The 72,089-nt window shown below is 37.8% G+C and overlaps 2 protein-coding genes and 1 pseudogene across 2 annotated transcripts; 1 reads left to right on the top strand and 2 right to left on the bottom strand.

Moving 5' to 3' along the window:
• Positions 1-33,807: 33,807 nt before the first annotated feature.
• LOC107792490 (large ribosomal subunit protein bL12c-like) lies at positions 33,808-34,440 on the bottom strand (annotated as a pseudogene).
• Positions 34,441-38,866: 4,426 nt separating this feature from the next.
• On the top strand, positions 38,867-52,167 carry LOC107792492 (bifunctional aspartokinase/homoserine dehydrogenase 1, chloroplastic). The gene is made up of 18 exons (XM_016614712.2): positions 38,867-39,079; positions 40,219-40,277; positions 40,366-40,740; positions 41,216-41,304; positions 41,417-41,720; positions 41,911-41,963; positions 42,050-42,264; positions 42,394-42,481; positions 42,560-42,673; positions 44,049-44,147; positions 44,861-45,055; positions 46,370-46,452; positions 47,595-47,820; positions 48,118-48,263; positions 48,470-48,605; positions 50,417-50,500; positions 50,582-50,674; positions 51,621-52,167. The coding sequence occupies exons 1-18, from the start codon at positions 38,925-38,927 to the stop codon at positions 51,864-51,866; spliced, it is 2,760 nt and encodes a 919-aa protein (XP_016470198.2). The 5' UTR covers positions 38,867-38,924; the 3' UTR covers positions 51,867-52,167.
• A 1,148-nt stretch (positions 52,168-53,315) lies between these two features.
• On the bottom strand, positions 53,316-56,590 carry LOC107792491 (protein PARTING DANCERS homolog). The gene is made up of 8 exons (XM_016614710.2): positions 56,486-56,590; positions 55,223-55,347; positions 55,018-55,106; positions 54,847-54,942; positions 54,669-54,751; positions 54,554-54,594; positions 54,387-54,470; positions 53,316-53,683 (listed from the first exon to the last, which is right to left on the bottom strand). Exons 1-8 carry the CDS (start codon positions 56,523-56,525, stop codon positions 53,534-53,536), a joined length of 708 nt encoding a protein of 235 aa, XP_016470196.2. The 5' UTR covers positions 56,526-56,590; the 3' UTR covers positions 53,316-53,533.
• Positions 56,591-72,089: the final 15,499 nt, after the last annotated feature.

The raw sequence follows: 72,089 nt of genomic DNA, 5'->3' as shown, positions 1-72,089 counted from the left end.
GCCCACAAGTATAAATGCAGGCATGTCATTACCAATAGGAGACGCACTTCCTCAGTTTAGTTTTACCATAGGAGACGCACTTCCTAAGTTTAATCTTACCAATAGGAGACGCACTTCATAGTTTGGCTTTTTCAGATTATATTTTATTGCAGGAGCCGCACTTCCGGAATTTAGATTTCACCCTTAGGAGATGCACTTCCTAGTTTGATTCATTTTAAGTTCGACCATAGGAGACGCATTTCCTAGTTTAGTTCATTCCGATTCGACCATAGGAGACACACTTCCTAGTTTGAGTCATTGAGGTTTTGTTTTAGCAGACGCATTTGCTAGCAAAAGTTTTGGTTTTACTCGTAGGAGATGCACATCCTAGCCTAGTCTTTAGTTTACTCATCATTGCATCAGTAGTGTAAATGAGTTACAATTTTGCTAACGACTCACAAATCTTCCCAGCACAAACTGGGTTAGGAAATTTTGTTTGTTTTGTTTGTTTTAGTTGTCAGGGACCCGCCTGTAGAACGGAGGTTGTTGTATGTCGAAGATAGAAGAAATCAGGCGTCCACCTGGAGAACAAGGACAAAGAAAGGAAGTAATCAGGCATCCACCTGGAGAACAAGGACAAAGAATAGAAGAAATCAGGCGTCCACCTGGAGAACAAGGACAAAGAAAGGAAGTAATCAGGCGTCCACCTGGAGAACAAGGACAAAGAAAAGAAGAAATCAGGCGTCCACCTGGAGAACAAGGATAAAGAAAGGAAGTAATCAGGCGTCCACCTGGAAAACAAGGACAAAGGAAGGAAAAAATCAGACGTCCACCTGGAGAACAAGGATAAAGAAAAGAAATAGAAATCAGGCACCCACCTGGAGAATAAGGGAATACAATTGAAGTATTGAAGTCAAAAGCCCGCTCATATGAGAAAGTAGCACACTTAGAATAAATAAAGCAGAGGAATACAACAGGGATCCCCCGCATGAAACAATAAAAGTCCCCAGCACCGGGAAGCAGTAGGCTACAACAAAAATCCCCAGCATTCAACCAAGTTATAAATAGCAGAAGCTCGCCTCAAGAATGCGAGTCAACAGTCTGAGATGGTCAACAAAAGCTGGTCACAAAAACAAAAACAAAAAAACAAAAACAAGAAAAAAAAGAAAAAAGAAAAAATGAATGAATCCAAAGCACGGAAGTGGAGAACAGATGTGGTCTACTCAAGAACTAGCACCTACAACTAGCAAGTATCAAGGTTCAAATCCAAAGTCTGTATGAAGCACCATTCAAGACTCAAGATCAAGTTTCAGAAGACTTAAAGATAGGAATCCTTGTAACTAGTAGCTGATAGGCTTAGTTAGTCTTTTTCAGTTTTCATTTTTGATGTAATGACAGGACCACGGACCGGAACCTCAACGGAATGGCACCTCGATTGGCTCTTCACCTCGGTACACTTGGTTATACAGGAATCAGTGTTCTAGGTCGCCCACCAGTAAAATGCGGGAATACTTTCTGTTCTAGGTCGCCCACCAGTAAAATGCGGGAATACTTTCTGTTCTAGGTCGCCCACCAGTAAAATGCGGGAATACTTTCAGTTCTAGGTCGCCCACCAGTAAAATGCGGGAATACATTTCAGTTCTAGGTCGCCCACCAGTAAAATGCGGGAATACTTTCAGTTCTAGGTCGCCCACCAGTAAAATGCGGGAATACTTTCAGTTCTAGGTCGCCCACCAGTAAAATGCGGGAATACTTTCAGTTCTAGGTCGCCCACCAGTAAAATGCGGGAATACTTTCAGTTCTAGGTCGCCCACCAGTAAAATGCGGGAATACTTTCAGTTCTAGGTCGCCCACCAGTAAAATGCGGGAACACATTATGTTCTAGGTCGCCCACCAGTAAAATGCGGGAATACATTTCTGTTCTAGGTCGCCCACCAGTAAAATGCGGGAGTTCTTTCAGTTCTAGGTCACCCACCAGTAAAATGCGGGAATACTTTCAGTTCTAGGTCGCCCACCAGTAAAATGCGGGAATACATTTCAGTTCTAGGTCGCCCGCCAGTAAAATGCGAGAATACATTTCAGTTCTAGGTCGCCCACCAGTAAAATGCGGGAATACATTTCAGTTCTAGGTCGCCCACCAGTATAATGCGGGAATACATTTCAGTTCTAGGTCGCCCACCAGTATAATGCGGGAATACATTTCAGTTCTAGGTCGCCCACCAGTATAATGCGGGAATACATTTCAGTTCTAGGTCGCCCACCAGTATAATGCGGGAATACATTTCAGTTCTAGGTCGCCCACCAGTATAATGCGGGAATACATTTCAGTTCTAGGTCGCCCACCAGTATAATGCGGGAATACATTTCAGTTCTAGGTCGCCCACCAGTATAATGCGGGAATACTTTATGTTCTAGGTTGCCCACCAGTATAATGCGGGAATACTTTTCTGTTCTAGGTCGTCCACCAGTATAATGCGGGAATACATTTCAGTTCTAGGTCGCTCACCAGTATAATGTGGGAATACATTTTGTCTGTTCATTCCATATTCTAGGTCGCCCACAAGTATAAATGCAGGCATGTCATTACCAATAGGAGACGCACTTCCTCAGTTTAGTTTTACCATAGGAGACGCACTTCCTAAGTTTAATCTTACCAATAGGAGACGCACTTCCTAGTTTGGCTTTTTCAGGTTATATTTTATTACAGGAGACGCATTTCCGGAATTGAGATTTCACCCTTAGGAGATGCACTTCCTAGTTTGATTCATTTTAAGTTCGACCATAGGAGACGCACTTCCTAGTTTAGTTCATTCCGATTCGACCATAGGAGACACACTTCCTAGTTTGAGTCATTGAGGTTTTATTTTAGTAGACGCATTTGCTAGCAAAAGTTTTGGTTTTACTCGTAGGAGATGCACATCCTAGCCTAGTCTTTAGTTTACTCATCATTGCATCAGTAGTGTAAATGAGTTACAATTTTGCTAACGACTCACAAATCTTCCCAGCACAAACTGGGTTAGGAAATTTTGTTTGTTTTGTTTGTTTTAGTTGTCAGGGACCCGCCTGTAGAACGGAGGTTGTTGTATGTCGAAGATAGAAGAAATCAGGCGTCCACCTAGAGAACAAGGACAAAGAAAGGAAGTAATCAGGCATCCACCTGGAGAACAAGGACAAAGAATAGAAGAAATCAGGCGTCCACCTGGAGAACAAGGACAAAGAAAGGAAGTAATCAGGCGTCCACCTGGAGAACAAGGACAAAGAAAAGAAGAAATCAGGCGTCCACCTGGAGAACAAGGATAAAGAAAGGAAGTAATCAGGCGTCCACCTGGAGAACAAGGACAAAGGAAGGAAGAAATCAGGCGTCCACCTGGAGAACAAGGATAAAGAAAGGAAGTAATCAGGCGTCCACCTGGAGAACAAGGACAAAGGAAGGAAGAAATCAGGCGTCCACCTGGAGAACAAGGATAAAGAAAAGAAATAGAAATCAGGCACCCACCTGGAGAATAAGGGAATACAATTGAAGTATTGAAGTCAAAAGCCCGCTCATATGAGAAAGGAGCACACTTAGAATCAATAAAGCAGAGGAATACAACAGGGATCCCCCGCAGGAAACAATAAAAGTCCCTAGCACCTGGAAGCAGTAGGCTACAACAAAAATCCCCAGCATTCAACCAAGTTATAAATAGCAGAAGCTCGCCTCAAGAATGCGAGTCAACAGTCTGAGATGGTCAACAAACGCTGGTCACAAAAACAAAAACAAAAAAACAAAAACAAGAAAAAAAAAAGAAAAAAGAAAAAATGAATGAATCCAAAGCACGGAAGTGGAGAACAGATGTGGTCTGCTCAAGAACTAGCACCTACAACTAGCAAGTATCAAGGTTCAAATCCAAAGTCTGTATGAAGCACCATTCAAGACTCAAGATCAAGTTTCAGAAGACTTAAAGATAGGAATCCTTGTAACTAGTAGCTGATAGGCTTAGTTAGTCTTTTTCAGTTTTCATTTTTGATGTAATGACAGGACCACGGACCGGAACCTCAACGGAACGGCACCTCGATTGGCTCTTCACCTCGGTACACTTTGCCATCTCTCTCATTTCCGAACTACACGTGACCTGATTCCTGTATAACCAAGGATATGTAGGCAGCTCAGATACCAGGGCTTGGTCACATCCCCTTCCTTTCCGTAGTGTAGCCCGTCCAAGTAATGGTCGGGTCAAAAACATGTCTAGTCGTTCTTTGTCGGAAAACTCTTCGTGTTTCCAGTCAAAGAGGGGCAGCTGTAGACACCTGATTTTTGACCCTCCCCGGGAATTTTCACATTTTTAGCGTAAATATTTAATTTAGGTCTAATACAGCTATTATAGTTATTTTAACTATTTTTACTTTACAAAAAGAAAAATTACAAAAATATATGTATATAAATTTTAGTTTATGTATTTATCATAAATTTGAAAAAATACAAAATTGCACTTTATTTTTGTACTTTATATAATTTCGAAAATCACCAAAAAATATATAGTTCTATTAATGTTTTATAGTCATTTTAATTTTGAAAAAATACAAAAAATATTACTTTATATTTTATCTTTATATAAAAAACGAAAATTACAAAATAGTTTTATTAATATTTTGTAGCTATTTTAATCTTGAAAAATATTAAAAAAGATATAGTTTTGTTTAAATATTAGTCCTATTTTAGTAGCTATTTTGCTTACATAGGATTAGTCGAACAACGTCGTGTTCTTAATCGGGTCCGGGCAAAAGAATAATATTCGGGTTCAAACTACCCGGTATTAGGCCTAATTTTCGTACATAGCCCATAATAATCCGAGTCCACCACACATGGGGGACACGCGTGGGGAACACGGATGGAACACGACACATGGGGAACCCCACCACGCGTGGGGGACACAAACCTTGAACCCCACCACGCGTGGGGTTCATTTTTCTTGGCATGGGTATCAAATACACGGACTGGACAGATTTTGAAAGAAGGACCTGGAAATTTTTTTTTGGACTGGGCACTGTTCCTCCGTCTTCTTCCTAAAGGAGAAGAAGAAAAAACCAGAAAAACCCTACTCCAAAAACCTTGACTCCCTCACGTCCGAAACTGCCCAAACCACCACAAAAACACCACCTCCTTCCTCACCCAAACCAGTCGAAAACCCTACTCCAAACAGCTCCACCAAACAGTCCGTCAACCACCCCAAAACCACCAACGAACAGACTTGGGAAAAATTTGGAACGGGCACTGTTCATCTTCTCCAAGAGAAGAAGAACAAGAAAATCCTACTCCAAAAAACCAGACCCGTCGCATCCCCGTCGCCAAAAACCAAACCACTTGAAGAGGAAGACACCATCGTCTTCTTCTTCAACTCACCAAACGACCCATCCAGCTCCGACCATCGACTATTGTCCGAACACCACCACCATTGCTGCCCGCTACCCCGCCATAATCAATCAACCAAACCTTCAGCTCCCCCACCTTCCCCGATGCTGGAACTACCCCATAACCCAACTCCGCCATCGTCAACCACTGCCCAAACGACAACACCACCCTAAACCATCATCAAACCTACCCAAAACCACCACAATCCTTCCACCTCCAGCTGTCTCATCCGTCATCGTCACGGCCCAAGCAGTCCAGCAAACACCACCTCTGTCAACAACACCACCAAACACCATAACCATCGTCAGCACCTTCTTCATCGTTCAGCCCCATCGACCTATTGTCGCTACCAGCTCAGCCCTCGACCACTGCCAAAACAAGCCCGTCAGCAGCCCCCTTTGCGTCGACCTTACTGTTGTCGACATTGTTTCATCTTTCGCGAGTAGCTGTTGGTGGCTGCGATTCTGCCTTGCCGAGTTTTCTGTTTTTCCGTCGAGGTCGACTTTGGTCCGAGCTTTCTATTTCCATCGAGGTCGTCTTTGGTTCGTCGAGGTCCGGTACGTCGAGTTTGTTCCGAGGTTTCGTTGTTCCTCGTTCAGCGAGGTCCGTCTTGAGTTCCATCGGGATCGTGTTTGTCGTTCTAAGGTTGTCAAGGCTCAAAGGTTATTGTTCTTCATCCTTTGTTTCATTTTGTTCGTTTCGCATGTTATGATTCAAGGCGAATGAGATTATTTGATATTGATGAATGTCAACAATGCAATTTTTTGTTGTTGTGCTAAAAATGTTTATTCTATGTTTAGTTACTGCATGCTTAAAGTAAATGTGAGAGCATATGAACGGTTTGTGGGTCGTCTTTGTTAAATTGTTTTTTTTTACCATGGATATTATTACCTGTTAGAATCGTTGTTTTTGTTTAACCTCGGATGACTTCATTGGTAGAAAATCATAGTTGTCTTAAGTTTGCCATTAAATAATAAAAACGAGGCGAGCTTCGCCACATAAAAAATGTACAGATTGCGGATCCCTCACAAAATATACGTATTAAATACTTAGATTCCGGGACGGGCCGTTTAGCAAATTTCACGGCCATACCCAAAATAATAATGCGCTAGTTGCTTTAGGCGCGCCTTTAATAATGTTATCTCCCTAAACTCGGGTGCGCATTTATGTGACCCAAATCCAAATCTCAACCGAGTCGAGATATGTCAATAACCACGGGTGCATTGATGTAACGTGGTTCGAGATATATTTTCACGACATCGTAAATCCCTTTTAATAACGAATGAGACGAGCCTCGACAAACAAAAATGCACAAGCTGCGGGGCCCTCTAAATGTATATATTAAAATACTTAGAATTCGGGACAGACCGTTTAGCGAATTTTACGTCCTTCCCCAAAATAACAATACGCTAGTTGCTTTAGGCGCGTCTTTAATAATTTATTTTCCTTAATTCGGGTGCACATTTATGTGACCCAAATCCAAATCTCAGCCGAGTCGAGATATGTCGATAACCACAGGTGCATTGATGTAACGTGGTTCGAGATATGTTTTCACGACGTTGCAATTCTTGTAAAATAATAATAACGACAAAAGCGGTTAAAAGATAAAATTTGCACATATGTTCAATTTGTATAAAAATTAGATAATCAAGCCGAATATAACAGTTGAGCGACCGTGCTAGAACCACAGAACTCGGGAATGCCTAACACCTTCTCCCGGGTTAACAGAATTCCTTATCCGGATTTCTGGTACGCAGACTGTAATATAGAGTCATTCTTTTCCTCGATTCGGGATTAAAATTGGTGACTTGGGACACCCTAAATCTCCCAAGTGGCGACTCTGAAATAAATAAACAAATCCCGTTTCGATTGTCCTTTAATTGGAAAAAACTCCCTTGTACCCTCGCGGGTGCGGAAAAAGGAGGTGTGACAGCTCTGGCGAATCTGCTGGGGATAAATGAGTGTCCATTTCTTTGCGAATGTGGACGCTTTTATTGATCTGTCTTGTTGCCTCATAGCGCCCTTCGAGGGGTTTTCACTAATGAGACTCTCTCTTTTCAAAATATAGGTACAATCCAAAAGAACAAAAGTTTTTAAATAATCAAGGTGGCATCATACTTTTCAGAAACAACCAAATTTCGTTTTTCTAGGAAAGAAGGGTGTGTCAATTTGGTATTTGAGTCCAATGAGTCTGGATCTTTGCTTAATCACCCCAATAAACATGCAGAATGAGCATAAGTCCAAGTTTGCCGGTAACAGTTAGAAGCAAAATCCCTCTGGAGGTGCGATTATGGTGGGAGGATCTGGAAAAGTCAGAGCAAGACAAGATCAAACTGCACCTGGGAGGTCTGGCTAGTCTGTTGAATGTCCGACCCCGATGCGACATCATAAAGGCTTTGGTTACATTTTGGGACCCGTCCCACAACGTATTCCGTTTCTCGGATTTTGAACTCACTCCAACCTTAGAAGAAATGGCGGGTTACATGGACGTCACTGAAGGTTTGAGACACAAATACCTGATCGCTCCAAGAGCTGTGAATTCACACAAATTCATGGATCTGTTGAAGATAAGCAAGGGAGTCCCATACGCTGAACTGGATAGAGATTTTTCTACCCTGCAATTCATATACCAGAGGTACGGGAACATAGGAGGATTCAATGATCCAGAAAGTGGTGTCTGCAGTAGGGGAAATCTGGTAAAGTGGAATGAGCATAGGCAGTTCGCTTTCATGGTAGCATTCTTGGGCCTTGTGGTGTTTCCCCGAAAAGATAGAAATATCGATTTGAAGGTGGCTGGAATCGTTAAAGTCCTGATTACCAACGATAAAAGCATCCTTGCTCCTATGGTAGTGTCGGAAATATACCGAGCCCTCACGGCTTGTAAGGCCGGGACAGACTTCTTCGAAGGGTGCAACTTGTTATTACAGATGTGGATGATCGAACACTTGTGTCGCCATCCTCAGTGTATGCGCTACATGTCTACAAATGAGGACTGCATCGAAGGTTATAACCTGAGGGTTTCAGGTTCCCGATTACCAGAAGGGTTTGAAGAATGGGTATCCTATCTCCGGGCTATCATGGCAGAACAAATAAACTGGACATTAGGTTGGCTTCCTGTGAGAGAAATTGTATACATGCCCGCCACTGGTCCTCACTTCCTCTTAATAGGACTCAGAGGTATTCAACCTTATGCCCCTTACAGGGTGATGAGGCAGTTAGGAAGATGTCAAGTAGTACATCCGGACGAAGATCTTAGCACTTATGCGATCGAGGTCAGTAGTGACGGCTAATTCCCTGAAAAGACAGTTCGTTACATATGGAGTGAATGCCAGTACCTGACGGCAAATACTCGGGTAATTGATGTGTCTAGGGGTGAAGTCTCGCCGGCCTATCTCGCTTGGCTTAATAAGAAGAACATTGCAGAGCGGCCAACCAAGCGGCCTCACCTCCAAGATTTTGTTGAGTCATCAGAAGAACAATGGGGCTGGCTCGCAAAAGAGGAAGGTTACCAGGTCGAAATCAGGAAGCTAAAGCGACAAGTGGAAAGGCTTGTATTTGAAAACAACGTGCAAGTCGCCTCGGAGCAGGCTGAAAGAAACAAGCTAGCCCAAGAGAACCAGACCCTGAAGTCCCGCCTTCGCCAAGCCAGTAAGAGTAACATTGACCGACAGAAGCATCGCTCCGACGAAAGATTGATAGCAAGTTTGAGAAATCAGGTCATCCAGCACCAAGAAGCAGAAGGCTGCAAAGGTAAGCGCGCGATTCAAAAGGAAGAAGGGACGCGTCTTGAAAGAAGCAGCTTGGGAATGTTATAGCATGCCCAGCATAACAATTTTGATGAAGAAAGCCATACCACTGAAGAAACCATTGAAAGGCTTAAAGAAGAGGGCCATGTTCCCAGCAGATCAACCGAAGTGATGAAAACTGGCATTCAGAAAAGGCGAAGGACCAGTATCATCCCCCAAGTTCACAAAATAAAGGCATCGGAGGAAAGCGCTAGCCGACAAGAAAGCAAGGCAACAATAACAAGTTGAAGATAGATGAGATCTCATGATCCATAGTCTAGCTTAGCTTCTTGTTTTTTCTTTCAGAACAATGTAACAAGGAGATCGGTGAGCGGTAGCATCCTACAGCAGCATGCAACAGCGCACAACAGCAGCAAACACTACAGTCACACGGTAGTCCCAGCTACCAAAATTTTTCGAACTACATTGACCTGATTCCTGTTCAGCCCAGGATATGTAGGAAACCTCTGAAGCAAAGGTTCGGTCAAATCTTTTTCAAAAAAATGCTTCACACGGAGTACTCGGACGAGCAAAAATCGCCCGCTTTATCTTTGCGCGAAAACCCTTCGTGTCTTCGGGCAAAGAGGGGCAGCTGTAAGCACGTGATTTTTGCTTCACAGACAATCGCTCCAAAAGAAAATAAAAATAATAATAATTGCAAATGGCCTCGCTGTACAAATCTTCGATTTTACGTAACATGTGTTGGTAGTCATTTGTGGGTCTGTCCATTTTGCATTTAATCTTATCGATCAAAGTACAAAGTATGTTTGTCATGGTAATCAAACCATAATTCGGTCATTAAAAGAAAATTCACAAAAAATATGCAGCTTTTATTTCTAGGCTGTGATTTTAACCATTTTTAAAATTTTAATATGTGTGTGATAATTGTTTAGGTGTTGATTAATGGTTGTTTTAAATTCATTTCAATTTAGTTGTATTTTAAAATCAGAAAAAAAAAGAAAAAAAAAAGAAGTGAAGAAATCGGATTGGGCCCCAAATGAGGCCCAAAGCCAATGCAAGACCCAGTCCAAGCCAGGCCTGCCCAAGTACGGACTCAAACGACGCCGTATCAGCGTCCCTATTGAAGCCGTTGATCTGACTCCAACGAACGGTCCTGATCAGGTTGCTCATTTCACCTCAACGACGCTGTTTCAGGCAAGTGGATCTGAGTCGTCCAACCCTTTTGATCCAACGGACCCAGGCTTTCCCCTAAACCCGTCAAATCTTGACCCAATCCAGCTTTACCCAGTCTCACCCACCATCACCCTCAAACGACGTCGTCCCCCTTTAATGAATAGATCCTGGCCCTTGATCTCACATGATCCGACGGCCAGGATCTAAACCCCTAGATCGTATATAAGCCTTCCATCATACCCCACGCCCCCTATCCGAATCCCCCTTCACTCGTCTTCTTCACCAAACCCTGAACCCCCCGAAACCCTAGCAGCCGCCATGGCTTCCCTTTCACCAGAACCCGGCGGCATGAACGCCAGTGACCACCCCCTTAACACCCATGATGCATCTCACCACCCCGAACCCAAATCTGTTACCCCCTAGCCTCAAATCCTCTCCCACCTTCTCGAATCTTCATTTGAAGGTTCGAGACAAGACTCGATCTATACCAAACCACCCCAGATTCACACTAGACAGTCCCCTGACCTCCCTCGTGACCAAACCAAGCTTGGTTTGGTCCGAATCTACCCACAACTCTTAGAATCTCAAATCTGAGAATCCCAAACCTTAGAACACAAGAACCTGAGGAATCCGGCCAGTCTTAACAGGGGTTTGAGGTCTAATAGACCTTAATCAAGGTGTTCTCGGTTGAGAACATCCCGATTAAAGTTTGTTCGGCCTCAAATGGTCAAAGCTGAGTCAGACTTGGGTCGATTTTGTTTGAACATTTTCAGTAAGTTTTTCTTTTCCTTTCTGTTTTATTTGAGTGCTAATTGAATTTGTTAGCATGTTCTGTTGTGATTATTTGGTATTTTTGGTATTTTTCATTCCAATTTCTTCCGTCTTTGTAAGGCCTTTTATTGGGTCGTTGGTTTTCTGTGTGTGTTTTGAATGTATTCTGTGACATACATGTTCGATTAGGATAGTCGTCGCATAAATAATCCATATAGGTCCCCAGTAATTGAACAAAAGTTGTCTGAAGCCATTCAGAACCCTATACGTATTGTTTATATGAACGACTGATTATTACCTGTTATAATTAGTATAGTCGACTCGATAAACGTCGTCGATTAGTTTCCTACGACTGAATGTTCAAATATTCTAATTCATACAACTTTATGTAAGTGAACAAACCTGTTTGTGATTAGTTGGATGCTCGACATTGCCTGAAATTAGCCTATAACTGCATTACAAAACAACTGAAAGATTCAGTCTAGGGCAGCTTCGATTTTAAACTTTCAGAAGTTCAAAATGACCCATTGTTACAGAGGGTCAAGACAGTAATAACCAGGGATTAACAGGGGTAATTTAGGTGTTAAAAAGAACAGAAATGATTAGTTTAAATAAGCTGACAAATAGGGTACTGGATTAGGATTAAAATAAGGTAATAGTGGGGAGCCAAACTTTGTGGCAGGGGGCTGATTGAATAAAAAAGGGGTGCCCATGTTGTTGGGCAGAAAATACAGGCTAAAAGCATGTCGAATGGATGGGTATGGGGAATATTTTGATTAGTTTAGAAAAGAAGTTATGGGCAGGAAAGAGGGGAGGGGTTCAAGGCAGCTGAGTGCTTGCCATTTCTGCCTATAAATAGAGCTGTTTCAGAACTTAAAAGGGGCTGGACATTCTTAGTCTTCAGAGAAAAAACAAGAAACAAAAGTCTCAGAATATTGTGACCAAACACTGTCTGAAAATTACATAAGAGTTCACATTGGTCAAGCTGTCTTGGCCAATTTCTGTTGGTTGCCTGTTGAGCTGCTTGTGATTGTTGAACTGCTGGTGTGGTTACATTGAGTACTCTGCTGTTTCTGCTGGTTCATTACTCTGTTTTTGGGACTGCTTGTTTGGTGCTCGACCAACTATTGGGTTTTCCTCGTGGTGGAAACTGTTGTTGTTTGCCTGTGGACTATTACTGCATTGTTGCTGTGTTGTTGCTGTTTGTCTGTTGTTGCTGTTGTTTGTTGCATACTACTCAGCTGATTACTCTCCTTCTTTCTTTGCTTTCCTTACCAGGTACATGACTAATACACTACCAATGTAATTTGAAAGTCGAGCATGAATACAAAAGAGAAGGGTTGAAGATGTTTATTTAATATGTAGACTGTTATATGGATTATCATTGTAATGCATAATAGTTTAAATTTCTGTTTGGATACTGGCTTTAGTCCTCATACTTAGCAAAATGACGATTATAGGGTAACTTGATATTTTAGTATGTGTATAGGATGATAGATGAAAGGCTTGACAGTATACTAGGTTATAGTTCAGAAACCAGTTATGTCTATGATTAACATGACTATGAATGCTTGAAGGCTGCCAATCATTAGTTAATTTTCTTCCTCTTTGATCAACTGCCTTGTTATAACTGATAAACTCATTTTAGAACAAAGAACCAGTTCAGGGTCTCAACCTCATGAAGGTCGAGCCCAGGTCGAAACAGACCAAACAAGCCCGCATCGGATAAACAGTGGCCCAGGTCTGGCCCATCCCGCATGAGCTGGATTTGGGCCCATAACGTTCGATCAGCTGTCCGTGTGCGTAGTCACGTTTTCTTATTCTGTAAAAGCATTTTGAATCCTGCTATAAATAAGCCTGCAAGCATGTAATTAACTAGGACTATCTCTGTTTTCAATTAGTAGAGACAAACGCGACAAGAAACGTAGTTGCTATAGGATATCCTTTTAAAATAAGGACGAGATGAGCCTCGACAAAAATAAAAAAAACCGCACAAGCTGCGGGGCCCTCGTTAAATGTATATATCGAAGCATTCAGTTTCCAAGGTGGGTCGTTTAGCAAATCTCACGACCCTCCCGGAATAATAACGCGATAGCCTCTTTAAGCGCGTATTTAATAATTTTACCTTCTTAAATTCGGGTGCACATTTATGTGACCCAAATCCAAATCTCGACGGATTCGAGATGTGTTTCTAATCACGGGTACATTGATTGTGACGTGGTTCGAGATGCGTGTCCATGACGTCGCAAATTCCTTTTAAAAATAAGAATGAGACGAGACTCGACAAACAAAAATGTACAAAGTTGCGGGGCCCTCTAAATGTATGTATATATTAAAGTATTTAGAATTCGGGATGCGCCGTTTAACGAATTTTTACGACCTTCCCCAAAATAACAAGACGCTAGTTGCTTTAGGCGCGCCTTTAATAATTTATTTTCCTTAATTCGGGTGCACATTTATGTGACCCAAATCCAAATCTCAACCGAGTCGAGATATGTCGATAACCACGGGTGCATTGATGTAACGTGGTTCGAGATATGTTTTCACGACGTTACAATTCTTGTAAAATAATAATAACGACAAAAGCGGTTAAAAGTTAAAATTTGCACATGTGTTCAATTTGTATAAAAATCAGATAATCAAGCCGAATATAACAGTTGAGCGATCGTGCTAGAACCACGGAACTCGGGAATGCCTAACACCTTCTCCCGTGTAACAGAATTCCTTATCCGGATTTCTGGTACGCAGACTGTAATATAGAGTCATTCTTTTCCTCGATTCGGGATTAAAATTGGTGACTTGGGACACCCTAAATCTCCCAAGTGGCGACTCTGAAATAAATAAACCAATCCCGTTTCGATTGTCCTTTAATTGGAAAAAACTCCCTTGCGCCCTCTCGGGTGCGTAAAAAGGAGGTGTGACAAGGGTTAGAAATTCGAGCTTAGATAAATTGTTATATTTGGCTTTATCTGATTTTTACATGTTTGAGCCTAATGTGCTAAATGCTGCTTTTACCGCTTTGATATTATTTGACCGTATATATAAATTGTGTCGAACCCTTCTCTCTTCACCTCCGGGGATGTGCTTACTGGTTGAGACTCCCTATTCTGTTAGTGTCATACCCTGAAATAAAAAAAGAGGCTCGGACAAGTTACGAAGCCGGATGGCCTTTTGGTTCCCGGTAAGTTGCCCCTCCTCGACTTGAGTTGTCCGCTCGGGTACACAGTCTAGAACACCGACTCAGGTTTTGAACATAGAATAACATGACTTCATGCCAGATCCCTAGTAGGAACGATTATTTGCATCATGTTGCATTTGACTTAGGGGACTCAACACAGGGGTTGGGTCCGTCTAGGACTAGCAACCTGAAATGAAAAAGACCATCTTGATGCATCTTATGTGCTACATGTTGCATTCCTTCAAGGGTAAAAGGGTCATTTGGCGGACCAATGGTAATTGACAGTGAATGAAAAGGAAAAAAAGGAAAAAGAGAGGATGAAGTGCGAAGATAAAGCAAATAGGGACCGGTTATGTTTTGTTACATTTTATTTATAAAAAAAATGAATTCAAAAAAAACAATTCTGCACTTTTTATCATTTTTGAAAAATCAAAAATAAAAAAAAAGGAAAAAGAAAATCCAAAAGATTTTACATGTTTCATCACCTTTTAAGAAAAAGCAAAAGAAAAAAGAAAAAAAGATATGTTTTCTCTGAATTAGTTATTTTTTTTTTATTTTTATTCTCACTCGTATCAAAACAACCCGAACTACGCGGGTTTGATTCTCACCGGATGTGAGATACGTAGGCAACCCCAATCGGGTCCAACCCCACCTTTTGCTAAAAAGCCAAAAACAAATAAATAAACAAAAAAAAAACATGTCAAGATTTTTAATTTTGTCATAAATAAGTCGGGTGATGTCCAACTTCCCCTTTTAAAAAAAATATAGCAAAAATATATATGTCAAATTTTTAAGAGGTCGGGTGACGCTGTTTTATCAAGACATAGCCAAATGTTCCCGAAAGGGACGCCGGAAGGCTGACTTTGCATAAACGGTCACTTTTGGGTCAGGTTAAGATTTGGTTCAGTTGACCTACACAGCCTTAAAAATCTTTGTCCCCGAGACGTTGAAAGGCCGTGTTTGCAATATTGAGTTTGCTAATTTGAAAATGATAAAAAGAGTCATAAAGAAGTCGGGTGGCACTGTTTTACCAAGACATAGCCGAATGTTCCCGAAAGGGACGCCGGAAGGCTGACTTTGCATAAACAACCACCTTTGGGTCATTTTAGGATTTTGATCCAGTTGACCCACTCAGCCTTAAAAATCTTCGTCCCCGAGGCGCTGAAGGGCCGTGTTTGCAACACCAGGTTTTTTTTTGTAATTTTGAAAAGAAAAAAAAACAAAAAAACAAAGATTCAGCGGTCAGGTGAATACCGTTTGACTTTTGTCATAATAAGCCGAGCCAGCTTCGGTCGCGTCTTAAACCGTTCTTGCCGAAATAGCCTTAGAGTATCTTTCAGTTGTCGAAAGGTTATTTTCGTAAAAGAATGGACAAGTTTCAAAATAATCCTCCCCGGCCTCAAAATTCATGTGAAGTTTGGAAGGGGCCACATTTGCAAAAAATAACTGTTGGGTTGCATTTGTCAAAAGGAGAAAGGGAACTAGCCTTTTTGTTTTCGAGTTTATAAATCTCTTGATTAGAATATATGGGTTGTTTGATTTTCGAGTTTGTAGGTCACCTTTAAACCTTTGAAACCCAGTTTGTTTTAATATGAAAATTGAAAAAAAAATGTTTAGTATTGTTTATCTTTTATTGGCACGAACTACGCAAGGTCTGATTCATGCGGGGTCATGATATGTAGGCAATCTCCATAAGATTCGACCACAACAAAAAATAAATGAAAAAAAAATCGAAAAAAAAAGAAAAGAAAAAATGAAAAAAAAGAAAGAAAAAAAAGAAAGAAAAAAAAATGAAAAAAGAAAATGAAAAAAGAGGAAAAGATGTTATTAATAATGGGGACCGACGGAGTCCATTCTAACCTGTTTCGCTTTGAATCACAAAGAAAGTTAAGGTGGTTGGTTAAGGTAAGCCAGAAATACAAGACCCAGAAGCACACTTTGCGGGGATCAGGCCTGATAACAGAAGCACTCGAATCTTATTAGGACTTGTTGACTAAAGTTGATGATATTGAAGTTGACAATGGTCTGGGCAATACTGATGCGAAGCTCAGTGGCTGAGATGCCAGTTTTGATAAAATGGGAGGACGCTCCGTTCCTTGGTTAGCAGGAGAGAAGTTTTTGGTGGCTTATTTTGTTGTCATTTCTATTGTCCGGATTATTCTTAGGGTTGTAATCCGAATATTGTCTTGTGTCAAACCTTCCTATCTTTCCATTTTGTCATATCAGTTTGTTTAAGTTTTGTCGAGCCTGTGTTAGGATTTTATTCTGGTTGTTTTGTTTGTTTTATTATTCAAACCATTTCGCCGGTAGTCTAATACAAAGCCGGCCTTTTGTTATTTCCAGTCATCTTTTTGTTTAGTCCTTTTATCATTTTTGTTCAATGCCGATTCTAGGGACATGACATGCGCACACAGTTTGGGCCTAATCGTAAAAGTTAATCATAAAACCCTGGGAAGGTGATCAAAGCATTTAAAGGAAATAAGAACGGTTTGAGATTATTTGGATCCCGAGTCATGTGGAACTGGGGCAAGTAAAACATAAAGAAAACCGTTAAATGCAAGATTCGCCAAATTGGCATGAGGGTCGTTCATGAGAGTGAGAGTGTCGCCCAACAGTGCTTTAGAAATGACAAATGAAAAAATAAATGTTTAACATAATTGTCAAGTCCAACACCATCGGAGGAGACTACAAATCTATGTTCAATTGTGTTGTTTGCACTTGGCATGTTTTGAAGACTGGAATGACGAATGCATTTTGTTCTGCTACCTAAACACTTTATCCTTCGTTACCCCTTTTGAGCCTTATTTATTTCCATCATACCCCTCGTTCGGAATCAATAGCAACGACTAGGAAATACGAGCCTAGAAGGTAAAGAAAAAATCAACAAAAAACAAAAAAAAATGAAAAAAAAGAAGAAGAGAAAAAATGATAACAAAAAACAAAAGAAAGTCAGAAGAAAAGAGAGGAATTGGGAACTACGTTTGACCTGATTCCTCAAAGAGGATACGTAGGCGCTTCACGGTTTGGTCATAGTTTTGAAAAATGAAAAAAAAATCAATTAAGATATCCCCAAGCAAGAAACTGGGGCAAAAGTTGTGTTTGTTGTAAATAAATCTAGTTCCGAAGGTTGTAATTAATAACCCAAAATCGATGCATTTTTGAGCCTTTAATACCTTTTTTTTTTCTAGCCTGTCCAAACACCCACATTACGGTCCAAAGAAAGACCTTCTGACCAGTCTATAAAAGATGCCAAGTCAGACAAATGAGAGTCTTACCGGCGAACATAACATTTTATTCCACAGCAGAAAGGACTCTAATCTCCAGCAGAGAGAGTCATACCGGCAACACTCCAAATCCCCAGCTGGAAAGTGATACAAATGAGAGAGTCTTATCGGTGAAAATCTTCGCGGACACCATAAGGCGATGAAATCTGAGAGAAAAACCAAAATGAGAGAGACTTGATAGTGAAAACCCTTCGGGCACTACAAGTCGAATAAGATTGAGAATCAGATGGGGAATTGCCAATTGAAGGTCTTGAAAGACGATTAACGACGGAGGATAGGCCACATATGCATGTCATGACCATTAGAGTCGGTGTCTGCGTTTGATAGGTTTTTATTTATAGTTTCTTTTGTTACAGAGTCATCTTTTTCATTTGTCTTTTATTCTATTCCCTTTTATCTTTTCCTTTCATAGAAAATTCCCCAGTAGAGTCTGTTTGGTCAGAACCAGTGGGAAATGATTTCAAAATAGGCCATCAGCTTTCCAATCATGCAAGATGAGATCTAACTAGTACATCCAAATGGTATAGTCAGCAAGGAACAAGCGCGAGGCCAGTGTCAAAAAAAAAAAGATATCCCCAGCAAAAGGGAATTGACAAAAGGATTGACGAGTGTCAAGAGGGATATCCTTGCCAAAACCAAGGTTATAAACCTCAAGGCCAAGGCCCATGAACAAAGCAAGGAAAGCAGTGAGCATGATTTGGGGAAATTCATACTAGACTAAAAGGTCGGGGAAATGCCAGTTTCCGAGCTATGCCTCAAAAGAAGAGGGATATCCCCAGCAGAAAAGGATTATCCCCAGCAAATAATATCATCCCCAACAAGTTGTGGAACGCAGAGCAAGGAAGGAAAAAGGGGAAAACCATCCCAGTAGGAGTATCACAACCAACCACCACGTTTTAAACTAACAAATTTTGTTTGATTTGAAACAGGTAAAGGAAATGGCATTGATGCCAGAAATGCATGCCACAAGGGATATCATCAAACTGGGGCAGAAAATTTTCCTTCCATTTAGAAAATTTTCTGGAAGTCAGGTACCCATTTGGGGAAAAAATAAAGATAACAAGGGAAGTGGTCTCTGAACCAGTGTTGCCCCCAGCATAATAAGTTACAATGGAGGAAGTTGTTCCCCAGCAGACAGAACAAAGGGATGACACTTGTGCTCAGAAAAGCAAAAGGCCAGTATCATTCCCAACAGCCTTCCGAAGAGTGAAGCACTAGTTCTGAAGGAATCAGAATCCTCCAGCAGTGTTATCCTCGACAGCGTTATCCCCAGCTGATAACATTCTATCCCCCAACAGGTAAGTAAATAATTCCCCAACAGTGTTATCCCCAGCAGTTTCGAGGAGTCCAACACAAGTTTGGTGAAAATCGGTATCCTCAACGGTTCCTTTCGGGGAAAGGCAAAACGAGTCTTAAGGGAGGTAATCTTCGAAGGAAGAAGCTAGCAAGAAAAAAAAAAGAAAAAAAAAGAAAAAAAAAAGAAAAAAAAAAAAGAAAAGAAAAAAAGGGGAAGTAGTTTGCAGAGGAATGAAACATCCTACTTAAAAGGAAGTAATTTTGGAAGGAGTAAGATAACATATTTACTCAGCAGATTTATCCTCAGCAGTGTTATCCTTAGCAGGGTTACTCAGCAGTTCGCAGTGTTACCCCCAGTGGATCATCGAGATGTAGAAGCATCCTCGACAGAGTTTCGACCAAGTTTCAAGAGGGTCGGACAACCCAGAGTGGGTAAGGAAGAAAAGTAAAATTCATCCCCAGCAAAATAATCCCCAGCAGTTTCGAGAGAAGACAACACAGGTAAGTAAATAATTCAGGAAGAAGGAAATGGTTCACGCATAAGAGATGCATTTCCTCCTAAGTTTGTTTTTACCCATAGGATATGCATTTCCTCCTAAGTTTAGTTTTACCCATAGGAGATGCATTTCCTCCTAAAGTTTAGTTTCACCCATAGGAGACGCATTTACTCCTAAGTTTATTTTACCCATAGGAGACGCATTTCCTCCTAAGTTTACTTTTACCCATAGGAGACGCATTTCCTCCTAAGTTTACTTTTACCCATAGGAGACGCATTTCCTCCTAAGTTTAGTTTTACCCATAGGAGATGCATTTCCTCCTAAAGTTTAGTTTTACCCATAGGAGACGCATTTCCTCCTAAGTTTAGTTTTATCCATAGGAGACGCATTTCCTCCTAAGTTTACTTTTACCCATAGGAGACGCATTTCCTCCTAAGTTTACTTTTACCCATAGGAGACGCATTTCCTCCTAAGTTTAGTTTTACCCATAGGAGACGCATTTCCTCCTAAGTTTATTTTACCCATAGGAGACGCATTTCCTCCTAAGTTTACTTTTACCCATAGGAGACGCATTTCCTCCTAAGTTTACTTTTACCCATAGGAGACGCATTTCCTCCTAAGTTTACTTTTACCCATAGGAGACGCATTTCCTCCTAAGTTTATTTTTACCCATAGGAGATGCATTTCCTCCTAAGTTTACTTTTACCCATAGGAGACGCATTTCCTCCTAAGTTTACTTTTACCCATAGGAGACGCATTTCCTCCTAAGTTTAGTTTTACCCATAGGAGACGCATTTCCTCCTAAGTTTAGTTTTACCCAATGAGACGCATTTCCTCCTAAGTTTATTTTACCCATAGGAGATGCATTTCCTCCTAAGTTTAGTTGTACCCATAGGAGAGGCATTTCCTCCTAAGTTGTTGTTGAAATCAGGAGCCCGCCTGAAGAAAGGAATGGCGTTTGTTTTAAAAGTTGTTGTTGAAATCAGGAGCCCGCCTGAAGAGAGGAATGGCGTTTATTTTTAAAAATTGTTTAAATCTCGCCAACCTAAAGAAAGGAATGGCATTTTATTTTCAAAGTTTTTGAAATCAGGAGTCCGCCTGAAGAGAGGAATGACGTTTATTTTAAAGGTTGTTTTCGAAATCAGGAGCCCGCCTGAAGAGAGGAATGGCGTTTATTTTCAAAGTTGTTGTTGAAGTTGGGAGTCCGCCCATAGAACAGAGGCATACATTTTGGTCTTTACATTTCAAGTGTCTAAGTTGGGAGCCCGCCCATATAACAGAGGCATACATTCAGTCTTTTCATTTCAAGTGTTGAAGTTGGGAGCCCGCCCATATAACAGAGGCATACATTCAGTCTTTACTTTCAAGTGTTGAAGTTGGGAGCCCGCCCATAATAACAGAGGAATACATTCAGTCTTTACTTTCAAGTGTTGAAGTTGGGAGCCCGCCCATAATAACAGAGGAATACATTCAGTCTTTACTTTCAAGTGTTGAAGTTGGGAGCCCGCCCATAATAACAGAGGAATACATTCAGTCTTTACTTTCAAGTGTTGAAGTTGGGAGCCCGCCCATAATAACAGAGGAATACATTCAGTCTTTACTTTCAAGTGTTGAAGTTGGGAGCCCGCCCATAATAACAGAGGAATACATTCAGTCTTTACTTTCAAGTGTTGAAGTTGGGAGCCCGCCCATAATAACAGAGGCATACATTCAGTCTTTTCATTTCAAGTATTGAAGTTGGGAGCCCGCCCATATAACAGAGGCATGCATTTCAGTCTTTATATTACAAGTATTGAAGTTGGGAGCCCGCCCATATAACAGAGGCATGCATTTCAAGATCAAGTCAGAAGACAATAAAACAGAGGGTCACAACAGGAATCCCCAGCAGGAAACAATAGAAATCCCAGCACCGGGAAACAGAAGGTTGCAACAAGAGGTCTTGGCACAAATTTGGGCGCATGAGTCAAAAGGAAGAAAGGACGCATCTTGAAAGAAACAGTTGGTGAACATTAAATCATGCCCAGCATAACAAGTCTGATGAAGAAAGCCATACCCACCAGAGGAACCGCCGAAAAGCTTGATGAAGAAAGCCATGTCCCTAGCGGACCGAGCAAAATGATGAAAACTGGTATTCAGAAAAGCAAAGGGCCAGTATCATTCCCAAATTCACGGAAGAAAAGCACCGGAGGAAACACAAGCCGACAAGAAAGCAAGGCAACAAGAACAAGTTACAGTCTAGCCTAGCTTCTTGTTTTCTTTTAAACACGGTGTAACAAGGAGATCGGTAAGCAGTGATAACAGCATGCAACAGCAGTAACATTGCAGTCCCACGGTAGTCCCAGCTACCAAAACTTCCCAAACTACATTAACCTGATTCCCCTTTAGCCAGGGATATGTAGGAAACCTTTGAAGCAAAGGTTCGGTTAAATCTTTTTCAAAAAAATGCTTCACACGGAGTACTCAGATGGGCAAAAATCGCTCGCTTTACTTTGCGCGAAAACCCTTCGTGTCTTCGGGCAAAGAGGGGCAGCTGTAAGCACGTGATTTTTACCCTATATGAGAATTACTCCCAAAAATTCAAAATAAAATGATTTTCCTTGGTGTGCAATTTTGAGTATTTTTGTGACATTTTTGGATAATTATTTGTATTTGTCTATGCGTGTTTATTTGTTAAATTAATAAAAAAATATAAAAATATGTCACATTTTGCATGTAGGATTTAATTCTATAATTGTTAGTAGTTAAACAAAAATTAAAAATTACAAAAATAGGCATCTTTTGCATTTTTAGCATTTAATGTCCAAATATACAATTTTATGCTTAATTATTACTTAATTGTGCGTTAATTGTTATTGGGAGTTAATTTGTGCTTTTATAACTTAATTTAGTTCTTAATAATAATTTAAGTATTCTTATAATTTAGTTTTAGAAAGATAAAAGAAGAAAAGATAACAAAAATACAAAGAAAACTCGGATTGGGCCACTTCTTCAAATTTCAACCTCAGGCCCAAACAATTGTCCAATCTTCCCCACAACCTAGTCCACTTCAGACCGGGTCGACCCGGTCCGCCCCATTAACCCAACACCCACTCTTCATTTTTGTCCTAACACAAAACAAAAAAAAAGAAAAAACAAGAGAAAAACCCTAAAAAACACAAAAATGGTCCGCCCCCCCCCCCCAACCTTTGCTCCTTCTTCTCCATCTCCATTTTACACAGCCATGGCTGCCCTCAAACCCCACCTCCCATGGATGCGCATGGATTCTTCTTCGTCCACCCAGACCACCCTCATCACCCCTACGACCCAGCTGCCCAGCTTCCCGTCCAAACACCACCTCCGACCAGCTTCCCCGACGTTGCTGCGTTTTCAGTCGATGGACAGAGCCAGTCGACAGAACCAGTCGACCAAACGACCACAATCCAGTCGACACCAATCTCCTTCACGCCTAAACCCAAACCCCATCGCCGCTGCTTCATCATGGCCAAGCTCACGCAGCTACTAACGCTGTCACCACCCTTGACGGGCTGCTGCTGTTCACATTTCTGTTGCTGGCCATGGCAGCATCATCGTCAGTTGCTTCTACTTCGTCTTCTTCATTCTGCGTCAAGCTCAAGTTCGAGCTTGACGTCCATGGATGACCTTGTGGCCGCGGTTGCATCGACAGGTGCTGCTTCTGCTCTTTCACGTCCATGGCGTCCAAACAGTTGCTACGTCCAACACCTTCTTCATCTTCTTCGTTTGCTTCGGATCGTCTCCGTCGTTTGTTCGTCGTTGAGTTCATTATTGAGTCCGGACAGATTTATTCCCATTTGAGGTTTGTCGAAACAGTCTATACAATCGAATTCGTCGTTGTTCATCTCCGGTTAGTTGGTTTTGAGTTTTATTTTTATCCATATTTCGTTTTGATATTTCTCGAATCTAAAATCGGTAGATATTTGATTTTTGGTTTTGTTTATGTTCATATGTTTTGTTAAATTAATTTTCAGATTTCAAATGGAAGTTAATTAGTTGTTTTTCATGTTTATTTCATGTTTGTATTATTGTTTAGGTAAATATTTGTTAGTTTAATGTTTGTTAGATTCAAATTGAAATTTAATTGATTATTTCTTCCATTTGTTTCATGTTGTTATGTATTTTCTAGAAATTATTAATGTTGTTTGAATCATTTAATCCGTCATGTTTGTTGTTTTAAAAATAGATTTAGTTCATGTTCATCTTTGTTTGAAGTTCATGTTTAAATCCAGTGATTTAATGTGAGTTTATGTTTGTTTGTGATTTGTTGATTTAATTTGAATCATGCATATTGTTGTTTGTATTGTTGTCTCTTTATTCATCCATTGATGGTCTAAATTAACCATGATTGGTTCCCGATATGGTTGATTTATTTCCATTAATTTGGAGTTGTGTTGTTCATCGTGTTCATATGATTTGTTGTTGAAGATTGTTGAGAAATTGGTCATCTTAGCTATCTTTTGGTTAAGTTATGATTAATTGATTGTTTAGAGCTGATGGGGTAGTTTGGTAAATTGCATTGCATTCAGGGGTAGAATGGTAATTGCAATAAGGTCGGGGGGTAGTTTGGTAATTGAACATTATTTTGATTCTTTATGTTAAGCATGGGGGACAAAATATAATGGGGTGGGGTTTTTGATGTACTTGTTTAATATAATGGGGGACAAGACAAATTATAATGGGAGGATTATTGTACTTATTTAATGTAGGCATGGGAGACAAATTATAATGGGATGGGAATGTGGTATTTATTTAATGTAGGCATGGGGGACAAGGTTTAAAATAAAGAAGACATTTAATAGTGGGGACAAAGCATGCCTTGGGGGAATAATTTGGGGTTGGGAATTGAAGACTTGTCTTGCTATATATATATGGTCATTTGACACATTTTAAAGAAGAAGGACAGATAGGAGAGAAAACAGAGAAAAACGGACAGGGAGAATAAGATAAAAAAAAAGGCTGAATATTTAAGAGAGAAAGAAAATTCCGAAAAATATTCAAACTTTCAAATAAAAAAAAACTAAAAAAAATCTTCTGCTTTTCTTTCATTGTTTGAAATCAGCATTAATTGTTGTTGTTTCATAAAAGTTGGAAGCATTTGTTTTGGGATTACTACTCCACCGGTCTGTTACTGGGTTGTTATTGTTGCTGGGTTGTTGCTGCTGTGCTGTATTGTTATTACTGCTGCTGATTCTCATCTTCATTTTCTTTTGCTTCCAATATCAGGTACACAACTGACACACAGGTTATTGTAATCCGAATATGAAGCATGAATACGAAAAATGAAGAATTGAAATTCTGAATTATATTCTGAATTTTATTTGTATGTACAAATTATTTAGCTTGCAAAAATCAGAATCATGTAGCTATTTAATACATATAGTGGAACATCCGACGATAGTTTAACAGATGAACTATCTACATATATTGCATAAAAATAAATAAATGGTGTAGTAACTCCGTCGAGTCAAAAATCAAACGAATAGGCCATCTAGTAAGAACTTGGCAGAAATATTGTTTAGTTAAATAATATTGGTTAATTTCAGCATGTAAATGGTCTAGGATTAAAATTAGATTGCTATATTTTTTTTTATTTGACAAACTGAGAACATGCCTAGTATAATGTAACTAGGTAATAACATGTAAATAAATTAAGATATTTTCTCTTTTATTTTGTAGAGACAAATTTCGAATAAAAAATGTAGGCATTTTAGGACTGACCTTTTTTTTAAAAATAAAATGAGATGAGCCTCGCCCAATAAAATGCACCAATTGCGGGGCCCTCGATAAATGTTTAATTGAGTATTTAGAATTCGGGATAGACTGTTTAGTGAATTCCAAGGTCTTACCCATAAATAATAATACGCTAATCGCTTTAGGCACGATTTTAACAATAATACATTCTTAAGCACGGGTGCGCATTCATGCGACCCAAATCCAAATCCCAAAAGAGTCGAAATATGCCAATAACCACGGGTACATTGATGTGACGTGGTTCGAGATATATTTTCACGATGTTGCAATTCTCTATAAAAATAATAATAAAAATAAAAGCGGTTAAAAGTTAAAATTGCACTATAGTTTTTTAACATGTATTAAAATCAGATATTTTAGCCATTACAACAGTTTAAGCGACCGTGCTAGAACCACGGGATTCGGGGGTGCCTAACACCTTCCCTCGGGTCAACAAAATTCCTTACTTAGAATATCTGGTTCGCAGACTTCATTAGGAAAGTCGAATATTTTCCTCGATTCGGGATTAAATTGGTGACTTGGGACACCCTAAATCTCCCAAGTGGTGACTCTGAAATAAATAAATAAATCCCGTGTCGATTGTCCTTTAATTGGAAAAAACTCCCTTGTACCCTCGCGGGGGCGGAAAAAGGAGGTGTGACAAAATTCAAGACCTCTATTACTATCCTATCTCAACCCCTTTCAATATGTATCAAATCCATCAGCTATAACTAATTCAACTAAGTTAGAAATCCTAACAATTGACTAATTAAATACATGAAACTAACTCAACTGGACAGATTACAAAACTTCAGATTTTGAAAGACCAGTAGACCTCCTGATGACCAACTAGGCAGGTAATCGACAGTATGAATTGCAAACAAAGGGAATCACACACTATAGAACAAGTTTTAATTCACAACAGTTTTGACTAAACCCAACTACTCTCAACATGAGCCTGCAATTAGAGATGAGGCAAAGCAAGTGTCATGAAAAGGAACCTGATTAATAGCACAAGTCTAGATTCAAACAATCATGAACCATTTCCTAAGCATTAGGTCTATTGTACAGGCCAACATCACTGATTAAGGAATCACAATGACAAAGTAATTGGTAGCCTGAACTTAAACCAAACTATACAGACACAAATTAGACCAGTTCTTGACAAATTCAACTCGCAAATTGGCCCCAAATTTGGACCTTAGACTACTGACCATAATTCAAACGGGAAATTCATGCAAATTTATAGAAGAGGAAGGGACAGAGTAAACAAACGGAACTGCAAGAGTGAACAATCAAAACTGGACGTAAAAGACTTACCCGAATCACAACTCGATAAAAAAAACTCTAGGATCTTCCCACTTTCAAGCCGAGACGGACTTTAACCATGTGTTTTCGAAGAAAAACAGCATGGCTAAAGTCAGTCTCGGGCTTAAAATTCATGGAACCCGGCCTGCCTAACTTCGATCTGGAATCCGAGCTGCCCCACGATGATTTGAAAAGAATCGATCAAGGATTCGTGGTGAGGGGGTCCAGGAGATAACAAGGTGTGAGTTTGGTGGCCATTGAACGGATTAGGGTTTGGTTCGATTCCTTTGATCTAAGATTCGAGGGGTTCGGGGGTAATTCGAAGAAAATGAGCGTGGATTCGGAAAGGGGATGGTTTGGTGGTTCAGGGGTGTGATTTTCACAGCCATAGGAGCCGGCGCCGCCGGGTTTTCAAGTGAAGGGAACGAGGGCGGCTAGGATTTTGGGGGGGGGGGGTTTCCTCTGAAGGGTCTGAGAGAGACGATGGGGCGAGGGGGTTTGGTTTGGGGGGTGGGGCACGGTTTGGATCCCTTATATACATACGTGGGGATTGGATCCAAGTCGTTCGATCAATGAGATCAATGGCTTGGATCAATTCCCTTATAGGAAACGACGTCGTTTGGTTTTGTTGGGGGACTGGGTCGATCCGGGGACAAATGGGTCGGGTTGTGGGGATTGTGCTAAGGCATTGGATCAAAACGATTCAACGGTTGGGATTTGTTGATCCTGAAACGTTGTCGTTTCGATTGAGCTGATGGTAGGGTAAAGGCCGGGTATTGGGTTGTTCGAATTGGGCTGTAAGGATTTGGGCCTTGGGGATTTAAATCAATTTGGGCTCAATTCCGATTTCTTTTTCTATTTTTTGTTCTTTTCTACTTATTTCCTTTTTAATTCCAAAATCCTAAATTAAATCATAAAATCGACAATTAACTTAAAATATTAGCTCTTAATAATAATTGTCACACGAAATTAAATACCAATAAAGATAAAATCACACAATTTGGACATTAAATGCTAAAAATGCAAAGTACATATTTTTGTGATTTTTCCAATTTGTAAAACAAACTTGATTGTTTAATTAATTCCTAAATTGTAAAATTAAATCCTAAATGCACATGCAATACATATTTTTGTATTTTTCTTAATTAAAGTAGAAATAAACATGCACAGAAAGAATACAAATAAATCACAAATAACACAAAACCATTTTATTTTGAATTTTTGGGAGTAGTTCTCATAGGGCAAAAATCACGTGCTCACAGTTGTTACACTGTGACAACAACTTGATTGAATGTATGTTAGAAGATGCATATTATCAAATGACTTATAGTTTAAGACGTTTATTTGCTACAATATTAGTATATTGCAGCCCTGACAATCCAAGAGAATTGTGGGAACAGTTTGAAGATTCAATGTCCGAAGATTTTAAAATCCTAGCCAATATAAAAGCAAAAGATATCCACCTCGCTGTTCTAAATCACATTAATGATATACTGCATTCTATGGGTCGTGATATTAATGAGTTCAATCTTGTTTCAGAAAATATTACATCTTCGAAAATGGCAAATGAAGCGAAGGAAGCATATTTCGAAAGAAACATCATTGTGATTAACGAAGATTTGTTGTTACATAGAAAAGTAAATACAGAACAGAAAATAGCATACGACATAATCTTGAAAAGAGTATTTGCCAATGAATCAGGAGCATTTTTCATTGATGGTCCAGGAGGAAGTGGTAAGACATTTTTATATTGTGCCTTATTAGCAACTGTGAGATCTAAAGGATATGTAGCATTAGCAACAACAACTTCTGGAGTTACAGCTTCGATCCTTCCAGGGTGACGAACAGTTCATTCACGTTTTAAATTTCCGATTAATATTGATGAAAAATTTTCTTGCAATATTAGCAAGCAAAGCTCACTGGCATCTTTGATTTGTGATGCAAAATTGATTGTGTGGGATGAAGTATCAATGGCCAAAAAGAACATGATTGAAGCTTTAGATTCTCTCTTGAAAGATATAATGAACATAAATGTGCTTTTCGGCGGAAAAGTTATTGTATTTGGAGGGGATTTTAGACAAACTCTTCCTGTGGTTCGAAGTGGGAAAAAGGAAGATTTCATTCGGGAAAGCATATTGAACTCTGAAATATGGAACGAACTTGAAAAACTACGATTATCAGAGAATATGCGTGCCAAAACTGATCTCTCTTTTTGTGAATATTTAATATGAATTGGAAATGGAAAAGAAAAAACAAACATGGATAATAAAATAGAAATTCTGAGGTCTTTCATTGTTCCTTATATTACTGAAAAGAATCTTTGGATCTTTTATTCAACATAATATATCCTAATTTGCACATGTCTCTTCACAATTCTCCTTTTTTAACTTCACGTGTTATTTTGACGACAAAAAATGACTTTGTTGATGAAATAAATGAGAAACTTATAGCTCAATTCCCTAAAGAAGCTAAAACATTTATTGCAATGGATGAAACTGTTGAACCAAATGATCAGAGCCAGTTTGAGAATTTTTTACATTCATTGAACCCTGCTGGTTTGTCTCCTTATAAATTAATCTTGAAGGAAAATTGTCATGTTATGTTGCTACGAAATTTGAATCCTTGTGAAAGTTTATGCAACAGTACACGACTGATATGCTGTGATTTTAAGAGTCGTGTTATAAGCGCTAAAATTGCGAGTGGTGGTTTAAAGATACACATGTATTTATTCCCAAAATACTATTATTATCTTCAGATGATGAGAAGTTACCAATCCCATTTAAAAGAACTCAATTTCCAATACGCCTGTGTTTTGCAATGACGATAAATAAAGCGCAAGGGCAAATATTAAATTATGTTGGTAATTATTTGCGTGAGCCAGTGTTTTCTCATGGCCAGCTATATGTTGCTTTATTCAGAGCAAAGAGTTCAAGTTGTATTAAAATATTAATCCGACCACCTACCATAGATAACGATGATGACCATTCTACATATAACATAGTGTATAACGAAATCATTCAAAAAGCACTTCTATAAGTCTGTAGCTTTCTTCTTTATACTCCTGATTTAACCTTCTATTCTTTATTTCAATAATTTTCTTGAGACTTGAGATAATTTATCTGCAATTTACTATGTGCTAAATAAGAGTTGGCTTGTGTATCTGCAAATCCTTCCTAAACTTTTACTCATCTGATATTGTTTTTTGATGCACAATATACAAATCAAATTATTTACATTGTGAACTTTCCAAAACCAATAAGTCAAAGCATTCATCTTTGCAAATCTATAAATACAAAAGCTACTTGCATATTTATATGATTTTTTTTCAACTATGTGAAGCTAAGCTGGCTGACATTGACATCAGGAAAAAAATAATGTTTTTAGCTCCGCCTGTGTTCAAATTATATTGTAAAACAGTCGGTCCCAAGCCCGAACAAAGGAGGAGGGTCTATTATCTATTGGTAATAACAATTGTATTTTATTTCTTCATTTGAATGTACTTACTAATTTCCTCTTATAAATTTTTATACATCACTATTCAATATATTGGCGAAAAAAAATCTATTGTTCGTTTAAGAAACGAAATGAGAAATAAGTTAAAAACTTATTCATCTTCTATTTTGATGTCTTTATGTTCTTTTACTGCTTACTAACACGTATAATCTGTGTTGCAGGTATTTTAAAGAGATCTTCTAAAGTAAAATGTTTTCGCAAGTTGGTATTAAAAGGTACTGTCACACTAACCAAATTTTGATATAGTAATTTCATTTTCTACCTTAGAGATTTTTTCATTATTTGATTTTATATGGATTTCTTTGCATATTTCAATGATGTGATTAGTTTTACTAGTGGAAGTTATCCAATTAATCTTCTTTAATGTCTTTATTATATTCATTCAAGTATTATGCATACATACAAATAATTGACATCATATTATATATTTAACAGAAAAAGAAGGCAGGAGACCGTCGACATGACCGTTGACATCCCTGCTTGCTGACATAGGGCAATTTGATCTTTCTACTACCTCTGATGGTAAGCAACCCCCACTTTCAATCGAGAGGTTGTGAGTTCGAGTCTCCCCAAGAGCAATGTGGTAAGTTCTTGGAGGGAAGGATACCGGGGGTCTATTTGGAAACAGTCTCTCTACCTTAGGGTAGGGGTAAGGTCTGCGTACACACTACCCTCCCCAGACCCCACTAAGTGGGATTATACTGGTTGTTGTTGTTGTTGTTGTACTACTTCTGTGCTAGGTATAATTCCTTTTGTGTCCCTGCACTTGCTGATTTGTGTCTTCCCGAGAAAATCTAAATATGTAATTTTGCAGTCTCCATTGAGGGCCACCGACGATTTTGTTTCGCTTTTGGCAGAAGTGAAATCAGGTGCTTTGCTTGGTATTTTGCAGTTCCATATTTGCTCTATTAAAGTAATGGTTGAATCCTTTTTGATTTTGTGAAATTAACTGCTTGAAGAGAAATTGGTGTTTCAGCCAACTTATCTTTTCTTTGTTAATATGTTTTTCATAGCAGCTCCATCTCCATAAGTGAGGACTCAAAGAATTCATTAAAAGGAGATTTTAGCGCTATGTCCAGCGGCATTCCAACCACAATCATCAATTTTTGAATATATCAGCAAAACAACAAAGACTACTGCTGTAAATTAATGGGAATGGAGACAACTGATAGAGTGAATTAAAATTCTTGTGAGTTAAAACTCTTTAACAGTAACTCATGTTGGTATTAGCTACTATAATTTCCAAACAAAGTTTTAAGCTCCATTATTCAAAATTTCGGTTTTAAAGAGATAAATACTATGTTATATGTTTTTGCTGTCAAGTAACTACTGCTTTGTAAATCCAAATAAAAATAGTGATACCCTTGTCCTATAGTTAAAGTGTTAGAAGAAATTTCTGTTTCTTATTGATGGATCCCCTCAAACTGATGCAGACTTTGTCAAAGGCTCATTTAATCAACCTATTTATATGAGCTTTTACAGATGAATCTTTACTTTTTTAAGTCAAACTGTAATATAACTTATAAATCAACCCTGTTTAAAAGTTAAATATAGTAACTTAAATGAAAAAGGTCTACAAATAACTATAAATTGGGATTGCCATTGTCAGCTAACATATACTTGTTCTTGATATAGACAGAATCACAGGCTCATTGATGCAATCCATAAAATTTGAAGCTTTATTGTTCCTGATGGTAAGTTTCATAGTTTTTTTGGTATGCACTTCCAGGTATAGCAAGTGAATATCTTCTGTTCTGTTACGCAGACGCAGTTCTTACTGCAACTTCAGTCCAGAAAGGAATCATTTTTTCTCCTCTCGAAGAGATAATCTGCTAAAAAAATTTGAGTTAATTATGAAGCTGGTAAGTCTATATGCACAGAGAAATAAAAGATCTTGATATTTTTTATTGATACCAAATCTCCGGCCTACATCAATGTATATACTACATTGCAAATAAGAAAGATTTCAGTTGTTAGTTTTTCACTGGTTACTATAACTGTGATGAACAACCGCGTTTTTATTCAATTATAGAAAGTTACATTAAACCTTTCCTCATATTTGGATGGTTATAACAGAAAATGAAAAATATTAAGTAACAAATAAAGTTAAAACACTTTAGATGTTTATTAATATATCAAAATTCATGTTAAAGGAAAAAAATATTAATATTGTGATGTCTGCTTCTTGATTTGGATGGTTCCAAAAAAGAGAAAGAAAAAGTTGCTAACTTCTAAAAAGATTAACCATGTTAGACAATATTAATATATTGAAATTTATGGTAAAGGAAAAATTAACTTTTTCTCCATTTATGGATAATAAGAAATGAATTTTCTTGGCTTGGTGTTTAGCGCGGGGATAGATTTATCCATTTTATATCATTTTTATTTGAATGATAAAAAGAACAAAACGGAAATAGTTTACTAATAATTTATGCATAGCTGTTCACATGAATAACTGCTTTTCTATATCCTTGTATATTTGATTTTTAGTTTTTTCATGTATGTATGTTGCATTTGTTTATTCTTTTATTTTGGTATAGATAAAGTTTTATTCCCTTCTTTATGAACAAAATTCACAAAAATATATCAGTAACTCCACAACATGGCAGTCTCATTTCTGTCATATGATATCAAACTTATCAAAAGTAAGAAGGATGTGTTTATGTGATGTTACATACGTTTGAAGATGATGTTGGAGTTGTGGATGTTGACTCTACTTCTGCTTGCTTTTCTCAATTAAGTCATTTATCCTTAACCTATGAACTCACATATTCACTTAAGTGTGGATTGCTCGGTTATTCTCAGCTGAAAAATGTGGTTATATTGGAACTTGGCTGGAAAGTGATTACTGTCAATAAAAATTTTCTTTTTTGCTTCTGTGAAAACTAAACTTGTCAGGCCATGGGTTCAGGGACAGGAAAATCTGCAGCATATATGCTTCGATCTTTAGTGTCTTTCTTTACTTCATTATTATTGTAATTACTTCTTGGGCTGTCAATCATACCATAGTAAGCATTGCTATTTTTCCTATTCAATTTGATTAAGACAATAATTCAACTTTTCAGGCTAAGTTTATTAAAGCTGAGAAGAATGTGAAAGAGTTGAGCAGTTGAAAGAGCGGCTTTCGCTGAAGATGATATGAAACGTGGCCTGTCCGAGCTTCAATGCTTATTTTCTTCATTAATATACTCAAAAGCGTAAGACTCCTCTGTAGCGGCATTTTCACATTACAACTTATATGAACACTTTTTGGTTACAGGCAGTGGCGAAACTAGGAATTTCTTCAAGGGTGTTCAAATTTAAAAGAAGTGGAAAAAATTCCGACAAAGGGTGTTAAATATGTGTTATATACTTCGAAAACGTAATATTTTACCTATGTAAACAGTGTAATTTTTCGACGAGTTGACCACCCTTATCAATATGTGGCTTCGCCACTGGTTACAGGGATAAATTCTCAAGTGTGTTTTCTTGTTCTGCTTATTCTTGACGGGTTGCTTCACTTGAAGATACACATTTTGCAAATTTTATGATATCACATCAATAATACCTGGTTGTAATTGCTACTTATGGTTAACTGGATAGCAGTAATGTTGTAGATTCTTTTTATGTCCTCTTTTGCGGAAAATTTTATTTTGTGTCTTTTTATGAGGCAACTTTTTTGTCTCACGGTTTTGTGGACCCAAATTTTGTGGACCCAGAAGTACAATATTGGGGTCCACAAATTTGTAAGACAAAAAGAAGCCTCATACAACTCTGCGTACATATTACCCTCCCAGACCCCACTTGTGTAATTATACTGGGTCGTTGTTGTTATTGAGGAAAATAATGAGTAACTGAACTCAAAAACCAAAGCTCTATCCTTCACTTTGCAGAACCATAAGCAAATACGGCTAGAAACTCTTAATTTTAGAAAATTGGGAACAAACTATATCTAACAACTGAATTCTCTTACAAAAACACAAAAAAAGTACAACAATTTACCAAAGATAATCAAAAACAAAATAAGAATAAAACATTTACCACAAATTCATATTTTAAGCAATAGAAACTTTAGCACCAGCTTCTTCAAGCTGTTTCTTAGCATCTTCAGCCTCATCCTTAGACACACCTTCCTTAAATTTCTCAGGCAATCCTTCAATCAATTCCTTAGCCTCAAAGCCAAACTAGTTAAAGTCCTAACAGCCTTAATTGTAGCAATTCTCGCATTACTCGGAACTTCGTCAATAACTACGTCAAATTCAGTCTTCTCCTCTACCACAGCAGCAGCTTCGGCGGCGGCGCCAGGGGCGGCGACGACGGCGGCGGGAGCGAAGGATGCGGCTGTAACACCGAGCTTATCCTGGAGGTACTCGACGAGTTTCTGAGCGTCAGCGAGGGTTAAATTGGATATTTCATCACCGAGCTGGACTACCTTCTCAGGTGCTTCAACGGCGGCGAGAGGGCGGAGGAAAGTGGCTCGGCGGTTTTGGAGTTTGGGGGTGCGAATGGGGAATTTTAGGGCTTTTTTGGGGGTAGGCCCGGGGGGTAGGGGGTTAGGGAAATAAGAGGAGTTGAGGTATTTTTAAATTCATGTGTCATTTTAAATTAGGATTGGAATTTTTAATTAGGCAAATGTAATTCCACGTGTATTTTAGAGTCTCTCGTTAGTGGAGAAGGATTTTTTTGAGTCCATTTTTAGACGGCAAGGACAGATAAGGGGTCAACTTTTAACGAGGGCTAGAATATCTTATTTCATATAGTAAAGGGGCATTTTAGGTACTTTTGTGTATATATAATTAAAACTTATTAATACCAAATTATTTTGGGTTTTGTATGATATGTTTATTACACATGTGCTAGAATCAACGGGGCAGGTCTAGCCTTCGATAATGAGTATGATTGTTGTATTTATTGCTTTCAATTTTTAGAGAATATATATCTGAAGCAATCAACTATGCTTCACATTGTATATGTCAAAATTTGAACAAAAGAATCTTATTAAGTAAGAAGGACCAAAAATCAATCAAGCTGAGGTCACGTATGGGAAGCAATACATGATTCAGTTACGGTCGAGGTCGAGCATTCAATTTAACTCGAACGGCTAGTTTAACACTTAGAAATTTTAGAGGAATATTCTACAATATATTCTAAGAACTTAGGTACTCTGGTTAAGGACTGCTAGATAAAAAAAGTATTTTTGTATAAATATCATGGAAGAGAGTAACTGAAGGCCAGGGGCTAAAAGGAACACACACATACATGTCTCCCAAGATGAAGATGGGCCTTCATCTCAGGTTCCTCGCCAAGAAGAAAGGAGAAAAGAGTTTAGAATCTCGGTATTCATCTGTAGTTTAATTATGTCAAATGTAATGAGGTCAGTCTTGTTCAAGAATGGTGACTCTTTTCATTTATGTATTCTTCGCTATCATTTAATAATATGGAAGCAACCATCCTTTTCTTACATTATGGAATTCAATCGTGATTATAGCCAAATTTTATGTTTAGCTATGCTTGTTTATTCTTATCTTCTATCTCATATCTAGGATAAATTATCTATGGCTAGGATTTGCCTCAAATCTTCTTATTTAACTAGTTTAATAAAAAGGTCTAACACTTTTAGTCAAACACATACCATGTATTTAATGTCTCGCTTTTTTATTTTTACTTTTTTTCCTGATTGTAGGAATTGTGTGCCCGTCAAAAAAAAAAAAAAAAAATTGTGGAGACCTATACCAAACACAATTTCCCCCTTAATTTATATTTGTATAATACGAAAGTTACAGAAATAATGAATTAATATGTGGCTAGTACTTAAAAAGTAACTATTGTAATACTACTTTTTTAAAATAAAAAAAAATACTGTGGAATCTTCAAATTTAATTGTATATTAGCCAGACGTAACTTCATGTCTATCGAATTTGCAGCAATTGTGCTCAATATTGTGGTTAATTTCACGGATGGTCACTCAACTATGTTTCAATTTCACTAAAGTCATTCAATTATTTTTTGTCACTTAAAAGTATCTAAACTTTCACATTGTCACTTAAAAATCATTTTGGCTCAAACCCCTACTATAAATATGACATAACATAAAATTTAATGAGAAAAATCTAAAAGTAAATGTCACATAAGCTTAAATGGACCATACTCACTTTAGATCAATTTTTCCCTTAATGTGATTTGACCCATAACCCAAATGGGTTTCAATAGAAGGAAAAAACACACACCACTAATAAAATTAGGTCTTGTGATTTTTTTATGGGGTTTTTATCGTACAAATACAATATTTCTTTTATCTAAACAATTGCAATAGATTGTCTGTAATTGCATGTTCATTGTGAAAATAAACTCTTATTAGCCTTATTATTATTCTTGTATTCTTATGATACATTAATATGTTATGTAAGATGAATATAATATTATTTTAATTTCAGTAAAAAATTATAAATTTGTTATATGAGTTGGATATAATAGTATTTTAATTTCAGTAGAGTTATAAAATGACTCGGATGGGGCATACAAACAAGATAAGAATCTTTTTAGTATAGAATAATATAAATGGGCATTATGTAACAAAAAAGGCAAAACTTTTGTAGTATAGGATAATCATTTTAAACTAATGTGAAATTTAAGTGACAATGTGATACTTTTAAGTGACAAAAAATAGTTAAGTGACTTTAGTAAAATTGAAACATAATTGAGTGACTATCAGTGAAATTAACCCCTCAATACTGCAACTAATTTAAAGGAAGAATGATATGAAATAGAAAAGAGTATTTGATTACAAAATCAAGGTGTGTAATTTGCATTTCAAAAATTAAGTCAAGGTTGGATATTTCATATATGTAAGGTAGCCGAAGAAATAATTGAGGTCTTTGCAAACTGAATGAATATTATTGTCATAAAAAATGAACAACAAAAAATATATTATTATCTGATTATTTTTGCATAAAATTAAAAAAATACTGCTAACTATCAGTCGAACCAATCCCACCACTGAACCCACGTGTTGAAAAGTAAAGCAATTCGAAAAAGTAATTTTAAAAAATACTCCTCCTCCATTCTATGTGTTATCTTATTCTTTTAATCTATTAAAAAAATATTATACCTACTTAATTTTAAATTTTTATTTTATTCGTAATGAAATAATTTATAACTATAAGAATATTTATAATTTATGAACACAATTTTATTTAAACTTTGTACTTAATTAAATCAGCAGGATGAAAGAAATAGTATTTGTTTAATAGCTTGTTGGATGGTTGTTATGTATCATTTCATAATGTATCGTATAGTAATGTATTGTATTGTATTATATTGTATTGATGTACATAATATTTGGATAGATTGTATTATTTGTTGTCGTTTCTGATATAATATGCGCAGCGGGAGCAAGCATACAATTCAGGCATCAAATACATGTAAACTAGACAATGCTATAATTACCAGAGTAGAAGCACTAACCTCTTGAATCGTTGAACAAATTCTCCACACAACAAGAATCTAGGACTGCAGTCTTCTTCTGTTATATGCCTAGTAAAATCTTGGACGAGTTTGGTTTGAGTGGGAAGAACAATACAACTCTAAAAGGTAAGTTATTGGGTGAATATTGTCTTCCTTAAGCAGTCACGTTTTTAGCCAAAAATAGGGCTCCAAAAACGTATAAGATTCTGCTTTCACAACTAGAATCCTACTCTAACTCTACAAGATGACTTTTCTCCCAAGTTACTTTTTACCCAAGTCAGTCCAGGTTTTTACTAGATATATGAGGGACCACAGAAATAATAAGAGGCTACTAATTACAGTATTAATTCGAAATTAGCATGAATTAATTCCTCAATGTGAATTTCGAAAATTCAGTTACATTTATTTTAACTCCCTATGTTAAGATTTCAAATACCAATTAATTAAATTAAATTACTGAAAATTTAATTTAATCAACTAATTAAATCCTTTACAATTCCGCTTAAACAATTTCATGTGATGGATACAAAATTCATCGGTCGGGGTTTCACATAAAAACTTATAAGCTTACATAAATGGATATCATCAAACTCAAAACCGAATCATGGATTTTATCAACTAATTATTGTTTCACAAATATTATTCGTTATGTCCAATCTATTAGGCATACACTAACTCTGAATAGAGTCGTACCTTTTGATAAATCAAAACAATAAACAAATTACATTGATCATAATAATTATATCAAGATTAGAGTATAAGCCCATTTAATGAATTAGAGAAAATATTTTTATATATATTTAGTACAAAAATATCTTTTCTCTACTTGGTCCGTTCAATATACACTAAGTATACTAGCACAAAAAGTTGGAGTAAAACAACTCCCATAATCAAAGACAAATTATACTATAATTTTGTGCTACAATCATCAAGATATTTTGTACAATAATATCTTTAATTGTGAACATAGTTTATTAATTATGAGAACCGACAATTTAATCTTCTCTGCATGAGCTAAGACTCCATACACTAAATTATCTACTACATAACTAAAAGGACACACATATAACAAATGATCTATTTAAAATAGTACTTTATTGAATTAAATAAACAATTGTTACATAAAGAATAAAACAAAATACTATGTCTAAACCGCAAGGTTAATAGTATATACCAACAGTTTCATAATGTCATGCATCAATAATATAAAAAATAAACTTACAATATTAGAAAAAGTAAGATACGAGGTAGAATTATTATATAAAAATGTAGGGTAAATGATAAAATAGAATTATTTAAATAAGGAAGGGCAAGATAAGAGAAAAAATACAATAATGACGCGACCACACCAAATCGATCGTTCCATTTTCGTCATTACGTAACAATAAATATAATATTATAATACAATAAAATTTAAATAGTAACAATTAAAATAAATGTTATATTTAAAGTATTTTTAAACCTTTTCCAATAATTTAGGGGATATATATATATATATATATATATATATATATATATATATATATATATATATATATATATATATAGTGACCACTCACTGTGGTACTTGTCACACTCATTTTTTCTCAATCAACAAAAACAATGGCGTTATCATCCTCCATTTCGCCATGTTATTCATGTAAACTCTTCTCTAACCCATCCTTGTCACATTTGAAGGCCAAGGGGAAGGAAATGGCTACCCTTAACAGGACACATCCATTTTCACTCCTGCAACTGCAACGCTCTCCTTTTCTCAAGTAAACTTCGTTATTTCTATTTTTCTTTTTCAACTCTCTAATGTATTTGTGGGTACTCACTTTACGTGTATTTATGTTAGTGTTTTTTTATATATATATTCCCTCTCACATTTTGTGAACATTTTAGAGAAAAAGTTCAAATGAAGTATCTTAATTTTAAACTTTGTTATATTTTGGGGCTTTTCCACCGCCGTATTTCTTTTCCATGTTTTTCCATGCTTTCCTTGAGCTGACGGTCCATTGAGAAGAGCCTCTCTACCTTCACAAGCGTAGGTGTAAGTTTTGCGTATACACTATTATCTCCTGTAAGGGCGGAGCTAGACCTTCGGCTAGGTTCGGCCGAACCCAATATCTTTGGTCCAAATTATTTGTCTTAAGAAATTCATTGAATATGCACAAATTATTAAGTTACAACCCAGTAACTTAAAAGAACTAGAGTCCTGAACCCATTAGCTTCAAATCCTGGCGCTGCCTCTGCTTTCAATACCCTACTTGTGGGATTACACTGGTTTTTTTTTTTTTTTGGTTGTTGGTACCTTTGCCATTAGCAATTCTTGCCCTTAACCTTAATGGAGCTCCAGCATCGACTGGGGAGCTGTAGATATCATGTGTCAAAAATACTTTGGAAAAAGCACCAAATTTATCCCTCTTATTTTGACTATACTTTAAAATTTTACCCTGTTGCACTTCAGTTTAAAGTTTTTATTTGTTTTATTTTTTTTAAGCTTCAAGATTACGCTTTGTAATATTGTATATGGAATTATTGCTATATGAAGTGATCTATATTTTCATCCAACTAATGAGAAGTGTTACAAAAATTGTTTCAACAAGTTAATTAGTTGTCTCAACAGTAATCATATTAAGGTATCTAAGGCATGAGAAATAGTACAAAGATTTGTTCTTTGTGAAGTAAAACCAAAATTTTGCTTGAGCATATTCTTGAGTCCGAGAGCAACTGATGAATAATAACCTGTTTCCTTTTCAACTATCATACAATTGTGAGGTGATCACACGATTCAACAGTAAGTAATGGGTATCCCATGATATGATCGCCAAGTTTTCTTTTTATTTTGAGAAATTTCTTATAGCTTAATGTTTTATATACTGCTAAAGCCTTTCTTTGTTTTGATGTGTTTTAGTTCAAAATGGGAAAGAGCAGAGTTGAAGTTCGGCATACGTGCTGCTGTTACAAGTGAAGGTTAATATATGTTGAAACCTTAAGTATCATCCTTGTGTGATTTTCTTCAGTTATTGATTTCCCATTCTCCCATTTGATATTTTGGCAGAATACTTATTGGATGGAGCTATAGAAAATTCTCAGCTTCCTAGAGGTGACAGCTGGTCTGTTCATAAATTTGGTGGTACCTGTGTGGGAACCTCTGAAAGAATTCGCAACGTTGCTAATGTAATAGTTCAGGACCAATCAGAAAGAAAGTTGGTGGTTGTGTCTGCAATGTCAAAAGTCACAGATATGATGTATGATCTGATTCAAAAGGCCCGGTCACGAGATGACTCGTACCTAACTGCATTGGACGCTGTTCTAGAAAAACACAAATTAACTGCTATTGATCTACTTGATGGGGATGAGCTTGCTAGTTTCTTATCTCGTCTTCATCATGACATCAACAACCTAAAAGCCATGCTCCGTGCAATATATATTGGTAGCTTGTGCTTTCCCTCTTTATTTGTAGAATGTCTCAACAAAAACACTTGCCAGAGCCTCTATGCTCATAAATATGGAAAAATCAATAGAAAAAGAACTTATTAACAGAGACTACTCGTGGAAAACTCCATTGTCAGATATTATTAATTTTTTGTATAATACTTAAAAGGAAACAAGATTCTGTTGGAGTATTTTGAATTGTCTTTTCCCTCCACTACTTTGCATGCGGGTAAGAAGGACATCAAATGGTGCAATATGGTCTTTGCTTCACTCTCTGGTTATTGTCAGAGCTGTAGTTATGAAGCTAATGTTGGCATAATGGTCATTCTTCAGTCTCTTGTTTTTGCTAGAACTTAGTTGTATCCATGCTAAAGTTCCTTCAGTTGACAAGGTTTTTCCTGAAGTATCTGAATTTGAACCAAACCTCTTTCTTTTGCTTTCAACTGACACAAAATAGCTTAATTGTATTGCAGCTGGTCATGCAACAGAATCTTTCTCTGATTTTGTTGCTGGGCATGGGGAGTTATGGTCTGCTCAGTTGTTGTCATCCGTTGTCAGAATGGTGATTCTCACATTGATCTCTTCTGGTCTTAAGAAAGCTTTGTATCTGCTAGTTATGCAAATTAAAATTTTGTATGTTTATGATGCAAATTTTCAAATTCCTATATTTGCAGAATGGTGTAGAGTCTAAATGGATGGACACAAGAGAGGTACTCATTGTGAACCCAACGAGCTCTAATCAAGTTGATCCAGATTATCTAAAGTCAGGGGAAAGACTTGAGAAATGGTACTCTAAGAATCCATCAATGACTATCATTGCAACTGGTTTTATAGCTAGCACTCCCCAAAATATTCCCACCACTTTGAAAAGGGATGGAAGTGATTTCTCTGCAGCTATCATGGGGGCATTGTTTAAAGCACGCCAAGTCACAATTTGGACAGATGTTGATGGTGTCTATAGTGCTGATCCAAGAAAAGGTTTTTCCTCACTCATTGCATGCTTTTCCCGATCTGAAACATATTAAGACGTGCCCCTAGCTAAATATTATATCAAGTATTATTGTTCTCTATTTGTTACCCAAATATTCCCTCTTACTATTAAATCAATGATGAACTTCCAAAATGAAGTTTACGATGATTGACAGCTAAAACAATATTTCATTTGCAGTAAGTGAGGCCGTAATACTGAAGACACTATCTTATCAAGAGGCGTGGGAAATGGTGAAGTCGTGATTCTATGTGATTGCTGAAGTTAACAAGAGATGTCATGGGCACTTTCTAATATCAAATTTCTCATCTTTTTGCAGTCATATTTTGGTGCAAATGTCTTGCATCCACGGACAATTGTTCCAGTGATGCAATATGACATTCCGATTGTTATAAAAAATATTTTTAACCTCGCTGCACCTGGAACAATGATCTGCCGATCCACTGATAATGAATATGAGGATGGACAGAGATCAGTATTCCCTGTCAAAGGATTTGCAACAATTGACAATCTGGCTCTAGTGAATGTTGAGGGGTAGGACTATTAGTTTGCTTGTCAAAAAGAAATGTGGAGGATTAGGACTGCACTGGATCCAGTCATACTGTTTGTTATAACAATATTCACAAATTTCTTTGTTTACACAAAGTCGGTTACCTTCTGCAGAACCGGAATGACTGGTGTTCCTGGTACAGCTAGTGATATTTTTGCTGCAGTAAAAGATGTTGGTGCTAACGTAATCATGATATCCCAGGTAAATTAATTCTTTGATATCGGGTTAAACTTATGATGCTTATAACTTCATGAAATAGAATTGAGTGCTATGATACAGGCTAGTAGTGAGCATTCAGTGTGCTTTGCTGTGCCTGAAAAAGAAGTTAAAGCTGTTGCTGATGTTTTAGAGTCTAGGTTTGGTCAGGCTTTGAGTGCCGGGCGCCTTTCTCAGGTATTCTGCGTTTTCTGATTCAATTTGTATAGTTAATTTATAAAGGTTGTGGATCTGCATAAGCAAAAGGGAAAAAAAAGAAGAAGCAGGAATGATGTTATATTGAATTCTTGTCACCATCTTATAGTTAACATTTTGCATGTATTGCGCCTTCTGTTTCCTGATTGCGGTTGCAAGGTCAACCCTATATACGCTCCGCTATACCTGTTATCTTATAACATGTTTGTTTTAGATGTTCCAGAATGGCAAATAGAAAAATACATAATAAAGAAGTGTTGTGACAAAGCTTCAGAAGTTGTTTCTGAGGAGACTTTAGGGCATATGTTGATGATCAGTACGCATCATGTGGCTCAGAGCTATAGGGATGATGAGTTGTATACTTCAGAAGAATTCCACAAAAAGTTATGGTGCTAATTATATTGGAAAGACCAAAAAAACACTTATTGTGATTGAGCCTTTATCTCCATCCAAGATAGAACATCCGTGAAAGTTGTTCCTCTTGTTGCACCAAACAAGTTAGTTAACTAGCAGATCTGAAAAGACGGATTTTGGGGCTGTAGATTCCGGTTTTTCCAACTTAAAACTTGAGAAGCTCAATCAAGAAAGCTTAAGAATTAGTAAAGCCGTATTAGTCTAGTGGTGGTTTGATGCACATAAGAAAGGAATGACTGGAACAACAGCTTTTAGGGTGCTGATGAGCATTGAGCAGTGATGTAATCATTAAACTCTGCTTGATGCTGCTATAATGAAGACAGGATGATCAGACAATTGAAAGCAAAGAGAGGATCTTGAAGTCATGAACTGTGTGAAACTTATAATTGCAGAAAAGAGGAGGAGAAATGAGGAAAAGTATGGTAGTTACTTTCAGATCCCATAGACATCTCAGAAATGAACGCGTGGCAGAACTGCTACATTTTTTCTGGGCTAATTCTTGTAAAAACTTCGCCATATGCAAACACTCCATAGGTGTTTCCATCTTAAAATACTATACAAAGTAAAGGCAACCAAGAAAGAAACTAATCTTGCACATGATACTGCTTCACCAAACCTCCCTCTGTTAAAAGCATAGCTTAGACGAATAAGGAAACTCAGAACTCTTTCCATTTGTTAGAATCTCAAAAATCTCAGCCGGTTTTGGTGTAGGTTTTTATGAAATTTGAACTTGGTTTTGGGGCAGTGTGATGTGCTTCTTTCTATATACTTAACGAAAATTAGTTGTCGGATCTTGGGTACAGTAAATCGTAATTTCAGATATCGTATTTAGCTCATTGATTTCTGCTTCTCTGTGTCACTTACTTGGTGTTTTAACATTATTTTCATCTATCCTATTAAGAACTTCTTTGATCACCGTGATAATGACTTCATTTCTTCCCAGATTTCGGTGATTCCGAACTGTAGCATTTTGGCTGCTGTTGGTCAGAGAATGGCAAGCACTCCTGGAGTTTGTGCTACATTTTTTAGTGCACTTGCTAAGGTTTGGTAATTTTCAGTCTTTTTAAACTGAAAAAGACAAAATTTATCTATTGTATATAGGTGTGTCTTGTGTAGAGTTAAGTGGTAAATTTTCAAACCACATTAAATTCTAAAAAGGGTTTATGTTTGACGATTTGTTTGGTTGTATCTTCTGTGGAGTTAATGTTCTCCTGCATTTCATCTACAGTTATTTTGCGACTGTTATGAGCACTTAGATCTATGCCATAAGGATTCTCTAATTACGATATCAATCAATCAACTACTCCTTAAGATTACCAAATTAGTTGAGGCCCACTACATTGATCTCTGTATCCATTCCACTCTATAGGGCTGATTTCATTTGAATACTTCACCGTTAGAGGATTATGATATTTTGACTACTTTTATGTAGGTTGTCAACCTACTGCAACCCTTTTTCCTTTATGCAGATTTGGTACCAGCTATGTGAAGATCACATAGGTGGATTTCGTAGCTAACTACCATACTGTTCTTGTTAGTATGTAAATTGGTTTTCAGTTTTTATGAGCTTTTAACTTGGCTTTGATTGCTGCTGCTTTTGGCAACTTGTATGATGCTTTTCATCAAAAAAGGACATGATAAAAGTCAATCGAGAGTCATAGAAAGATGACGAGGGGAATATGAGTATAGAATTCAACTTCTTCTAGTTTCTTGAATTTCATAAGAACTTCAAGATTCAACACTTCATTTTTGCAGGCTAATATCAATATCCGTGCTATAGCTCAAGGTTGCTCAGAGTACAACGTCACAGTAGTTGTTAAACGTGAACACTGTGTGAGGGCTTTACGTGCTGTGCACTCAACATTTTATTTGTCAAGAACTACTATTGCTGTGGGCATTATTGGACCAGGGTTGATAGGGGGTACTTTGCTAGACCAGCTCAATGATCAGGTCTGTCAATTCAAGTTAATGCTATTTCGATCTCTATATTTTGTTTTCTCTACACCTATTGAACTTTAAATATGCTTTCTTCTATTGGGTATCATTTATTTCTCCTATTAAAGTCCATAAATTAAATTAAGAAGAGCATATTAATATTTCCCACCATTCCAAATTTAAATATCTTTCACAATTTGAAAGGTAGATTTTTGGAGCAAAGTATGCAGTCATCTCCAGGCAAAGCCTAAGTTCAATTTCACAACCTTTTAGAGTCATCATACTGGTAAAACGTTCAGGATATAATTAGGTGTCGCCTTCAACTTTTAATTACCACTTATAATGGATAATGGAATTATTTGAACTGTCCTTGCTGCTAGAAATTCATTTACATTTTGCCATCTTGCATTTGTATTTCCTTCTTTTATATGATATATGATGTTTGTCGGCTATTCTGATTCTTTGCGTGTATCATGGATCATCTCCTTGTAATGTAAGAACTTTCCTCTGTTGCCACATTCTTTTTTGTCACTAGTGGTATAAACCAAGTACACAGAACACTGGAATTTTTGCACTCATATTCTTTAGCCGTGTAAATAATGCTAACTTGGATGCTTAACCACTTGTTGCTGTCAAAGGGATGCACTATAATTCGTGATGCATTCTGATTCTTCCTTAAAAAAGGAAAAGGAGAAAAGGAAAACAAAGATTATCAACTAACATGCTTAATCTCTAATTTGTTGGGTTCCTTGTATGCTCTGATATATTGAGGTATCTCTCATTTCAATTCGTAGTACTCATCTTACAGACGAATTAGGGTTCACTAAAGCTAGCGGCTCTCCAGATCTCAGACTTATCCACCCACTGATAACTAGTTTCTTACCATAGGGTATCCGAAAATGAAATGAACTGTAAAATCGGAAATAAATATATTTCAGGATATATAAAGCATGGTTTTTGTGGGTTATATTGTGTAAGTTTAAGAAACTCTTTATTACCACCCTTGCATTGCTTAGTGCATACCTAGTAGTCCATAAGTTATCATTTTATCAAGTTTTTTATGTATTGATCCTTTCTGCACACTGGAGCTCAGTGTTGAATTTTTGTGCTCTCGTTTTTTCCTGATAGCTCTAGCGTCTTGCTTGGTAAAGTTGATTATAATTTCAGGTACTTTATTGCTGTAATATGATGATTGTTCTTGATGTTCGGGAAACAATGTTCTTAATAATTGTTTTCTTTTCTGTTTAATGATGAAAAGAATAGGTTTTGGCAAGTGTTCAATGAAATTTTGTAACAGACACTTTTAACACCTTTTGTTTTCATTGGCAGACAGCTATCTTAAAGGAAAAGTTCAACATTGACTTGCGTGTGATGGGTATAATTGGAATAGATTCAATGATATTGAGCGGCTCGTAAGTCTTGAAAATCCATCTTTCTTCTAAATGCTCAGTGATGTATATCGGACAGATGCGTTCTTTAGCCGCTTTGAATTTTTGATCGAGTCTTTTTCTGCTTAGAATGAATGGAAGCAGCATTTTACGGGAAGAAACAATAAAGTGCAAAAAGTCAGAGAAACTTAACCTAAGGTTTTAAAAATTGCTATTCTAATGGACAACTATCCGAATCTGTTGAATCATTGTAGAGATAATTATTTTTCTTTCAACTTATGAATTTCCAAGTAACTTTACCTGTAGGGATAGATCTTCTTCGAGTGACAAAGGGGAAGTTAGTCATAGAAACTGGAATGGAGGGTGGACTTGCTAATTGGAAACTTTTGATTTGAAATTCTTTTATAAAATTAACAATTGCATTTGAGTAGAATGGGCAGCTACTGAGTAGGCAAATGAAAAATAAAATAAAAAAAGAGGTGTTCCTAAAGGGTTCATCTAACTAAACTTCTTTTGTGGTTCATATAAACAAGCCTGGAGTATCTGCTTCTGGAAATTTGCCTGTTGACTCATATTCTCCTTACAACAAAATTCATACTTCATTTCTACTTCTTCAATGCTATAATCCTAGCTAGGAATGCGCTAGTACACTGTACAAAATCATTGGTATCATTCTCTCTTTCATTAATCTACTACATTTATTCCCTCTATTCCGGTCCTTTAAGCTGATCCCATGTCCTCTTTGGTTATAGCTTGGACATTTTCTGTTCCAATGCAACCAAGGAACTTCTAAGTTTTCTTTTGTGCTGCTGATTTTTATGAGTCAGAGGTTCAATCAGTGTCAATCTTCTGTTAGTCATAGTAGATCTTCTAATGAGATTGAAAAATTAAAGATATTTTTTCTTGAAAATGAATGAGATTAAATTAAAGTTAACAAGGAACTTAATTTCTGGTCTTTCCTTCTCCCAAATTTTCACTATCACCTATCCAATGTTCATTACATCGTTCTTGCTATAAAACTTGTCAACTAGCTACTATGTTGAAGCTTTGTGTTCCAAAAGCCACACTAGCCTTTCCAGCTGGTTACTGCTGCTTTTTGTCATTTAGATATTATTGAACTGTCTTCAGGGGTCTCGATGACTAGACATTCTTGTTAATGTTCATAGGGGTATTGATTTGTCAAGATGGAAAGAGCTACTAAGTCAAAACGGAGAAATGCCCGACTTGAATAAGTTTGTTCAGCATGTGGGTGAAAATCATTTCATCCCAAACAGTGTTTTGGTGGATTGCACTGCAGACTCTCATATCGCAAGCCAATACTATGACTGGTTGCACAGAGGCATCCATGTGGTCACCCCAAATAAAAAGGCTAACTCAGGACCGCTTGACCAGGTTACTAATTACTTTCATGTTTGATTTTCTTTTCTTCTTAAAAGTGCTTAACACTCTGGGAAAAAAAGCACTTTGATCGACTAAGTCAATAATCAAATTTTCCCCATTTCCTAATTATATTTTGCTTTCCACTTCATCAAAGATGGGAAAAATGAGTCTTTTTAAAAACTTCTGTTTTATCTCTATTTGAAAAATACCTCAAAACAAGACAACTATGGCGTCAATAATTATATAGATAGCTGGTAAAGGAAGCTACTCATACCTTTTTATTGCATATTTTCCTTCAATTGTTTCCAGTACTTGAAGATGAGAGCTCTGCAGCGACAATCATATACTCATTACTTCTATGAAGCTACTGTTGGAGCTGGTCTACCAATCATTAGCACTTTACGTGGTCTTCTTGAAACCGGGGACAAGATTTTGCGGATTGAGGGTATTTTTAGGTTGGTATCACTGATATTAAGGTTTGAGATTATACATTTTCTGGTATTTGGATAAATTTCATCTATCCTAAGTAGCAGATTGGTGAAATGACGCTATCCTTGTCTTCGCTACCACATGCACCAACGAATGCAAAATTTCTCTCTGTATTTCGATTTCTTTGCATTAATTTCATACATGTATTCTTTTATTTTTCTTTTTTTGACAGTGGAACTCTGAGTTACATATTCAATAACTTCATGGGGACAAAAGCTTTTAGCCAAGTGGTGAAGGAGGCGAAAGAGGCAGGTTATACTGAACCAGATCCGAGGGATGACCTAGCCGGGACAGATGTTGCCAGAAAGGTATTTGCTGATAAGTTTCGTTCATTGTTACAAGTGTTAACCCCAGTCGAGATCTCATTCTTCAGTTTCAATTTGTTTACTGCTTTGGTTTAGTGTTTGCATGAAGCTGACAAAAATATTTTGAAGCGCCAGTAGTGATTTAAATGCCAACTATGACTTAGAGGTAGCAAAAGTGGCCCAAACCCATTTGACCCGCCCAACCCGCTCAGGTTTTAATGGGTTGGGTATGAGCTACTTTAATGATGGGCTAAGTTTGGGCACAACCCAATTAAATCCATTTATTTTCAGTAGCCCAAATTAGCCCATGATTTCAGTCCAAACTGACCCATGAATAGCAATTGCCCTTTAGAGCTTCTAAGGGTGTGTTTGATATGAAGGAGATTTTTTGGAAAATATTTTCCTAGAAAATGAGTGATTTTCTCACTTATTTTCCCATGTTTGGTTGGTGAGTGGAAAACTTTTTCCGAAAAATATTTTCTAGTGTTGCTTAGTTAGAGAGTTGAAAATATTTTTCTATGCTATTCTCTTCAACCCCCTCCACCCAAATCCCTATGTTTCATGTGCCCATGCTACCACCCCCGAGCCCTCTCCCCAATAATTCAATATTTTCAGGACTTTATTTTCTTCAAGAATTCAATTATTTTTTTTAAAAAATCATACAAACACAAAGGAATTAATGTGTTGTTGTACTTTTTCACACAAGAACAATATTGAAATTTGAGCTTCATAATTGCAAAGAAAATACTCTTTTTCTTGTTGAAACAAACAACCGTACTCTTTCTACAGCATAAAAAGTAAACACTTTTTTTGTTGAAATAAAAGAAAATATTTTTTCTAAAACATGAAAAGAAAATACTCATTTTGTGAAAAAGAAAATATTTTTTCTATATCATGAAAAGAAAGTACTTATTTTGTTGAAATGAAAGAAAATACTTTTTCTACATCATAAAAAGAAAATACTCATTTTGCTTAAACGAAAAAGAAAATACTTTATCTACAACATGAAAACAAAGTACTCTAAATAATATTTTATTTTAGGGTGAGGGTGGGAGGTTTGGGGGTAGGGTGGGGGTTGGGGTGGTGGGAGGTGTGTTCGGGGTGGGTGGAAAGTTCTAATTTTACTACTTTTTTGTTATTCTGATCTTTGTTAGTATTATAAGATAAATAACTATCAAATAAAGTTCTAAAAATCTTAATTGAGGAAATAATTCATTAGGCATGGATTGACATTTATTCCAAAACATAAGACAAGAAACAACAGGAAAAAAAAGAAAAAACAATTCATCATCATAAACTATTCCAGAATGATATTTACGAAAAATGAAAATAAAAATCATTGTTATATATATGAGAATATTTTATATATGCTTGTTTAAAAATTGAGAATATTGCAAAGATTTGGGTCATTTTGGGTGGGGTGGGATGGGGGTGGGTTACAACTCATTCTTTAGCCCATCTTAACCCAAGTGAACTTTAGGCAGGGTTGGGCAATGACCCATTTAATGAGTCAACTCATCTTGACCTGCGGAAATACAGCCCAAACAACCCATTTGCCACCCCTACGTATGACTTAGTGTTGCAAAACAGCATCTGTCAATTTACTTCTATCCTGGTCGCACCTTGATGTGTTTGCTAACTTGTGCAGATTTACCTCTCATCATAGAAACAAAGACATTTTATTTTGAGTTTGCTGGTTCCCCTGCCATTTTGCTCTCTTAAATAGTTCCACAAGAAAACCAACATCCTGGGAATTGATGCTACACAAATCATGGCTTAATGACTTTTTAATAAGCAATAACTTCCTGATCCAGGTGATAATTCTTGCTAGAGAAAGTGGATTAGAGCTACAGCTTTCAGATATCCCGGTTCAGAGCCTTGTCCCAGAACCATTAAGGGTGAGTGATTAGCTTATACATGCAACATTAGTTGGACGGGCATTTTGTTCTCTGTGAAGTGATATTTGGTGGTTTTCTCAGGCTACTGCATCTGCTGAGGACTTTTTGCTGCAGCTGCCACAATTTGATCTAGAGTTGTCTAAACAGAGGCAAGAGGCTGAAGATGCGGGGGAAGTGAGTATTCCGAATTTATAAAATTAAGCTTGAGTGTTGTGATGGTAATGTTGTCTGAATGAACCCTGCTATACTCCCTCCATTGAAGTTGATGTTTTCTATACCTTTTTAGACTGTTGAAGTTTACTTTAATTTTCCTAATCACGCAAGTTTTAAAATTAGTTTGGGTCGATGCATAGTTGATTGATGCAAGCTTTCGCTTATATAACAATTACAATTCACCTGGAACTTTCCTGAATATTTTGAGCAACCAAATGTAACTTTTTACATTCTGCATATTGCCCCATTTCATGTCAAACAATAAAATTTCAAGCATCATCTTTGTACCTTTGCCAAGTAACATGAAACATTTAATTTTGCATAGGAGTAATATAATATATAGGAACCACAGCCCTTAGTATCTTAGTGTGGACGAATTGTTCATTTTGCTCAATTAAATCTTGTATGGGAACATCACTGATTTGTGTAGTCATTGGTTATGAACCAGATTACCCATTTTGGGTAAAACGTTTTAATTATTGACAGCTGATATGATTTCAATCTTTTTTATTCTGGTTTGCAAAATAAAGTGACTGATCTGTTTGTGTGCATTTGTGAGTTTGTCTTTCTAGATCGAACTCTATGTGATAACTGATAAATACTCACTGCAACAGAATCTTTTTGCATCTGGGGACTTCTCTACTAGTAATGTCAAACACTATCTTAATGCATGACAATGCTCCATAACAAAATACGCTTACTTCCCAAAAATAGATTCTTTGAAGTCTTTGTGAAGCATGCTAAGAAAACTTTTGATTTATGAAGTGTGCTTCATTTCTGTTGGAGTGGTCACAAGCATCAACTCTATGTTTTCTCAATCCAGTTTAGCTGCAGAACATGTGTAATGCTTATATTTCCGTACTTGTATTTATGCTTATCCATCTTCAAAATGTTGATATACATGAAGGTCTTGAGATATGTTGGAGCAGTGGATGTTGTCAATGGCAAAGGCACTGTTGAATTGCGGAGATACAATAAGGAACATCCATTTGCGCAACTCTCTGGATCGGACAACATAATTGCATTCACTACTGAAAGATATTGTAAGCAACCTCTAATAGTGCGCGGTCCAGGGGCTGGGGCTGAAGTGACAGCCGGTGGAATATTCAGTGATATATTGCGACTTGCCTCATATCTCGGTGCTCCTTCATAATTCATGGATCGCAAACCAGTATCCTGCTTTGCCCCATGCTCCTATAATTCCGTGTTTCGTTATAGAGTTACATGATTAATATGTAATTTTCAGTAACTAATAGCGTTGTTCACTTTGTAACTTGGCTCTTCACTTCTATTGAAGAGTTCATAGGTTGCTTATTTAGGAATAACTCTGATAATACTAAAGTTGTATTATGGTCCACGATAGAAATATCCTGTACCTGTAGAGGATATACTGTTAGTTAAGCAGGTTGCTGATGTATGTCAATGCAATTAAAAAGCATTGTTTCCTTTTGTGATTTTTTGTTTTTTGTTTTGTGTGTGTAACTTTTTGCTGATGTTTTTTGTGATTAATATGCTTTTGCTTGGTATCATTCCTCTTGATTTCATGTTGTTCTTATTTTTCATATATATATATATATATGTATTTCTTTCATATTGTTTCTGTGGTGTTACTAATATTGTTTTCTTTTGTCTTATTGAGCCGAGGGTCTTTCGGAAACAGCCTCTCTACTCCTTCGGGGTAGGGGTAAGGTCTGCGTACACATTACCCTCCCCAGACCCCACTAGTGGGATTACACTGGGTTGTTGTTGTTGTTGTTGTTGTTGTTGTTGTTGTTTTGTGTGTGTGTGCGCGCGTATCCACTGTTGATTATTACGTATCCTTGCATTCTTTTGCTTCATAACTTAGTCGCGAGAACTTATGGAGATCTGTAGATAATTGGCTCTGAGGACCAGCTTTATACTGATTACAATACTAGTTTATAATTTAAAATAAGTCATTTGGGGGGGAGGGGGGGGGGGGGAATAATGTATTTAAAGCAATAACTTCTTTTTTTTTTTTTTTTTTGGGGAGTAATGAGTTTTTCAAAGGGTAGCACTTCCTTGCTTTACTATATTTGACTGTATTTCCTTCCTATACCTGGTCTGGAACGGAGAATTAGCTACGCGTGTAATTTTATTTGACGTGCTTTCTGTTCTGGTCAGTCTGAAAAGTATTCACATACACTTTCCTAGTAGTAATTTTTACTTTCTATTTTGAGCGATGAAAGCGTTATTGCACCTTTACTTCTCTTTCAGACAAACATCCAATCCAAATACAATTGTTCTTTACAAACATTTGTGGCTATCTGTGGCTGGAAAGTAAGCAATGATCCTTTCTGTCATTCTATAAGTCATGCACTGTGTTAACTTGTTAAAATATCATTCCGAATTGTGGAGGTGACTCGAGATAAAGGAATTCACCTGGGGTTTCAGAATTTACCCCTTTAAAAGAAAAGGACAAAAGTTCAGCACTTTTCCTTTGCAGATTATCCTTCAGTATCATGGGAAACTTAATCATAAATGCTTGAAACCTGTCACTAAAACCAGGTTCTTCGTGGGATTTAGCCATACGAAGGACGGAAGGAGCAGAAAATCAGACAAGAAACACAGAAGAAACCAAACATCAACATACAGCTGCAATTCTGATTTTCTTTAAAGGACTTCAGTAAACTTGGAGCAACCTAACACAAATATACGATCATATTTCCGTAAGTAAGAGAAGAAAGTTTTGAAGAGCCTTCTGATTTCTATTCTTTCGACTTCCACCTGTTGTTCTTGAGATATCTAAAGTCACTTCTGCAGGGTGCATGACTCTGAATTCTCTAGAATTAAAAACATAACTCAGCCAATTTTGGGACCAAGATAAAACTTTGGATCCCTGAAAAACCTTGTGATTGTCTCAGCTGTCGTGGGTGAGAGATCAGTAGTTTCCAGAATGTATTCCTTTGATGACTTAGCTATTGCTTCAATTGAACCAATAGTTTGATAAAGCTGAAACAGACAAAAGAAGAGAAAAGAGTGACTACAACTATCTGGACAGATAAATGTGTGTAATTGATAATGCGACACTATCATTCTTTAAAGCACATATTATAAACAAGAAAAGGTGCCATAATTTTGGTATGTCATAGAATACATATGCAATATAGAAGTGACAAGAAGGATCATTAGTGGGATGTGTTCATTCATGTATCAGCATCATTGTGAAAATGCAGCAACATCAATTACTTCAGGCTTTTGCATCAGAATTTGTAAGACGGACAGGATAAAAGGTATTTCAAAAACTAAATACTTTATTTATTTGACCCAATTGTGGTTTATTTCAAAGGTTGTCATAACTCAAACTCATTAGTCAAGTAATACCGGTTGCATGTTTCACGCCTGGATGGTATAGATACAATCCTCGATTTGGCTCAGGCTTTTCATACAAAATAAATGACAAATAACTAAAATGGCATATATTTGATATTGTCGACCTAAAAACTGACCTTACAGTCCACAAACATATGGAAGAAAACTCTGAAATTGCCAAATTAATATGGTTCAACATATGAATCATAGATTGAGAGAAAAGGTGATACTATGATTCTGCACAAACTTACAGGTAATCGAGAAAAGGATTCGCTATAATAAGGTTTATCATGGTACAAGACATCAGATGGAACATAAATGGGAAAAGCATTAAATAAAATACCACATTTGCATCATGGCTGTCAACTCCAGGGATTGATGTAACCACTTGTTGGTAAATCTCCATTGCCTGTACTGATTTTTCCTTCTAACAGCAAGGCAAAATGTCTCACGTTCACAAGAAAACACCTGGCTATCAGTCAGAAGACTGGAAAACTATCAACCCTTTACCTCAGCTTTTAATTTTGCCAATACATCCTGTCGTTTGCACACTGCAACAGATACTTATGGCAGTAAATATACAATTAAGTTTCTTTTGTTCAGCTTGGGAGAATTGACATCTTACCCCCACGAGAATGTGCTATCTTCACAATTTTTTCAAAGCCCATCTCAAAGTCTCGCACAGGAACAAATGTTGGCCCTCCATACCTTCAAAAAAATCAAGAGATTATCCAAGTTCTTCAAATTAAGCAACACCTTGATATAGAGATTACAGATAGAAGGCGAAGTTAAATTTGACTGACTTGAAATAGAAGCGTATGAAAGAATCATTCTGTTCCTTTGAAGGGAGGGTGATAACCACATAGAAGCTTGCAAACTGCTCCTTCACTTTCTCAGCTCTACATCAAGTCACAAACTTATCAATTTTTTATAAAGTACAAAATTGGATTTTGAGAGATACAGAGCACATTTACTTTTTAAAGACAGATTCCTTGTCGATGACATCCCAATTGGTCACAAACATGAAAGCAACTGACAAACCGCCAAAGATAAAGATAAAATCCTGTGAATAGGAAATGTTATTACTGCCATTTGCAAAAGAAAGAATTTATACGAAGACCACCACAGCTGAAAAAAAGAATTTATAAGAAGACCACCACAGCTGAAAAGAGTAGTTACTGGTGCAATTGGAAGAATATTTAAACGGAAAGAACTTTCATTAAGAAAGCGAGAGATGAAATTGAGAAAGGACAGGTTCTGTGCATCCCTCCATGTGCTACTCATCACACAAACGCCATTGCAACCTGCAAGAGTTGATGGTCGATGGTAATGTAAGACATTTACTTTCAAATCCATCCATGTGCTACTCATCACACAAACGCCATTGCAACTTGCAAGAGTTGATGGTCGATGGTAATGTAAGACATTTACTTTCGAATTGCAGTGTCATTGATCCTTACAGTTAAAACAACAATCTAGAACAATTGAAACATCTGGAAATATCATTTATCAAAAAAATCTGCAAATATTGTTCCCTGGGGATAAGAACTGCAAAAACCTTGTAAGAACTTATTTGTGAAATACATATTCTCCTTAACATCATAGATAGTTGAAGTATAAATATTGTTTTACATGGAACGAGCAAGAAAGCAAATAAAAGTTTTCTTCAGGACATGAGAAGTATAGATCTTAATCATTCAAAGATAAGAATAAGCAAATGAAGATATTCAAGCAATTTGTTTATAACTGTTAAAATATTTTTCCTCTAAACAATTAAGCACCAAACATTGATGTTAGTGTTCAATACAACAACATCCTAACATATACTAAGACAAAAACTTCTAAAATGCAACTTATGGCAGTTAATAATTATACATGCATCAAATAATGCCTAAAACACAGTAGTTCGCGATATTTATCAAGCCTCCAGTTTGCATATCACAAGTTCAAAATGCGTCATGTACAAAGTGAATATAACCTTACAAATCATTCCAGATTTAAAAATTAAAGCTGATCCACCACTTTTCGAACCAAAATATTAATCAAATTTATTAGATACGTAGAATAATATGCCAGTTTTTGAACTTTTATAACTGGAAGTATAACATTCACGTTTTGAGATGTATTTTAGATTATTCTAATAAAATTGACAAGAAAATTACTTGAAAATAGAGTTAGTACACAGAATTCTACTTCAAGTACGTTAAATCAAATCCCGAAATTCAGAACTACGTAAATTACAGACGTATTTCATACAAAATTCAAACAAACAGAGAGAAAAAAACTAAAATTCATCGTAACAAAAAAGTCAGTTATCATTCTTCAGACTTATCACATCAAATTTATAAAACTATACGAATTGCTATATTTAAGCAAAACAAATTGCTGATCCTTGTTACACATATATTGTAAAAGAGTGAGTTCGAGAAAATGAGAAAATACATGAAGTCGATAAGCTTGTAGTATTTGAAAGTGATCCCATATCGTTGAATCCTCCTCGACTTGTCTGCTCTATTTGAAAGGAGAATGAAATATGCGTTTCTGTGTGAGTTCAGCAAATGAGCACTAAATTCGTGAGCTGGCATATATATAGTCGTCCATCCTCCGAATTTTGGGCCAATTTGGGCCGAGAATTAATGGGCCTGGACTATACTCGGTCTAGGCCGGCAACTAACCAATGGAGAGGGAAAAGCATAAGTAGGCAATATTTAAGAAAAAATTTCAGATACCTAGCAACACAGACAGCTAAATAATTATAGGAATTTTTACCTCCTATAACAAAAGTTAACACCTTATTTATATTAAATAAATATCATTTAAATAAATTATATTTTATAGATACCTTTTATGGTTTATAGTAAAATTTCTAATTTTGGTTATCTCCTACACTTACGCCGCTAAACACGTTATTTTTTATTTTTCTCTCTCCCTTTTCATATTTCTCTCTCATAATTACCGTATTTTATTAAAAATTCTCAATACACGTTCTTTCTCTCTCTTATTTTGATACACTCTATTCTCTTTCCCATTCCCTGTAAACTCACCCAAAACCAGAGAAACCTCTCACCCACACCACTTCCTTCTTCTCCAATCTCGGCATAAACCTTAATTTTCTCTCTATTGTTGTCATTTGTTTCTATAATTAGTGTGGTAAGTATTTAAATTTTTTGATTTTCACTATTTTTGTTTATTCTCAACGTCTCTACTCACCAAGTTTTCTCTAATCAACAGTATCCAAGCGTATCCTCACAATGTCTGATTCAACACCCCACAAGTTGATTACTAGAGGTATACCTACTAAAATTCTGACTTTTGATGGGCCCACTTTCTCCTTGCAAATCACTCAAGGGGAATTGGATGCAGGTTTAGCCAAAAATATGGCATTGGAGAAGAGAACAAAATCTCGCCATGACAAGTTCAAAGAAACCCAAGTTGAGAAATCACTGAAAGAAACAAGACTCCCCATTGCAGAAAAGAGGAAAAAATATATTTCTGAATCGTCATCTATCAAGGGGAAGGAGGTTGAAGCAAGTAAAAGCTCGGATACACTGGAAGAAAAGGTAATTTCTGATGTATTCATTTGTATTGTTGATGTATTCATCTGTGTTTATATGTATAAACCTGTTGACTTCTCTGTTTTTTATGTATATAAATACATGTACATGTATTTAGTTTTATTCAAAAAGACTATTCAAGGTATTTTGGTATTTACAGAAATCAATGATACAAATATGTATATGTATTCTGATGTATGCAAATTGACTTTTACTGAATTGTATGTTGCATAATGCATTTTAGATTTATTTAGATGTATTCAAATAGTTCTTTCACTATTTTTTTTTACCTTAATAGAATGACCTTTTCATATTGCATATAGTTGTATTTATAAGGATTTTCAAAGTTCCCATCACTGTTTTATTCTAATTGCAATGTCTTTATTTGTTGTATGCGTATGCATTATATGTGTACATATATTTCTATCACTGATATCTTACTCTAGTTTATTTTTGAAGTTTGTATTTAGTTGTATTCATATGTATTCATATTAGTTGTACTATGAAATATGTGTTGTATTCAGTTGTATTTATATGTATTTATTCTTGTTAAATGCAGGGAATTAAGCTGTTTGTGAAAAAAATAGCCTATATTTGCACCGCATATCAGTGTATATACTAACACAGACATAGTCTCCGAGCTAAAAGAAAATCTTACTCCAGAGCAGTACAAACAACTGGGTAATACTTGTTTTGGAAATTTCCTTCAAATGAAGCGTTGTGAAGTCCAACATCAACTCTTTAGATACTTCATGGCTCTCCAGTTAGAAGGAAGTCCTGGCGATGTATTTTCAATACACGTCAATGGTACTTCATTATCTTTCTCAATAAGGGAGTTTGCGCTTGTGACTGACCTCAAATGTGTTGGTAACCCTATTGATTTTCGGTTCAATAAAAATTTCCTAACCGAATTATTGAGACTTACTTTGGAGGTGCCAATCTTGTAAAAAAGAAAGATTTGTTGAAATGCTTTGTTGACAAGAATTGGGGTCACAACAACGATGGGGATGCCTTAAAGATAGCTGAGTTGTATTTAATACACACATTTATTTTTTTATCCGAGAAGAACAGCACAACCATCCCAAGGCTATATTTTGACTTGGTCGAGAGTGAGCGCTATTCTGAATATCCATGGGGTATAAAAGCATTTGAAAGTCTGACAAAATCTATTAGCAAGAATATGGATGCTCAGAAGAAGTACTACAGGATAGCTGGGATGCCTCTAGCTATGCAAGTGTGGTTTTATGAGTGCTGTTCAAATGTTGATCCCAAAATTGCACTCCGAGTTGATAACGTGGTCCCCAGAATACTCAATTGGAGATCCACCGGAAATCAGCCAAACTTTGCTTATCTGATGAACGACATGTTCAATGACAAGGGAAACATGGTAATTTACAATTTGTATCCTGGCTAGTTTATAATTCACTAATCATTACTGTTGCATACATCTGTATACAGTTGAATACAGTTGCTACTGCCTTCATTATTACTGCTGCATATAGTTCCATATAATTTACTAATCATTACTGTTGCCTTCATTTGAATACAAATTACATTTAGATTCCAGATTTACATATATCTATTGTAGTAAGACTTTGATTGTATTTCATTTTTCAGATTGTTTACAAGGACATCCATCCAACCGATGTAGAGCTTGCCGTTATTTAGATTCCTCCAGTAGGCATTGTTGTTGAGAACAATCCTACTCCTACTCATTCAGACAAGTCGGCAGAGGATTCAGATGACTTTTCTCCTACATCTGATCTTTAGTGTAAGAAGAAACATGCTGCAAGTATTGGTCCATCTTTATCACCGCCCCATAAAAAGCGCAAAGAACAGATTATTTATCCCTCAAATACAGAGACTCAATCCAAGATTCCTCCTATTGGTGTATCTGAAATTGCACAAAATGTTGAACATCGCAATCAGCCGGCAGATTCCAAAAATAATGAAGTATCTTCTTTGAGGAAAGACCTAAATTCATTCAAAGAATAGGTGATTTTTTTATCCACATATTAAACATTATAGTTTAGTGCGTAACATTCGTATATTTTTGGCGCACTTTTCTAATTATTTCTGTCTTGCTAAGGTTGTGGGCAAGTTCAAGTCTCTGAGATCATTGATCAATGATAACTTTAAGATGCTTTCTGACCATCTTCAAAACAATCAGCAAAAAAAAAGTTTACACCAGAGAAAGGAAACCACAGGGAGACGTGATGATGGTATTGAAATGTCATATGATTCCAACTTTCAAGATATTCCAAAAGGTCACAGACAGACTGATACAGCTGTCGACGATAATGTTTGGGTTTAACATTTTTTAACCTCATTAGTATATGTTTATATCTCCTGTTTGCTCTTATTCGGATTAATCATATATAAAATAATTTGTAACATTATGAAATACAAGTATATACAGAATATTTCAGTATTTTTAATTATCTTAATCCTATATGCATTTGTATTTTCCTGACTTTATTTATACATAATTATTGTGATCTTCGCATGTTGTATCTAGATGTATTCATATATATTAAAATATGATACTTGTATATATTTAAGCTTCCTCTATATAGTAATGTTATTACACAACAGTTAGATGCATATAAATACTGTCTCAAATAACAACTGTATTTATATGTATTTAGATATATTCTTAACATGTAGTCTGATGTATTTAAATTCTCCACTTAAATACAGCCTCAAGAAAATATAAATTCAAGATCAAATATGTATTTAGATGTATTCATACAGTCAGTTACTATATGTATATAGGTCATTTATAATACACTAACATTGATGTATACGTCTACCAGAATACAGTGGTTAATGCTCTTTGTATGGAGTCAAGAGTAGAGGGGAATACTTCCCTGGAGGTGATGTGCAACTTACCGCCTATAGGCCAAGAGGGTGTATCTACAGATTACTATGTATCGCAATTTGAGCTGGACGACAAGTTTCTTCCAAGTCAAATTCTAGAAACTAGAATTGTGATACACAATAGTGCAAAAAATGTTGAATCAACCCCATTACCATCTCATAGGAATCAGTGACCAAGTAGATGGTATTCTTCGCCTTATGAGTCTAACTTCGACTCCGCAGGTTAGTGTTTTATAAACTTATGATCTATTTCCCCATGGTATTTATAATGTTTAGTCTCTATTCATGAATTCAATAAAAAACAGGTACCTCAGTAAAGTTGACCCCCATATTTGAAAAAAGACGCCCCTTTGAGGATGATTCAATAACGGGGCCACATCCTACATTGATCATTCAGGAATACGAGAAATGGGTTCGTGATGGTCTTCTCGCTAGACATGAACAGAAGTGAGTTTCTTCCCCGGTATGTCTATTATGTATTTATATATTTAAAAATGGATATAATAATTTTTTATATCATACTTGTAGAAGTAATATGGAAGACCATTACAGGAACAACAAGTCAACACTTCATATACTATTGGATTTTGAAGTTGATCAAGTCAATATAAAAAATTAGTTTTACCTTTTGTGACGGCCCGACCAGTCGTCTCATGAGTTACCGCTCAGTTTCCCCCATTTCTGCTTCTTACTGCTTTGTCTATTAGTTTTATGCATGATCGGATTGGTTGGCTCGGGTTAGGAAAGATTTGAGACACTTAGTCTCTTTTGAGGAAGCTTAAGTTGGAAAAGTCAACCAGATATTGACTTATGTTTTAGAGGGCTCGGATGTGAGTTCCGATGGTTCGGATAGCTTCAGGAGGTGATTTGGGACTTAGGAGCATGATCGGAATGAGTTTTGGAAGTTCGGAGTAGATTTAGGCTTGAATTGGCGAAGTTGAGATTTTGGCGATTTCCGGTTGGTAAGCAAGATTTTGATATAGGGTCAGAATGGAATTTTGAGAGTTGAAGTAGTTTCATTGTGTCATTTGGGATGTGTGTGCAAAATTTCAGGTCATTCGGACGTGGTTTGGTTGGATTTTTGATCGAAAGCGGAATTCAGAAGATTTTTGGAAACTTAGACTTGAATCCGATGTGTTTTCGTTGATTTGATGTTGTTTTAGGTATTTTGAAGATTGGTACAAGTTTGAATAAGGTTATGGGTTATGTTTGTGTTTTGGTTGGGGGTCCCGGGAGCCTCGGGGTGATTTCGGATGGTTGACGGAGGAGTTTGAGATTTTATGAAGTTGCAGATTTTTCTGCTTCTGGTATTTCTGCACCTGCGGATTGGGGACCACAGGTGCGACGCCGCATATGCGGGAAAATGGTCGCAAAAGCGGAAGCTAGGAAGTAGGTAGGAAACCGCAGAAGCGGTTAGGAGGACTGCACTTGCGATGTCGCAGATGCGGATATGGGACCGCAAATGCGATAAATGGGAAGTTAAGTGAAAAACTGCAGAAGCGGTTGTTTGACTGCAAATGCGGTACCCCAGAAGCGATAAATTGGCTGCAGATGCAAAAAATGCTTGGGCCAAAAGGTATAAATTGTGTCATTCGCGATTTTTGAGCTATTTCACCATTTTGAGTCGGCTTTAGAGCTCTTTGGACGATTTTGAAGAGGGATTTCAAAGGAACTTCATTGAGGTAAGGATTTTGGACCTAAAACTCGTTCCTATGGTATTATTTCACGGATTAGGCTTGTAATTTATGGAATTTAATGATCAAAGTGTGGAGAAAACTAGGGCTTGAAAACTTAGACCTTTGATTGAGGATTTGAAGGACCATTTGTGGTCGGATTTTGGTACTTTTGATATGTATGAACTCGTGGGGAGATAAGGAATCTATTGATGTAAAAATTATCAAATTCCGAGACGTGGGCCGGGGGTCGTGTTTTGGTAATTACGGGGTTTGTGTCGTATATTGATTATTTTTGCTTGGGTTTCGTTCCCGTAGCATATTTTGACACCGTGATTCTGATTTTGGACAGATTCGATGCGAGTGAAGGCCGATTCGAGGGGTAAAGGCGTCACAGGCTAGAGATTTGTCCGATTTGAGGTGAGTAATGATTGTAAATGATGATCTGAGGGTATGAAACCCCGGATTCGAGGGGATTATGACTTAGTCCGTCCCGAATGACTATTTTACTGCGTATTTGACTGAAATCTATTTGCTATCATCATTATTTGGGTTGAATGCCATATTTGGGCTTCGTGCCAACTATTTGAACCCTTTGGAGACTTTTATTGATATTTCCTCACTGTTTTAACTTTATACTTGAACTCAGTCATGTTATATTTTACTATTTTCATACTCAGCCATGTCCACTTTGTTTTAACACTTAAATGATCGTTTAAATGATATTTTGGGTTGAGAATCATGTTTTACTATTGCCCGAGTGGCTTGTGAGGATTTTGACTGAGTAAGGCCGATGGCCTATGTTGTGAGGAAACATTTGATATTGATTATGAGGCCGAGGGCCTGAGATATGCATGCCACAAGGTGTCTTGTTGATATGAGGCCGAGAGCCTAGTGATGACGCCACGAGATGGCTTGATATTGCGCTTAGGCCATAAGGGGCCCATCCAGGAGTCTGTACACCCCCAGTGAGCGCGAGTGCCCATTGTGATGTGAGAGATAACCCGAAGGGCTGGTATTATTGACATTGTGCCCGAGGGGCAAAACCTTTATGTGCTTATCTGCCTTACTTGTCTGTCATTTATCTGTTTAATTGTTGAAAAGGTATTTCCTGAAGTTTAACTAAACTTATATGATTATTCGTATCTTTACTGATTCACTGTTTTAATGGTTTACAGCTTCATTATAGCATGCAATGTGCCTTACGTGATTTCCACCTTTCAGTCTTTATTTATGATTATTACTCACTGAGTTGAAGTACTCACTTTACTCTCTGCACCCTGTGTGCAGATTCTACTCACTTTACTCTCTGCACCCTGTGTGCATATTCAGGCGTTGCTGATCCTGCTAGTGCGAATTGAGAGCTCCCGCATTTCGGAGTCCACGAGATAGCTGCTTGGCGTCTGCAATCCCGTGTTTCTCACCCTTATCATTTCTATATCTTTATTAGACTATTTGTAATAGTTCATAGACTTCGCAGACTTGTATTAGAACTTGTAGATGCTCATGACTAGTGACACCCCGGTATCGGGCTGTGTTGGGTTGTTCTTCCGCATATTTGTACTGTTGATTGCTTAAACCGTGGGAGATTTTATCATGCATTAGACTTGAATCTTATTATTTAGTTACTTAAAAATTGAAATGGGAAGTGTCGGCTGGCCTTGTCTTCAGGAGAGGCGTCGTCACGACCGGGTCCGGGTTAGGGTCGTGACAAGTTGATATCAGAGCCTAGGTTACATAGGTCTCACGAGTCATGAGCAGGTTTAGTAGAGTCTCGCAGATCGGTACGGAGATGTCTGTATTTATCCTCGAGAGGCTGCAGAACCTTTAGGAAAAACTTCATATTCTTGAAATTCTTGTCATGCGACTTTGTTGATCCGAGTACTAAACTTTTGTTGTTCTATTTTCTCACAGATGGTGAGGACACGCGCTACCGGCCAGGATGGACGACCACCAGTACCACTAGCTGTGGCCACTAGAAGCTGAGGATGCGGTCGTCGTCGCGGTAGGGGCATAGGTGTGGGTCGCACAGTAGCTAGGGCAACACTTGCAGATCCACCAGCCGCTCCAGTTCAGGATCAGGTCCCAGCTATGGACACTCCAACAGCACCAGCTCAGGCACCAGCTGTGCCCGTTGTGATTCCGGGTCTTTAGGAGGCCTTGGCTCAGATTCTATTAGTTTGTACCTGCCTAGCTCAGGTGGCTTCAGTCACTACAACCGCAGTTACTTCTCAGGCCGGGGGAGGCAATCAGACTCCCGCCGCTCGCACACCTGAGTAGGTTCTGCAGGGACTTCAGATGCTGGGGGTACATCCAGCCCAGCCGGTTGCAGCTGCTCAGGACTGTGTAGTACCTGCCATGCCAGAGGACGAGCAACGTAGGTTGGAGAGGTTTGATAGACTTTAGCCTCCGACCTTCAGTGGTGCAGAGGGCGAGGATGCCCAGGGCTTCTTGGATAAGTGTTAGAGGATGCTTCATACAACGGGTATTCTGGAAACCAGCAGGGTCGCTTTCACTACTTATCAGTTTTCTGGAGTTGCCTTCACTTGGTGGGAGGCTTTTGAGAGGAGTAGGCCTGTTGGTGCAGCACCCCTTACCTGGCAGCAGTTCTTCATTGTCACACCTCCTTTTTGCGCGCCTACCCCGAAGGATAAATGCGTGAGGGAGTTTTTCCAATTTAAGTGACAATATTCGAAATGAGATTATTTATTTAATTCAGAGTCGCCACTTGGAAAAGGTTTGGCTTTTGGTGTCCCAAGTCACCGGTTTATCTTGAATCCCAATTCGAGGAAAATATTCGACTTTCCAAATGAAGTCTGCGAACCAAAAATTCTAAGTAAGGAATTCTGTTGACTTGAGGGAAGGTGTTAGGCACCCCCGAATCCCGTGATTCTAGCACGGTCGCTTAAATTGTTATAATGACTAAATATCTGATTTTAATACATGTTATAACTTGTGTGCTTTTATTAAGTTTAAACCGCTTTTATTATTATTTTTAATAGAATTGCAACTTCGTGAAAATGCATCTCGAACCACGTCGCAATCAATGCACCTGTGGTTGTTAATACATTCCGACTCCGTTGAGATTTGGATTTGGGTCACATAAATGCGCACCCGAATTTAAGAACGTAATTTAATTAAAATCGCGCCTAAAGAGTCTAACTCGTTATTATCTTTGGGGAAAACCGTAAAGTTCGCTAAACGGCTCATCCCGTATTCTAAGTATTTTTAATATATACATTTATGAGAGCCCCGCAGTTTGTGCACCTTTTTTTGGCGAGACTCGTCTGACAACAAACTTAAAAATACTTCAAATAACAATAGGCACATGCTGTACATATGTTTAAACTAAAGCTAAAGCCAAAAGCAAAAGTTAAAGCTTAAAGGGAAAACAAAAGTTAAAGCAAAAGCAAAAGCTAAAGCAAAAGTTAAAACAAAAGTTAAAGCAAAAAAAAGTGTTATTATTTTAATAGCTTTTAACATTTCGGAAAAATTCAAGGTTATTTAAAACATCTCAAACCATAGCACATGTGCTTCACGACACGCTTTATTTAACCTTGTTCGAAATTGAAGCCGAGTCACATGAAATGCACCCACAAATTTAGAAATTAAGCATCACAACTACGTCACGGGAACCGTACCCGTAATCACGATAATAAATTAAATGCACGCCTTTAAGTATACTAGGTGTTGGTTATTCTTTTATATAAACTTTATGCTATTGTAAAGCAAGCATTATAGAATTAGACTAACAATTAAATCATGAAGACTAATAGTTAAGCCATAATCTAAATCCAGCAACTTATTTCTTTCATGTACCCATTTTGTGGAACATATCTTATAAGACAAAATTCAAACAAAAAAAAATGAAATAAACAAAATAACAATGAAGTCATCCGAGGTTAAACAAATATGGAACAACAATTCTAATAGGTAATAATATCCATGGTAAAATCAAAAGCAATTCAACAAAGACGACACACAAACAGTTCATAGGAAATCCATATCATTTTCATTCCATTTAAGCAAATATCACAAGTTTAGAAATGTGTATGCACCTGTTTGAAGCAAGAACAACAACCAAACTAGACCGACAACTATCAGAAACCTCTCCAACGACGGAACCTCGATGTCAAGCTCAAAGATCTCAGACCGGAAGCCACGAGCACAACCCAAACGATGACCTCATACGGACTGCGCGACGATAGTGAAGAAACAGCGGCAACTGGGCTGATTTGTTAGAGACCTGGGGGTTGGTGTTATGGTGTTCGAAGGAGAAGAACGTGAAGCAACAGCAGCAGCAACAGCTGCTGCTCGACGGGGCTCCGGTGATCGTGGGGCTGGTTAATTGGTTGTCGACTGGAAGAAGGATGACGGGGGCGATCTAGTTGCTCGATAGTGAGGTTGAGCTCGTCTGGTTGACGGATATGGAGACGAACGGAGGGAGTCTATGGCGATGATGAGGGTGGTCTGGGTGGACGACGAGGAAGGTGATGACGTAAAGGGGGTAGTCGTTTGAACGTGAGGAAGGTGATGACGTAAAGAGGGTAGTCGTTTGGACGTGAGGAAGGTGATGGCGCAGCAGCGATGGCTATTTTGGTGGAGCTGGAGCTCGCTGGCTGGGGGATAGGGTGGTTGACGGACTGTTTGGTTGACGACGTTGCTGCTGGTTCGTGAGGGATGGTGGGTTGTTGATGGTGGTCGTGAGACGGAGAGGAAACTGGGGCGACGGTGGTTGCTGGAGGTGGAAGGGTCGTGGTGGGTTTTTTCTTCTTCTCCAAAAATGGAGAAGAAGACCAACAGTACTGGTCTCTTTCTTTCTTTTTTCAAAAAATGTCTAAATCCCCCCTCCCATGTGCTCCATCCGTGTATATGTAAATGTAGGGTGTTTTTATATTCTTTTTCTCTTTTTTTTTTTTTTAAATCTAAGTGGTCCAATTTTAAAAGCCTTCCCATGTTACTTTGTCCATGTGCCCATGTTCTTGTGTTTTGTCTGTGTCCCCCACGTGTGGTGGGCTCGGATTGTTACGGGCTAGGTTCGAAAATTAGGCCTAAAAATGGGTCGTTTGAACCCAAATATTATTCTTTGCCCGGAATTGAGAATGAAAACATGAATTTATTTAATTAATCCTACATAAGCAAAATAACTATATAAAAAAAACTACAACACATTAATTAAACTATTTTTTTACAATTTTTGTTTTTTTAATATATATATATATATATAAAGTACTATTTTTTGTATTTTTTAAGTTTATGAGAAATAAATAAACTAAAATTTATGTATATTTTTTGTAATTTTCATTTTTGTGACGAAAATAAAGTAAAAGAGTCAAAATAAGCTGAAATAGCTACATTAAGGCTAAATTAAATATTTATGTGCTAAAATGTGAAAAATTTGGGGAGGGACAAAAATCACATGTCAACATTCGTTCTCTTTCTGGAGAAGTATGTGCCGCAGTCTCGCAGAGAGGATCTGCATAGGGAGTTTGAGTGGTTGCGTCAGGGAGGGATCACTGTGACGCAGTATGAGATGAGGTTCTCCGAGTTAGCTCGTCATGCTATTTGGTTGGTTCCGATAGATATAAAGAGGATTATGAGGTTTTTTGATGGTCTCACTTATCAGCTTCGTATTCTCATGACTAGGGAGAGGGTGACCGGTGCTACTTTCAAGGAGGTTGTGGATATTGCCCTTGAGATTGAGTCTGTTTGTCGCCAGGAGAGAGAGGAGAGGGAGGACAAGAGGCCTCGAAGATCTGGTAGCTATAGTGGTGTTCCTTCGAGAGGTCAGTTTCAACATGGCAGAGGCTGTCCATTCAGACATGCTCAGCCAGCTCGCCTAGGTTATCGTGGGGCATCATCGGGTCATGGTTCTCATAGTTCTCATCAGGTCCAGTCATCACTTAGTGCCCTTCCAGCTCAGAGTTTGTCCTGTGCTCCATCAATTTAGGACTCTTCTTTGCCAGGTGCATCTGCTAGTCAATCTGGTGCGAGAGGTTCCCTTCAGTCCCCTTCTCCAGCACCTGAACGTTGTTACGAGTGTGGTGAGATGGGTTATATATGGAGGTAGTGCCCTTGTCGTCTTGCGAGTTTATCTCAGTAGAGGGGTCAGTCATCGGCTTCAGCGCCAATTACTTCACCACCACCCGCAGGCAGCTAGGGGTGGAGGTTAGTCAGCTAGGGGTCGCCCCAGAGGGGGAGGTTGATCAGGTGGCGGTCATGCCCGTTTCTATGCACTTCTAGGCAAACCCGATGCTATTACTTCAGATGCTGTCATTACAGGTATTGTTTCAATTTGCCACAGAGATGCCTCTGTATTATTTGATCCCAGTTCCACCTTTTCTTATGTGTCATCATACTTTGCTCGTTATTTGGGTATGCCCTATGAGTTCTTGCTTCACCTGTTCATGTATCTATCCCGGTGGGTAATACTGTTATTGTAGATCGTATGTACCGGTCTTGTGTGATGACTATTGAGGGTCTAAAGACCCATGTGGATATTTTATTATTGTGTATGGTGGATCTCGATGTCATTTTGGGCATGGATTGACTATCTCCATGTCGTGCTATTTTGGACTATCATGCTAAGACAGTCACATTGGCTATACCGGGTGTGCCACGGATTGAGTGGCGAGGTGCGACTGATTATGTTCCCAGTAGAGTGATCTCATTCTTGAAAGCTCAGCGTATGGTTGGGAAGGGTTATCTTTAATATCTAGCCTTTGTGAGGGATGTTAGTGTTGAGACTCCCAGTATCGATTCTGTTCTAGTTGTGCGGGATTTTCCCGATGTGTTTCCTGCAGACCTGCCGGGCATGCCACCAGACAGGGATATTGATTTTGGCATTGACCTGGTGCTGGGCACTCAGCCCATTTCTATTCTTCCATATCGTATGACACCAGCAGAGTTGAAAGTTTTAAATGAGCAGCTTTAGGAACTCCTTGATAAGGGGTTCTTCGGCCTAGTGTGTCACCTTGGGGTGCGCTAGTTCTATTTGTGAAGAAGAAGGATGTCACTATGAGGATGTGCATTTATTATATGCAATTGAACAAAGTAACAATTAAGAACAAGTATCCTTTGCCTCGCATTGATGATTTATTCGACCAGCTTCAGGGAGCGAGAGTATTCTCCAAGATTGATCTCCGTTTAGGTTATCACCAGTTGAAGATCAGGGACTCAAATATTCTTAAGACGACTTTCAGGACCCGATATGGTCATTATGAGTTCTTGGTGATGTCTTTTGGGCTGACCAATGCCCCAACAGCGTTCATGAATTTGATGAATAGCGTGTTTCGGCCTTATCTCGATTCATTCATCATAGTCTTCATTGATGATATTCTGGTGTATTCCTGTAGTTAGGAGGAGCACGCGGAGCATTTGAGAGTTGTGTTGCAGAGATTGAGGGAGGGGAAACTTTATATAAAATTCTCCAAGTGTGAGCTTTGGCTTAGTTCAGTGGCTTTCTTGGGGCACGTGGTATCTAGCGAGGGTATTCAAGTTGATCCGAAGAAGATAGAGGCAGTTCAGAGTTGGCCCAGACCGTCCTCAGCCATAGAGATTCACAACTTTCTTGGTTTGGCAGGCTATTATCACTAGTTTGTTCAGGGATTCTCATCTATCGCATCGCCCTTGACTAAGTTGACTCAGAAAGGTGCTTTATTTGTATGGTCGGACGAGTATGAAGAGAGCTTTCAGAAGCTCAAGACAGTCTTGACCACAGCTCTAGTGTTGGTTCTGCCATCAGCTTCAGGTTCATATACCGTGTATTGTGATGCTTCGAGAGTTGGTATTGGTTGTGTTTTAATGAAGGAGGGTAGAGTTATTGCATATGCTTCCCGTTAGTTGAAGCCCCATGAGAAGAACTACCTCGTTCATGATTTGGAGTTGGCTGCCATAGTTCACGCATTGAAGATTTGGAGGCATTACTTGTATGGTGTGTCTTGTGAAGTGTTTACTGATCATCATAGCCTCCAGCACTTGTTCAAGCAGAATGATCTTAATTTGAGGCAGCGAAGGTGGTTGGAGTTGCTTAAGGATTATGACATCACTATATTGTACCATCCAGGGAAGGACAATGTGGTGGCCGATGCTTTGAGCCGAAAGGCGGTGAGTATGGGGAGTTTGGCATATATTCCAGTTGGGGAGAGACCTCTTGCAGTTGATGTTCAGGCCTTGGCCAATCGATTCGTGAGGTTAGATATTTCGGAGCCTAGTCGGGTATTGGCTTCTGTGGTTTCTTGGTCTTCCTTATATGATCGCATCAGAGAGCGCCACTATGATGATCCACATTTGCTTGTCCTTAAGAACAGAGTTCAGCATGATGATGCCAGAGATGTGACCATTGGTGATGATGGGGTGTTAAGGATGCAGGGCCGGATATGTGTGCCCAATATGGATGGGCTTCGGGAGTTGATTCTGGATGAGGCCCATAGCTCGCGGTATTCCATTCATCCGGGTGCCACGAAGATGTATAAGGATTTGAGGCAGCACTATTGGTGGAGGAGAATGAAGAAAGATATTGTGGGATTTGTAGCTCGGTGTCTCAATTGTCAGCAGGTGAAATATGGGCATTAGAGACCGGGTGGCTTGCTTCAGCGGATGGATATTCTAGAGTGGAAGTGGGAGAGGATCACTATGGACTTTGTAGTTGGACTTCCACGAACTTTGAAGAAGTTCGATACTATTTGGGTGATTGTGGATCGACTGACCAAGTCCGCGCACTTCATTCCTGTATGTACCACCTATTCTTCAAAGCGGCTGACAGAGATCTATATTCGGGAGATTGTTCGTTTGCATAGTGTCCCAGTTTCCATCATTTCAGATAGGGGCACTTAGTTTACTTCACACTTTTGGATGTCTGTGCAGCGAGAGTTGGGTACTCAGGTTGAGTTGAGCACAACTTTTCACCCTCAGATAGACGTGCAGTCTGAGCGCACTATTCAGATGTTGGAGGACATGTTGCATGCTTGTGTCATTGATTTTGGAGGGTCATGGGATCAGTTTCTACCGCTTGCAGAGTTTGCTTATAGCAATAGCTACCAGTCGAGTATTCAGATGGCTCCATATGAGGCTTTGTACGGGAGGCGGTGTAGATCTCCAGTTGGTTGGTTTGAGCCGAGTGAGGCTAGGCTATTGGGGACAGACTTGGTGCAGGATGCTTTAGAAAAGGTGAAGGTAATTCAAGAGAGGCTTCGTACAGCACAGTCGAGACAAAAGAGTTATGCTGACAGGAAGGTTCGGGATGTGTCCTGCATGGTTGGTGAGAAGGTTCTATTGAAGGTTTCACCCATAAAAGGTGTTATGAGATTTAGGAAGAAAGGTAAATTGAGTCCTCGGTTCATTGGGCCTTTTGAGGTGCTTCAGAGGATTAGAGAGGTGGCTTATGAGCTTGCTTTGCCACCCAGCTTGTCGAGTGCGCATATGGTATTTCATGTTTCTATGCTCCAGAAGTATATTGGGGATCCGTCTCACGTTCTGGATTTCAGCACGGTTCAGTTGGATGGTGATTTGACTTATGATATAGAGCCGGAAGCTATTTTGGAGCGTCAGGTTCGCAAGTTGAGGTTAAAGGATATAGTTTTAGTAAAAGTGCGGTGGAGAGCTAGGCCCGTGGAGGAGGATACCTAGGAGACCGAGAGGGAGATGCGGAGCAGATACCCTCACCTGTTTGAGGCTTCAGGTATGTTTCTTGACTCATCCGAGGACGAACGTTTGTTTAAGTTGGGGAGGATGTGACGACCCGACCAGTCGTCTCATGAGTTACCGCTTTGTTTCCCCTATTTCTGCTTCTTATTGCTTTTTCTATCGGTTCTATGAGTGATCGGGTTGGTTGGATCGGGTTTGAAAAGGTTTTGTGAAGGTTTGAGACACTTAGTCTCTTTTGAGGAAGCTTAAGTTGGAAAAGTCAACCGTATGTTGACTTATGTGTTATAGGGTTCG

This window comes from Nicotiana tabacum, chromosome 8 (genome assembly GCF_000715075.1).
Source record: "Nicotiana tabacum cultivar K326 chromosome 8, ASM71507v2, whole genome shotgun sequence".
Classification (NCBI taxonomy): Eukaryota; Viridiplantae; Streptophyta; class Magnoliopsida; order Solanales; family Solanaceae; genus Nicotiana; species Nicotiana tabacum.
The sequence above is the reverse complement of the archived record's forward strand: the minus strand, read 5'-3'. Positions and strand labels throughout refer to the sequence as shown.

Coding starts and splice junctions, on each gene's coding strand:
- LOC107792492 (XM_016614712.2), top strand. CDS start 38,925: ATGGCGTTATCATCCTCCATTTCGCCATGTTATTCATGTAAACTCTTC. Junction 46,453..47,594: donor TCAATGATATTGAGCGGCTC/GTAAGTCTTGAA, acceptor TAATGTTCATAG/GGGTATTGATTTGTCAAGAT. Junction 48,606..50,416: donor GGACAGATGTTGCCAGAAAG/GTATTTGCTGAT, acceptor TTCCTGATCCAG/GTGATAATTCTTGCTAGAGA.
- LOC107792491 (XM_016614710.2), bottom strand. CDS start 56,525: ATGGGATCACTTTCAAATACTACAAGCTTATCGACTTCAT. Junction 55,107..55,222: donor ATATTCTTCCAATTGCACCA/GTAACTACTCTT, acceptor TCCTATTCACAG/GATTTTATCTTTATCTTTGG. Junction 54,752..54,846: donor TTCATACGCTTCTATTTCAA/GTCAGTCAAATT, acceptor ATTTTTTTGAAG/GTATGGAGGGCCAACATTTG.